The sequence below is a fragment of the Nicotiana tabacum genome, chromosome 11, assembly GCF_000715075.1.
Source record: "Nicotiana tabacum cultivar K326 chromosome 11, ASM71507v2, whole genome shotgun sequence".
Classification (NCBI taxonomy): Eukaryota; Viridiplantae; Streptophyta; class Magnoliopsida; order Solanales; family Solanaceae; genus Nicotiana; species Nicotiana tabacum.
Window position 1 is genome coordinate 31,388,006 of NC_134090.1, and position 72,089 is coordinate 31,460,094.

At 37.7% G+C, this 72,089-nt stretch overlaps 1 protein-coding gene across 1 annotated transcript; it reads left to right on the forward strand.

Annotated features, from left to right (window-relative positions):
* Window positions 1-35,741: 35,741 nt before the first annotated feature.
* On the forward strand, window positions 35,742-38,921 carry LOC107777446 (small ribosomal subunit protein uS13z/uS13y/uS13x). Its single transcript, XM_016597469.2, has 4 exons — window positions 35,742-35,870; window positions 35,991-36,151; window positions 38,284-38,472; window positions 38,578-38,921. Exons 1-4 carry the CDS (start codon window positions 35,868-35,870, stop codon window positions 38,681-38,683), a joined length of 459 nt encoding a protein of 152 aa, XP_016452955.1. The 5' UTR covers window positions 35,742-35,867; the 3' UTR covers window positions 38,684-38,921.
* The last annotated feature ends 33,168 nt before the right edge of the window (window positions 38,922-72,089 follow it).

Sequence of the window (72,089 nt, forward strand, 5' to 3'; positions counted from 1 at the left end):
AAAGAAGAATGATATCGTCTGCAAAGAAATAAGTATGATAATTGAGGGCCATTTTGTGACAATTGTATGGGTTTCCATAGTAGGTAATTGTCACACCTCCTTTTTACATACCCGCAAGGGCGCAAGGGAGTATTTTCCAATTAAAGGACAATCGGAACGGGATTGGTTTATTAATTTCAGAGTCGCCACTTGGGAAATTTGGGGTGTCCCAAGTCACCAATTTTAATCCCGAATCGAGGAAAAGAATGACTCCATATTACAGTCTGCATACCAGAAATCCGGATAAGGAATTCTGTTAACCCGGGAGAAGGTGTTAGGCATTCCCGAGTTCCGTGGTTCTATCACGGTCGCTCAACTGTTATATTCAGCTTGATTATCTGATTTTATACAATTATGAACCAATGTGCAATTTTTATCTTTTAACCGCTTTGATCATTTACTGTTATTTTTATCAAGGATTGCAACGTTGTAAAAATGTATCTCAGACCGCGTTACAATCAATGTACCCGTGATTGTCGACACACTTTGACTCCGTTGAGATTTAGATTTGGGTCACATAAATGTGCACCCGAGTTTAGGAAGATACAATTATTAAATACGTGCCTAAAATGACTAAACGTATTGTTATTTTGGGGAAGGACGTAAAATTTACTAAGCGGCCTGTCCCGGATTCTATGTATTTTAGTATATATGCATTCAGAGGGCCCCGCAGCTTATACATTTTTTTTTGTCGAGGCTCGTCTCGTTCTATTTTTAAAAGGAATTTGCGACGTCATGGACATGCATCTCGAGCCACGTCACAATCAATGTGCCCGTGATTAGAAATGCATTTCGAATCCGCCGATAATTGGATTTGGGTCACGTACACGCGCACCTAAATTTAAGAAGGTGAAATTATTAAATACGCGCTTAAAGAGGCTATCGCGTTATTATTCCGGGAGGTCGTAATATTTGCTAAACGACCCACCTTAGGGACTGAGTGCTTCAATATATATATACATTTAACGAGGGCCCCGCAACTTGTGCATTTTTTTCTTTATTTGTTGTCGAGGCTCATCTCGTCCTTATTTTAAAAGGATATCCTATAGCAACTACGTTTCTTGTCGCATTTGTCTCTACTAATTGAAAGCAGTAGATAGCCCTAGTTAATTACATGCTTGCAGGCTTATTTATAACAGGATTCAAAATGCTTTTACAGAATAATAAAAAAAACGTGATTACGCCCATGGACAACTAATCGAACATTATGGGCCCAAACCTAGCTCATGCGAGATGGGCCAGACTTGGGCCACTGTTTATCCGATACAGGCCTGCTTGGTCTGTTTCGATCTGGGCTCGACCTTCATGAGGTTGAGGCCCTGAACTGGTTCTTTGTTCTGAAAATGAGTTATCAATTTATATGAGACAATTCGACAGAAGGGAAAGAACTTAACTAATAGTGGATAGTTTTCATACTTGGCCTACATTAGAGAATATACTACACCATCAAACTAAGTCTAAGATACAACTTATTGCAATGGGAATATTTTCATCTAACAGCATACATATACGAACTAGCATTCACTAACCTACATTGATATACTAAGCATGTAGGCTACTTCTATTGCCCAAACGAAAATGTAACTATTACATACTACATGACATTTAATACAACAGTCCATGTATATATAAAAACAATCTGCAGGTCTTCTCTTTTGCATTCATGCTCAAACTTTCAAATTACAGTGGTGGTATTAATCGTGTACCTGGTAAGGAAAGGAAAGGAAGAAGGAGAGTAGTCAGTTGAGTAGTATGCAATAAGCAACAACAACAACAACCAAACAGCAACAACACAGCAGCAAACCAACAACCACAAATGTTCTCCACAGTCCACAGACAAACATCAACAGTTTCCAGAACAAAGAGAACCCACAGATGGTAGAGCCCCAAACAAACAATCCCAGAAAAGAGTAGTGAAGCAACAGAAATAACAGAGTATTCGATGCAGCAACACCAGCAGTTCAACAATCACAAGCAGCTCAATCAGGGCAAACATCAGATTTTGGCCAAGACAGCTTGACCAATATGAATTCTTCTGTAGTTTTCAGACAGTGTTTGGTTATAGTGTTTCTGGAAATTTCCTTATATTTTTCAGTTTTCTTCAGCTCACAAGACCTCTCTCAAGACTAAAATTTTTCAGCCCCTTTTAAGTTCTGAAATGGCCTATTTATAAGCCAAACAACCAGTGCAGTCAAGCTGCCTGGATTCTGCCAATTTGCAGACTGCCCATACCCTTTAAACCCATGCCTAAGCATCTTTTGATGCCAGCCATTTGTTCCTCACGCCTGGCTTATTCTTTAATCAAGAGTTATGGGCTCATTTTAGTATTCATTTTAAATCCCATACTCTTGTGTCTTGTTCCCCATTGGTATTAGTTTAATCCCAAATTAGTACGCTACTTGTTAGCTCATTTAAACTAATCATTTTTGTTCTTTTCAAACCCCAGACTACCCCTGTTAAACCCTGATTATTACTGCCCTAAACCCATCGTAGCATCAGGGCATTTTGAACTTCTGAAAGTTCAATTTCAGAATTGCCCTAGCCTGATTCTTTTAATTGTTTACAACGCAGTTACAAACTAGCATTCACAGATAATGTCCAACATTCAATTCACAATACAGGTTCGTTCAGTCATGTGAGGTTGTACGCATTAGCATATCTGAACATTCAGTCGTAGGAAGTTAATCGACGACATTTATCAAGTCGACTATACTAATTACAACAGGTAACAATCAGTCGTTCATATAAACAATACGTACATGGACCCAAAGGGCTTCAGACAACTTTTGTGCAATTATTGGGAACCTATATGAATTATTTATGCGACGACTATCCTAATCGAACATGTATATCACAAAATACGTTCAAAACATACACAGAAAACAATCGACCAAATAAAAGGTCTTTACAAGGACGGAAGAAATTAAGAAAAGTATCAGAAAATACCGAACAAACACAACAGAACATGCTAACAGACCCAATCACATTCAAATAAAACAAAAACAGAAAAGGAAAACTTACAAAAAAAATGTTCAAAGCGGCCGACCCCATTCCGAATTAGATTTGACCATTTGAGGCCAAACAAACTCTAATCAGGGTGTTCTCAACCGAGAACACCTTGGTTAAGGTCTATTAGACCTCAAACCCTCTATGAAGCAGGTCGGATTCCTCAGGCTCTTGTGTTCTAAGGTTCAGATTCTCAGATTTGAGTTTTTAGGAGTTGTGGGTAGATTCGGACCAAACCAAGCTTGGTTTGGTCACGAGGGAGGTCTGGGGACTGTCTAGTGGGAATCTGGGGTGGTTTGGTATAGATCGAGTTTCGTCTCGAATCTTCAAATCCAGATTCGAGACGATGGAAGGTGATTCGAGGTACAGGGTTAGTAGATTCGTGTTCAGGGTGGTTGGATGTTTCAGGGGTGTGAAGGGGGTGGTCACCGGCGTTCATGCCGCCGGGTTCTGGTGAAAGGGAAACTAGGGCGGCTGCTAGGGTTTGGGGGTTTCAGGGCTTGGGGAAGGAGATGAGTGAAGGGTGGGGTTCGGATAGGGGGCGTGGGGTGTGAGGGAAAGCTTATATACGGAGTAGGGGATTGGATCTGAGCCGTTAGATCAGATGATCTCAATGGCTTGGATCTGATGGTGAGGGGTGAGACGAGGTCGTTTGATATTAAAACGGGGTCGTTTGGTTTAAGTGAGGGGTTGGGCTGAACCGGTAGCTGGGTCGGGTTTGGAAACGGGTTGCTGAAGGGGGGTCCTGGGCCGTTGGATTGGCCTGGATGGACGGCTCAGATCAAACGCCTTTATACGGCGTCGTTTGGGGATGAGCCTGGGCAGGCCTGATTTGGACTGGACTTGAGTGCTTGGTTTGGGCCTGTTTTTTGTTTCATTTTTGGGCCCAAACCGATTTTCAACTCTTTTCTTTTTGTTTTCTAATTTTTTTTTTAAAAAAATAACAAAATAATAATAAAACAAATGAAATTAAAACAACAACAATGTAGCACTTCAACATAATTATCACACCAAATTAAAATGTTTAAGTAAGTTAAATCACAACCTAGAACGGACGATGCACATATATATTTTTTGCATTTTCTTTTAATGACACATATTTTTTTGTATTTTGTTTGATAATGATTAAATGCGAAATGGACAGACCCACAAATGACTAACAACACATGTCACGGAAAACTCAAAAATTGTACAGTGAAGTCATTTGTCACTATTTTTATTTTCTTTTGGAGCAATTGTTTGTGAAGCAAAAATCACGTGCTTACAGCTGCCCCTCTTTGCACGAAGACACGAAGGGTTTTCGCGCAAAGATATAGCAGGCGATTTTTGCTCGTCCGAGTACTCCGTGTGAAGCATTTTTTGAAAATGATTTGACCGAACCTTTGCTTCAAAGGTTTCCTTCATTTGTCACTACGCTTGATATGCTGGGGACATGCCCCTCTTCTTTAAACCTTTCAATGGTTCCTTTAGTGGTATGGCTTTCTTCATTAAAATTGTTATGTTGGGCATGCTGTAACGTTCCCAAACTGCTTCTTTTGAGACGCGTTCCTTTTTACTTTTGAATTGCGCGCTTGCCTTTGCAAACTTCTGCTTCTTGGTGCTGGGGATTTTATTGTTTCCTGCTTGGGGGTCTCTGTTGTAACCTTCCGCCTTCAGGTGGGGTTACTGATTCCAAAATCTAAAGCTGAAAAGTATTCCCGAATTTTACTGGTGGGCGACCTAGAACTTAAATGTATTCCCGCATTATACTGGTGGGCGACCTAGAACTTAAAAGTATTCCCGCATTTTACTGGTGGGCGACCTAGAACTTAAATGTATTCCCGCATTTTACTGGTGGGCGACCTAGAACTTAAAAGTATTCCCGCATTTTACTGGTGGGCGACCTAGAACTTAAAAGTATTCCCGCATTTTACTGGTGGGCGACCTAGAACTTAAATATATTCCCGCATTTTACTGGTGGGCGACCTAGAACTTAAAAGTATTCCCGCATTTTACTGGTGGGCGACCTAGAACTTAAAAGTATTCCCGCATTTTACTGGTGGGCGACCTAGAACTTAAAAGTATTCCCGCATTTTACTGGTGGGCGACCTAGAACTTAAATGTATTCCCGCATTTTACTGGTGGGCGACCTAGAACTTAAAAGTATTCCCGCATTTTACTGGTGGGCGACCTAGAACTTAAATGTATTCCCGCATTTTACTGGTGGGCGACCTAGAACTTAAATGTATTCCCGCATTTTACTGGTGGGCGACCTAGAACTTAAATGTATTCCCGCATTTTACTGGTGGGCGACCTAGAACTTAAAAGTATTCCCGCATTTTACTGGTGGGCGACCTAGAACTTAAAAGTATTCCCGCATTTTACTGGTGGGCGACCTAGAACTTAAAAGTATTCCCGCATTTTACTGGTGGGCGACCTAGAACTTAAAAGTATTGAAGTTGTTTCCCCGTTCTTCCGAGAAAATTTTCGACAATTGGCAGAAAATTTTCTGCCCCGATTTTTGGTGATTTCCCTGGCGTTGCGTTTTGCTGCCATTATCAATCCTTTGTTTTCCTGCAGCAGACAAAAGGATTTAGTTAGTTTTAATCGTGGTGGTAGAGGGTGCCTTTCCGGTGGATGATTTTTCCTCTCTTCCCCTTTTCTTGCTCTATGTCCCCATAATTGGTTGGTGGGCAAAATTGCCTGCTGGGGGTCTCTAGCCTGCTGGGGATTGGTTTTCAATTTATCCCCTTTTCTGCTTTCTCTTTAAGCACTTGCGGTGGGAGTCTGCTTTTACTCCCGAATCCACTCCCTTTAGGAGCTTACTTCCTCCAAAACTGCAGGGCACGATCACTGCATTGCCTGGGACCGGCCTTTAAGACTGTTTGTGTTATCCTGCATTGGACGAATTCCCCTTCGGTCTCTGGTAGTAAGCTTTGAAAAATCCTTTTCAAGACGACTTTTAGGAAGAGAAATAAAAGATAGAAAAAGGAGAAAATCTTTCTGAACCAATATTTGGTGGGAGAAGAAACTCAGAAGAACTTATCTGGAGGACATGACTGGTTCCCGTGATCATGATGTGCACCATAGATTCCCGACCCAGTCTATTTGTATCAATCGATTTGCCCGATGGTCTGACTTGCTGGGGATGATAAATGAGTGTCCATTTTGTTGCGCATGTGGTAGCTTTTGTTGATCTGTCTTGTCGCCTCATAGTGCCCTTCGAGGGGTTTTCACTAATGAGACTCTCCCTTTTCTCTCATCTCCCGGCGCCTTATGGTGCCTGTGTAGGTTTTCACCAATAAGACTCTCTCATTTCATATCCCTCATCTTACGTCGCCTCTCGGTGCATGTGAAGGTTTTCACCGATAAGACTCTCTCATTTTATTTCTTTCGAGGAATCGGGGTGTTGTAGATACGACCCTCTCTTCTGGAGATTCCTTTGACCATCAATTCATTCCCCGTCTTACGATCCTCTTCTTTGCTGGGGATCGGTGTATTATTCTCGGCCTTATTTGCCTGACTTGACATCTCTTGGACATTGATCGGGAGGTCTTTTGGACGTTGATGTTGGTTTTGGTGTGGGGTTAAAGAAAGGCTATAAAAATGAAAATAATTTGATGGGTGATGTGCTACAACTTTTGGAATCAAACCTTTGTTGGAACTTAAAACACAACCTCTGCCCCAGTTTTCTTGCTTGGGGAATTTATTTTTTTATACTTATGTTGAGCTATGTGCGTTACGCACACTGCGCCTATTATGCACACTATGTACATTATGCATCCTATATTCACTATGATGCACACTATGACCGAGCCGTGAGGCGCCTACGTATCCTCTTCGAGGAATCAGGTCAAACGTAGTTCCCACGGTTTTGTATTTCTTATGATTTTTATCTTCCTTTTTCTTTTTCCTTCTTTTCATTTTTCTTTTTCTTTTCTTTTAGTGATTCCAAAGAGGGGTATGAAAGAATAACTTAAGGCTCAAAAGGGGGAAGCAAGGGTTAAAAAGTGTTTGGATAGAAGAAAGAATTGCCTCCGTCATCTCATTATCCAATAAATGCCAAATACAAACAAATAAACCAAAAATTGCCATAATTAAAGAAATTACGCATAATATCTCTTGACTGCATCTGAATTGATAGCCATGTCGACACATCTATCCTCGACATCTGTCAAACACAAAGCACCGTTGGACAATAATCTGGTCACGATATAAGGCCCTTGCCAATTTGGGGCGAATTTGCCTTTTGCCTCGACCTGATGGGGGAGGATCTTCTTCAATACCTGCTGCCCTACTTCAAACTTCCTGGGGCGCACCTTCTTATTATATGTTCTCGCCATTCTCTTCTAGTATAGCTGACCATGGCACACTGCTGCCAATCTTTTCTCATCTATCAAGCTCAACTGTTCCAATCGAGCTTTGATCCATTCATCATCATTAATCCTGGCTTCAGCGACAATCCGGAGGGACGGAATTTCGACCTCTGCTGGTATTACGGCCTCGGTTCCGTACACTAACAAATAAGGAGTTGTACCTATAGAAGTCCGGACGGTAGTGCGGTAACCTAACAGAGCAAAGGGTAATCTCTCGTGCCATTGTCTGGACCCTTCCACCATCTTTCGCAATATCTTCTTGATGTTCTTATTGGCTGCTTCGACCGCTCCATTTGCCTTGGGACGATATGGGGTGGAATTGCGGTGTGTAATCTTGAATTGTTGGCATACCTCTCTTATCAAGCTGCTATTAAGATTCGCACCGTTATCCGTGATGATCACTTTTGGGATCCCAAATCTGCAGATGATATGGGAGTGAACAAAGTCCACCACTGCCTTTTTGGTTACCGACTTGAAGGTTTTAGCCTCAACCCATTTGGTGAAGTAATCAATGGTCACTAGAATGAATCTATGGCCGTTGGATGTTGCTGGTTCGATAGGTCCAATGACATCCATGCCCCATGCTACAAACGGCCAGGGTGCTGACATCGTATGTAATTCTGTTGGCGGAGAATGAATCAGATCTCCGTGTATCTGGCACTGATGGCATTTTCTCATGAAACTGATACAGTCGTGTTCCATGGTGAGCCAATAACACCCTGTTCGAAGGATCTTTCTTGCCAATACATACCCGCTCATGTGTGGCCCACAAACTCCAACATGTACCTCTGCCATAACCGTCGTTGCTTGACTGGCATCTATGCATCTCAACAATCCCAAATCCGGGGTTCTTTTGTACAATATTCCTCCGCTGAGGAAGAAACCATTCGACAAACGCCGAAGGGCTCTTTTTTGGTCTCCAGTGGCATGCTCTGGATATATCCCCATTCTGAGGTATTCCTTGATATCATGAAACCAGGGTTCGCCATCTGCTTCTTCTTCTATGGCATTGCAGTAAGCGTGCTGATCACGGACCTGGATGTGCAGAGGATCAACATACATTTTGTCAGGGTGGTGCAGCATTGATGCTAAGGTGGCCAAGGCATCCGCAACCTCATTGTGAACTCTCGGGATATGTTTGAACTTCACCGATCGAAATCGCTTGCTCAGATCATGCAAGCATTGTCGGTATGGTATGAGCTTTAGATCTCGTGTTTCCCATTCACCCTGAATTTGATGTACCAAGAGGTCCGAGTCTCCCAAGACCAAGACGTCTTGGACATTCATGTCAGCAGCCAAGCGCAGACCCAGAATGCAAGCCTCATACTCGGCCATATTGTTGGTGCAATAGAAGCGTAGTTGAGCCGTAACAGGATAATGCCGTCCTATTTCAGAAATGAGTACTGCTCCTATTCCAACCCCTTTCGCGTTTGCAGCTCCATCGAAGAAAAGCTTCCAACCCGGTTCCTCAGGTAATTCCAACTCATTTGTATGCATTACCTCTTCGTCAGGAAAATACGTTCTTAAAGGCTCGTATTTTTCATCAACGGGATTCTCTGCCAAATGGTCTGCTATCACCTGGTGTTTCATAGCCGTCCTCGTTACATAGACGATATCAAACTCTGTGAGCAGAATTTGCCATTTTGCCAACCTTCCCGTGGGCATAGGTTTCTGAAAGATATACTTCAATGGGTCCAAACGGGATATGAGATAAGTAGTATACGAAGACAGGTAGTGCTTCAACTTCTGAGCTACCCAAGTTAGGGCGCAACAGGTTTTCTCGAGTTGAGTGTACTTGACCTCATGTACTATGAATTTCTTGCTAAGATAGTAGATGGCCTGCTCCTTCCTTCCTGTGTCGTCATGTTGCCCCAGCACACAACCAAATGAATTTTCCAGGACCGTCAGATAAAGAATTAAGGGCTTCCCTGGCTTAGGTGGGACCAATACGGGTGGATTAGACAGATACCCTTTGATTTGGTCGAAGGCCTCCTGACACTCTGCCGTCCAACCTACCGCGGCATCCTTTCTCAGCAACCGAAATATGGGCTCACAAGTTGCTGTGAGTTGGGCGATGAACCTGCTGATGTAATTGAGTCTACCCAGCAAACTCATTACCTCTGTTTTGTTCCTTGGCGGTGGCAAATCTCGGATGGATTCAATTTTGGATGGGTCTAACTCAATCCCCCGTCGACTGACGATGAATCCTAGCAGCTTTCCTGATGGAACCCCGAATGCGCATTTGGACGGGTTGAGCTTGATATCATACCTTCGGAGTCTTTGGAAAAATCTCCTTAGGTCTGCTACATGGTCCTCCTGACGCCAAGATTTGATGATCACATCATCGACGTACACCTCGATTTCTTTCTGTATCATGTCATGAAACACAGCAGTCATTGCTCGCATGTACGTTGCCTCGGCGTTCTTTAATCCGAATGGCATTACCCGATAGCAGTAGGTTCCCCATGGCGTAATAAACGCTGTCTTTTCCGCATCTTCCTCGTCCATTAGGATCTGATGATAACCCGCATAGCAATCTACAAAGGATCCGATCTCGCGCCCAGCGCAATTATCGATCAAGATATGGATGTTGGGCAATGTAAAATTGTCCTTGGGACTTGCTTTGTTGAGGTTGCAGTAGTCGACGCACACCCTGATTTTTCCATCCTTCTTTGGGACTGGTACCACATTGGCCAACCACTCGGGATATCGAGTGACCCGAATGACCTTCGCCTGCAACTGCTTCTTCTTTGATCTTTACACTCATTTCTGTTTTAAATTTCCTTAGTTTTTGCTTGACGGGAGGGTATGCCGGGTTAGTGGGCAATTTGTGAACCACTAAATTGGTGCTTAATCCAGGCATATCATCATATGACCATGCAAAAACATCTTTGAATTCCACGAGGGTTTTGACCAATTCTTCCCTAATATTCGGCTCAATGTGGATGCTAATTTTGGTCTCTTGGACGTTATCATCGTCTCCTAGATTCACAGGCTCAATGTCATTTAGGTTAGGCTTGGGTTTCTCTTCAAATTAGCACAGTTCTCGGTTTATCTCTTCGAAGGCTTCACCTTCGTCACATTCAGATTCATCGTCACAAACGACCTCTTGCATCATTGAGTCGGATTCAGATTGATTTATTAGACTAGGTCGAAGATCCGCTGTGCATGCCATGTCATTAGAACCAGTAAAAAGAGAACTATTCAGAAAGAAAAAGAACAAAACAAAATTAAAATGGGACAAAAGAAAAGAACTTTATTAAACTTGCGGGATAAAAGGGTTCACACTTTTACAAAAACGAAAGTAAAATTTGGATTACACCATTGAATAATCCGAACAAACAAACAAAAACATAAATCAAAGCCTACTACCAAGACTCCCCTCGGACAGGAAGAGGAGTAACTGTCCAATTGTTGGTCTTGGCCTCAGGCCCCACAAACTGTATCTCTGTTCCGCTGGAACCTTCTCCAGCTTCCACCATACTGACATCAGCGAATAGCCTCTCAAAACTCTGATTCAGGTCCTCATTTATACCGACCAATGATCCTAGAATCTTCGGGACCGGTGACCCCCTGGCACTTGCTTTGACAAAAGACCGTGAGAGACGCGACACTAGTTTAGGCAGAAACCAAACCCTCTTCTTCATTTTTCGCGCTCGCTTCCTATCTGCTGCGGTTGGTTTGAACCCCAATCCGAAAGTTTCCAGATTTTTAGGAAGGGAGACAGGTTGGACAATCCCTTGAAGTTCGACTCCCAGGCCTTTTCCTGGTACAAATCCATTACCCAGCATTTCCGAGACCATCATGACTGTTGCGGCAGCTACCCTAGGGTGCGGGATGATTTCTCCTTCAGAAATTTTGTTGGCCGACCCTGTATCGAAAATCTGGTAGACCCAAGGACCTTTGTCATCAGCGGTCTCTATGAAAGGTACAATGGCTCCGCCCATGGTGCACATTGTATCCTCGCCGTGTAACACGACCTCTTGTCTTTCCCACTCGAACTTCACCATCTGATGTAGGGTGGAGGGCACTGCTTTGGCTGCATGAATCCATGGTCGTCCCAACAGCATGTTGTAAGATACTGTGGCGTCTAACACCTAGAATTCCATGGTAAACAGGACTGGACCAATGGTCAGTTCAAGCACAACATCCCCTACAGTGGCTGTTCCGTTTCCATCAAACCCTCGGACACAGATACTGTTCTTGTGGATCCTTCCGTGGTCGATCTTTAACTGGTTCAAGGTAGATAGTGGGCAAATATTGGCACTTGAGCCGTTATCCACCAATACTCGAGTTACCACCGAGTCTTCACATTTGACAGCTAGGTATAGAGCTTTATTATGCTCCGTACCTTCCATCGGCAGGTCATCATCTGAGAATGTTACCCTGTTCACCTCGAAAATTTTGTTGGTAATGGTTTCCAGGTGGTTTACAGAAATCTCATTGGGTACATGAGCTTCGTTCAATATCTTCATCAGGGTCCGACGATGCTCCTCAGAATGGATCAGTAATGACAACAGTGAGATCTGGGCCGGTGTTTTTCTCAGCTGTTCGACCACGGAGTAGTCCTGCACTTTTATCTTCCTCAGGAACTCCTCAGCCTCTTCTTCGAACACAGGTTTCTTGGTTGCAACTGGGTTGGTTCTTCTTAGCTCCACCGGAGCAAAACATCGACCTGATCGAGTCAGCCCTTGCGCTTCACAACTGACTTCTTCCACCTGTTTTCCTTTGTACATCACCACCGCCTTTTCATATTTCCAAGGCACGGCCTTGCTATCAATCATTGGCAGCTGGACTACAGGCTTTATGGTAACCAGTTCTCTATGTGCCCCCTTCAACACAACTGCAGGTGCGGGCGGAATCCCTGATATTACCAACTTGCTTGGCTCGGGTTTGCTTGTTACGGTGGATGGACTCTTTCCCAATATCACTACTGGCTTGACGCTCCCTCTCTGTGACTGTACCCTCGTTCCCCTACTGGTTGAGACTTCCTTCGGGGCGGCTTGGATCATCATCACTGTTTGTGAGGGTTTTTTCAACTCTCCTCCCTCATACACCAACTCAATCATGTGAGTCTCGTGGTGCGCTGGTAGTGGGTTTTAGTTGATGTTAGGCGCCTTCTGTGTCTGGACCTCGATCTTATTGGTGTCAATGAGATCCTGTATGGCATGCCTCAATTTCCAACACTTCTCGGTATCATGCCCGAGCATCCCTGAGCAGTATTCACAACTTATTGATCGATCCAAATTCTGAGGTGGGGGATTTGGTTCTCGATTCTGGACAGGACTAACCAAACCCAATTGCCTCAACTTGTGGAACAAAGCGGTGTAGGTTTCTCCCAACTCCGTGAAAGTTCTCTGTTTCCGCAACCTGTCATTCCTAGCATCTGGGTTTCCCCGAAAGCCTGCCCCTGAAGGGTTTCTATACGCCCTTGGTGGTGGATAGGTATTTTGTGGTGGTGCATATATGTTCTGGGGAGCCGGCGCGCGCCATTGCGGGCGAACCGGAGGTTGGGTGTATGCCTGGGCCTGGTGTACGGAACAATGTGGTTCTTGAGGTAGATAGAAATTTTGTGGTGGGTTGTATGGGTAGTTTGACCTGCGAGGTCTGGGTTGGTTGTAGTGTGGCCTGCCAGCCCTAGACCAACTGCCTGCCTCGATCGTGGCAACCTCTTCTTTCTTTCTTCTCAGCGCACCTCCCAAGCCGCTTTGAATAGCCTGGGTTGTGGCCTTGAGTGCTGAATAGTTTAAGATTTTGTCAGACCTCAAACCTTCTTCTATCATGACCCCTATCTTGACCACCTCGTTGAAAGATTTTCCAACCGTTGTCACCAAGTGACCAAAGTAGGTTGGATCCAATGTTTGCAAGAAATAATCCACCATCTCTCCCTCTCTCATGGGAGGATCGACTCTAGCTGCTTGTTCTCTCCAGCGGAACCCGAACTCGCGAAAACTTTCCCCGGGTTTCTTCCCAGTTCTTAATAAGGTGAGACGGTCAGGGACTATCTCGAGATTGTACTGGAAATGACCTGCAAAAGCCTGGGACAGATCATCCCAAGTATACCACCTACTGGAATCCTGCCTAGTATACCATTCTAGTGCAGATCCGCTCAGACTTTGGCCGAAATAAGCTATCAGCAGCTCATCCTTGCCGCCTGCCCCTCTCATCTTGCTACAGAATCCCCGTAAATGTGCCATGGGATCACCGTGTCCTTCATATAAATCAAACTTAGGCATCTTGAACCCAGCCGGGAGTTGGACGTCTGGGAAAGGGCATAGATCTTTGTAAGCTACGCTGACTTGGTTGCCCAGTCCGTGCAAGTTCCTGAAGGACTGCTCCAGGCTTTTGAACTTTCTCAATACTTCATCCTGTTCAGGGGCCTTAGCCAGCTTTTCAATCTCTGCCGGCACTTCCAAATGTGGATTGTAAGCTTGTGGCTCGGGTGCATGGAATGTAGGCTCAGGGGGATAGTATTATGTATCGTGAGCCTGAAACAATGGCTCACTGGTCGTTCTTTGCAAAGGGGCTGATGTTGGTCCCACAAAATGGGAATATTGGGTGTTGGGAGAGGTTGATGGGGTGGTGGAGCTTGGGAATCATGAGGGCTTCTTTCTTGATGATAAAGGGGATTCGGGCGGCTTGTGGAAGGGCCGGAGTGAGGGTACTCTGGCACGTGCTCCAGTGTTTCAGGGTTCTTTTGTGTTTCGGCTATGGCTAGTTGCATTGCATTCATCTCTAGCCCCATCCTTTCAATCTTTTCCATCGCTTCTTTTAACAACTGGCTCATCGGCCTCTCTTCCTCATTACTATTCTCTGAAGTAGTCATGCTTGTTGCTATCGGTCCTTTGGATCTGGTTTGATATGAGTGTGTTGCCAGAGTTCTTTAACAACTAACTTGTCTGAATCAGACAACAACAAACTTTGTTAGCGTTAGTGTTAACAGATTTGATCACAACACATAGAGGATGCAATGCTCCTAGGCAGTTAACCGTTTCTACATGCTTTGTTTCATACAACATGCGTCATCCCGGCTTGGTCATTTGTCCCTTTTTAAAGTATTTTGGAAACCCTGTATTTTATTTGTATTTTCTTTTCTTTCTTTATTAAAAGCGGTCGAATCTTATGGGGATTGCCTACGTATCACGTCCCCGCGCGAATCAGACCAGGCGTAGTTCCCCCATAAAGTAAAGATACATAGAAATTCTTTCGGAGTCACTTAATTTCATTATCAAAATTTGCTATTACACATTACTCCAGACAAAATAGCAACAATACAGACTCCACAATTTTTTAACTTGGTTTGACTAAACGAAAAGAAAACAACATATGGGAAAGCAACAAAGCCAAATAAGCAGGACTCTACCCAAGCCTAATTTTCCAACTTAGGGGCCCACGAGGCATCTTTCGGCCCTTTCGCGGCCCTAGGTGTAAGGTCTCTTTGCAGGCTCTTCAACTCGTGCATAATCCGGTGGACGCAGCCCATGATGGAAACAAGGAGGGTCTTCCGAGGTGTTCGCTTACATGCCAAGCATTTCATGTAGATGTAATGCCCGATTTCGTCAATCCTTGCTCGAATGTTATCCCTTTCACTGAACAACTGCCTGATTTGTTGGTTCTTCAATCCCAACACCTGAGCATTGTCGGCAAGTCGATCCTGGAACAACTCCATTTGTCTTTCCATGCGGGCCATTGCATCGTAGCACTGTCTTTTGTCGGCCTGCGCATCTCGTGCTTGTTTGATGATCCGATCATGTAGAGTGGAGTTCGTCTCTCTTAATATCCCGATGCTCATTTCATAATCCCTTATGACCTGTTGCAGACGCTGTCTTCGGGCTGTTGTGCCTTTTGCCTATTTGACCTTCATCCTTGCGATGCAAGCTTCTGATTGTTCTAATTCTTCTTGGCTCTGGATGACCTGATTTCTTAAACTTGCTATCAATCTTTCGTCGGAGCGACGTTTCTGTCGGTCAATGTTATTCTTACTGGCTTGGCGAAGGCGGGCCTTCAAGGTCTGGTTCTCTTGGGCTAGCTTGTTTTTTTCCGCCTGTTCCGAGGCGACTTGCACATTATTTTCAAATACAAGTCTTTCAACTTGACGCTTTAGCTTCCCGATTTCAGCTCGGTAACCTTCCTCTTTTGCGAGCCAGCCCCATTGTTCTTGTGATGACTCAACAAAATCTTGGAGGTGAGGCCGTTTGGTGGGCCGCTCCGCAATGTTCTTCTTATTATGCCAAGCAAGATAAGCTGGTGAGACTTCGCCTCTGGATACATCACCTACCCGAGTATTTACCGTCGGGTACTGGCATTCTCCCCATATGCAACGAACTGTCTTTTCAGGAAATTGGCCTTTACTGCTGACCTCGACTGCATAAGTGCTGAGATCTTCGTCCGGGTGTACTACTTGACACCTTCCTAACTGCCTCATCACCCTGTAAGGGGCATAAGGTTGAATACCTCTGAGTCCCATCAAGAGGAAGTGAGGACCAGTGGCGGGCATGTATATGATTTCTTCCACAGAAAGCCAACCCAAAGTCCAGTTTATTTGATCTGCAGTTATGGCCCGGAGATAGGATGTCCATTCTTCGAACCCTTCTGGTAATCGGAAACCTGAAACCCTCCAGTTATAACCTTCGATGCAGTCCTCGTTTGTAGACATGTAGCGCATACACTGAGGACGGCGGCACAAGTGTTCGATCATCCACATTTGCAATAACAAGTTGCATCCTTCGAAGAAATCTGCCTCGGCCTTACAAGCCGTGAGGGCTCGGTATATTTCCGACACTACCATAGGAGCAAGGATGCTTTTATCATTGGTAATCAGGACTTTAACGACCCCAGCCACCTTCAGATCGATATTTCTATCTTTTCGGGGAAACACCGCAAGGCCCAAGAATGCCACCATGAAAGCGAACCGCCTATGCTCATTCCACTTTACCAGATTTCCCCTACTGCAGACACCACTTTCTGGATTATTGAATCCTCCTATGTTCCCGTACCTCTGGTATATGAATTGCAGGGTAGAAAAACCTCTATCCAGTTCAGCGTATGGGACTCCTTTGCTTATCTTCAACAGATCCATGAATTTGTGTGAATTCACAGCTCTTGGGGCGATCAGGTATTTGTGCCTCAAACCTTCAGTGACGTCCATGTAACCTGCCACTTCTTCTAAGGTTGGGATGAGTTCAAAATTCGAGAAGCGGAACACGTTGTGGGCCGGATCCCAAAATGTAACCAAAGCCTTTATGATGTCGCACCGAGGCCTGACGTTCAACAAATTAACCAGACCTCCCAGGTGCAGTTTGATCTTGTCTTGCTCTGACTTTTCCAAATCCTCCCACCATAATCGCGCTTCCAGAGGGATTTTGCTTCTAACTGTTACTGGCAAACTTGGGCTTATGCTCATTCTGCATGTTTATTGGGGTGATTAAGCAAAGATCCAGACTCATTGGACTCAAATACCAAATTGACACACCCCTTTTTTTCCTAGAAAAACGAAGTTTGGTTGTTTCTGAAAAGTATGATGTCACCTTAAAAACTTTCGTTCTTTGGATTGTACCTATATTTTGAAAAACAAGTTGAGCCCGATGGGGGTTGCCTACGTATCTCGCACCCTGCGAGAATCAAACTGACGTAGTTCAGGCATAAGCCAAATTTTGGAGACACACTATTTTTCTCTTAGAAATAAATCAAAGACTCTTACTTTCTAAAACAAATTAATAAGACACACATTTTTCTTTTTTCTTTTTTTCAAAATTTTGGCAGAGCTTTAACCGTTTTCTGGGTATTGATTTTTCAAGAATAAATAATTAACTCCCTAACCGTTATTCTTTTTTTTTCTCTCTTTTTTTTTTCCAAACATTCCCGATATTCAGAAGCCGGTCAGCATGCAAGCCTTGAAACAAGTAAATGCATAAAGCAAACAGGATGTAGCAGGATGGTCTTTATTCTCAGGTTGCTTGTCCTAGACGGACCCAGCCCCTGTGCTGAGTCCCCTAAGTCAAATGCACATGATGCAAATAAGCGTTCCTACTAGGGATCCGGCATGAAGTTATGTTATACTAAGCTGTAAAACCTAGGTGTTTGTTCTAGACCTGGCTTACCCGAGCGGACAACTCGAGCCAAGGATGGGAGCTGTGTACCGGTAACCAAAAGGCCATCCGATTTTGCAACTCCTCCGAATCCTCGTTCTATTTTGGCATATGACACTAACAGAAAGAAGCCACGACCAGCGTGCGCTCCTCAAGAGAGAAGAGAAGGGTTTCGGCACAGTTTATATGTATAGTTCAAATAATATCAAAGGAATTAAAGCAACATTTAGTACATTAGGCGCAAACACGTAAAAATCAGATAATAAATAAAGCCAAATAATAACAATTATTTTAAGCTCGAATTCTTAACCCTGAACCAGTGGTTCTGGGTCATTTATTCCCCAGCAGAGTCGCCAGAGCTGTCACACCTCCTTTTTACATACCCGCAAGGGCGCAAGGGAGTATTTTCCAATTAAAGGACAATCGGAACGGGATTGGTTTATTAATTTCAGAGTCGCCACTTGGGAAATTTGGGGTGTCCCAAGTCACCAATTTTAATCCCGAATCGAGGAAAAGAATGACTCCATATTACAGTCTGCATACCAGAAATCCGGATAAGGAATTCTGTTAACCCGGGAGAAGGTGTTAGGCATTCCCGAGTTCCGTGGTTCTAGCACGGTCGCTCAACTGTTATATTCAGCTTGATTATCTGATTTTATACAATTATGAACCAATGTGCAATTTTTATCTTTTAACCGCTTTGATCATTTACTGTTATTTTTATCAAGGATTGCAACGTTGTGAAAATGTATCTCAGACCGCGTTACAATCAATGTACCCGTGATCGTCGACACACTTTGACTCCGTTGAGATTTAGATTTGGGTCACATAAATGTGCACCCGAGTTTAGGAAGATACAATTATTAAATACGTGCCTAAAACGACTAAACGTATTGTTATTCTGGGTAAGGACGTAAAATTTACTAAGCGGCCTGTCCCGGATTCTATGTATTTTAGTATATATGCATTCAGAAGGCCCCACAGCTTATACATTTTTTTTTGTCGAGGCTCGTCTCGTTCTATTTTTAAAAGGAATTTGCGACGTCATGGACATGCATCTCGAGCCACGTCACAATCAATGTGCCCGTGATTAGAAATGCATTTCGAATCCGCCGATAATTGGATTTGGGTCACGTAAACGCGCACCCAAATTTAAGAAGGTGAAATTATTAAATACGCGCTTAAAGAGGCTATCGCGTTATTATTCCGGGAGGTCGTGAGATTTGCTAAACGACCCACCTTAGGGACTGAGTGCTTCAATATATATATACATTTAACGAGGGCCCCGCAACTTGTGCATTTTTTTCTTTATTTGTTGTCGAGGCTCATCTCGTCCTTATTTTAAAAGGATATCCTAGCAACTACGTTTCTTGTCGCATTTGTCTCTACTAATTGAAAGCAGTAGATAGCCCTAGTTAATTACATGCTTGCAGGCTTATTTATAACAGGATTCAAAATGCTTTTACAGAATAATAAAAAAAACGTGATTACGCCCATGGACAACTAATCGAACATTATGGGCCCAAACCTAGCTCATGCGAGATGGGCCAGACTTGGGCCACTGTTTATCCGATACGGGCCTGCTTGGTCTGTTTCGATCTGGGCTCGACCTTCATGAGGTTGAGGCCCTGAACTGGTTCTTTGTTCTGAAAATGAGTTATCAATTTATATGCGACAATTCGACAGAAGGGAAAGAACTTAACTAATAGTGGATAGTTTTCATACTTGGCCTACATTAGAGAATATACTACACCATCAAACTAAGTCTAAGATACAACTTATTGCAATGGGAATATTTTCATCTAACAGCATACATATACGAACTAGCATTCACTAACCTACATTGATATACTAAGCATGTAGGCTACTTCTATTGCCCAAACGAAAATGTAACTATTATATACTACATGACATTTAATACAACAGTCCATGTATATATAAAAACAATCCGCAGGTCTTCTCTTTTGCATTCATGCTCAAACTTTCAAATTACATTGGTGGTATTAATCGTGTACCTGGTAAGGAAAGGAAAGGAAGAAGGAGAGTAGTCAGTTGAGTAGTATGAAACAAGCAACAGCAACAACAACCAAACAGCAACAACACAACAGCAAACCAACAACCACAAATGTTCTCCACAGTCCACAGACAAACAGCAACAGTTTCCAGAACAAAGAGAACCCACAGATGGTCGAGCCCCAAACAAACAATCCCAGAAAAGAGTAGTGAAGCAACAGAAATAACAGAGTATTCGATGCAGCAACACCAGCAGTTCAACAATCACAAGTAGCTCAATCAGGGCAAACAACAGAACTTGGCCAAGACAGCTTGACCAATATGAATTCTTCTGTAGTTTTCAGACAGTGTTTGGTTATAGTGTTTCTGGAAATTTCCTTATATTTTTCAGTTTTCTTCAGCTCACAAGACCTCTCTCAAGACTAAAATTTTTCAGCCCCTTTTAAGTTCTGAAATGGCCTATTTATAAGCCAAACAACCAGTGCAGTCAAGCTGCCTGGATTCTGCCAATTTGCAGACTGCCCATACCCTTTAAACCCATGCCTAAGCATCTTTTGATGCCAGCCATTTGTTCCTCACGCCTGGCTTATTCTTTAATCAAGAGTTATGGGCTCATTTTAGTATTCATTTTAAACCCCATACTCTTGTGTCTTGTTCCCCATTGGTATTAGTTTAATCCCAAATTAGTACCCTACTTGTCAGCTCATTTAAACTAATCATTTTTGTTCTTTTCAAACCCCAGACTACCCCTGTTAAACCCTGATTATTACTGCCCTAAACCCATCGTAGCATCAGGGCATTTTGAACTTCTGAAAGTTCAATTTCAGAATTGCCCTAGCCTGATTCTTTTAATTGTTTACAACGCAGTTACAAACTAGCATTCACAGATAATGTCCAACATTCAATTCACAATACAGGTTCGTTCAGTCATGTGAGGTTGTACGCATTAGCATATCTGAACATTCAGTCGTAGGAAGTTAATCGACGACATTTATCAAGTCGACTATACTAATTACAACAGGTAACAATCAGTCGTTCATATAAACAATACGTACATGGACCCAAAGGGCTTCGGACAACTTTTGTGCAATTATTGGGAACCTATATGAATTATTTATGCGACGACTATCCTAATCGAACATGTATATCACAGAATACGTTCAAAACATACACAGAAAACAATCGACCAAATAAAAGGTCTTTACAAGGACGGAAGAAATTAAGAAAAGTATCAGAAAATACCGAACAAACACAACAGAACATGCTAACAGACCCAATCACATTCAAATAAAACAAAAACAGAAAAGGAAAACTTACAAAAAAAATGTTCAAAGCGGCTGACCCCATTCCGAATTAGATTTGACCATTTGAGGACAAACAAACTCTAACCAGGGTGTTCTCAACCGAGAACACCTTGGTTAAGGTCTATTAGACCTCAAACCCTCTATGAAGCAGGTCGGATTCCTCAGGCTCTTGTGTTCTAAGGTTCAGTTCTCAGATTTGAGTTTTTAGGAGTTGTGGGTAGATTCGGACCAAACCAAGCTTGGTTTGGTCACAAGGGAGGTCTGGGGACTGTCTAGTGGGAATCTGGGGTGGTTTGGTATAGATCGAGTTTCGTCTCGAATCTTCAAATCCAGATTCGAGACGATGGAAGGTGATTCGAGGTACAGGGTTAGTAGTTTCGTGTTCAGGGTGGTTGGATGTTTCAGGGGTGTGAAGGGGGTGGTCACCGGCATTCATGCCGCCGGGTTCTGGTGAAAGGGAAACTAGGGCGGCTGCTAGGGTTTGGGGGTTTCAGGGCTTGGGGAAGGAGATGAGTGAAGGGTGGGGTTCGGATAGGGGGCGTGGGGTGTGAGGGAAAGCTTATATACGGAGTAGGGGATTGGATCTGAGCTGTTAGATCAGATGATCTCAACGGCTTGGATCTGATGGTGAGGGGTGAGACGAGGTCGTTTGATATTAAAACGGGGTTGTTTGGTTTAAGTGAGGGGTTGGGCTGAACCGGTAGCTGGGTCGGGTTTGGAAACGGGTTGCTGAAGGGGGGTCCTGGGCCGTTGGATTGGCCTGGATGGACGGCTCAGATCAAACGCCTTTATACGGCGTCGTTTGGGGATGAGCCTGGGCAGGCCTGATTTGGACTGGACTTGAGTGCTTGGTTTGGGCCTGTTTTTTGTTTCATTTTTGGGCCCAAACCGATTTTCAACTCTTTTCTTTTTGTTTTCTAATTTTTTTTAAAAAAAATAACAAAATAATAATAAAACAAATGAAATTAAAACAACAACAATGTAGCACTTCAACATAATTATCACACCAAATTAAAATGTTTAAGTAAGTTAAATCACAACCTAGAACGGACGATGCACATATATATTTTTTGCATTTTCTTTTAATGACACATATTTTTTTGTATTTTGTTTGATAATGATTAAATGCGAAATGGACAAACCCACAAATGACTAACAACACATGTCACGGAAAACTCGAAAAATTGTACAGTGAAGTCATTTGTCACTATTTTTATTTTCTTTTGGAGCAATTGTCCGTGAAGCAAAAATCACGTGCTTACAGTAATCAACTGACTAAAAGATATTGCGGGAGAGGCGTTCCAAACACATAATAAAGATATATGGCGATAGTGGATCCCCTTGTCTTATACCCCTTGACAGTTGAAAGTAGGTTGTACGCGTGCTCTTTATCTAGATAGATATGGAGGACATTGTAATACAAGACATTATTAAGGAGATGAGTGTGTTTGGTAGGTTAAAATAGTAGAGAGTATTCTTGATAAAACACCATTCTGACTTATCAAAAGTTTTTTCAGGTCTAGTTTGAGTAGCATGTGACTTGTGTTGCCTCTTTTCTTTTTTGTTTTGAAAATGGTTAAGAATTTCGTGGACAAGGATTGCATTGTCAGAGGCGCGCTTCCCTTGTTGGAAACTAGACTGTGTAGGGCCTATAATTTTATGTAGAAATGGTTTGAGACGAATCACTATTATTTTGGTGATCAATTTGTAGATGGTGTTGCAAAGGTTGATATGGAGATATTGGGTAATTGAGGTTGCATTTTTTATTTTTGGTATTAGACACAAGTAGGTTTTGTTTATCTCCGGTGGAATTTTATTTTGTTTGAAAGCTTTTTGACATAGGAGTACAACGGACTGACCTACTTCTTTCCAATATTTTTGAAAGAAATATGAATGTATACTATCTGGGCCAAGCGCCTTGATAGGTTGAAAAGAATGAAGGGCTTGACTTATTTCAGATATGGTTAAGGATGCTGATAATTTTTGTTGATCTGTAGTGGTTAATGAGGAGTTGGTAGGTGAAGCAAGGTGAAGTTAGTGCTAGAGGATTGTGTCGTGTTAAATAATTGATTGAAATACGTGTAGATTTGTTGTTTAATTTGTATAGGATCGAACGTCCAGTTTCCTACACTGTCCTTGAGAGCGTTGACACGATTATGTCTATGCCTCTGTAAAGTAGTCATGTAGAAAAATTTAGTATTGGCATCACCTTCATGTAATCAAAGGGTACGGGATTTTAACTTTCAAAAGTCTTCCTCCAGTTTTCGTAGCCCACTAAATTCATGTGATGGTTGAATCTCTAAGTTTTGTAGGAACCTACTAGGAACCTACTAGTAGGGTAGTGTATTGAAGCTTGAATCCCATTAATTCTTACAAGTAATTTATATTTCTTTTGTAAAGATGTCGCCAAAAGTATGTTTATTCCAATACGTAACATTATTTTGGAATTTATCAGTATCTTCTATTAATGTGGAGGCATTATGCCAGGATTGTTGTACTACATTTTTGAATGTAGGATGTGTTGTCCAAAACTTTTCGAATCGGAAGATTCCTTGCTTAGGGATTCCGTTTCGAATCGGAAGATTCCTTGCTTAGGGATTCCGTTGGGTTGGAGTGTTACAAGTAAAGGACAATGGTTTGAATATGTACGAGGGAGGTGTTGTACTACTGCTTCAGGAAATAGGGTTAGCCAATCATTGTTTGCTAGAAGCCGATCTAGTCCTTCTAGGATAGTGTAACCATGTCGATGTTTGTTAGTCCATATATAGCGACCACCCTCAAAAAGTCGACTAACTTACAATAATTTATACACTGGGCGAAAGCATTTGCCCTCGTATTGCTAATAAGGTTGCCCCCAAATTTTTTATTGGCTCTAATTACTTCATTAAAATCCCCCGATTAGCCAAGGACCCCTATAGGAATCCTATATACATTTTAAATTATCCCAAAGTACTTTTCGTAAATAAGTAGAGTTACTTGCATATATTGATAAAAATAACCACTTTGTAGGGGTTAGGCTATAGCTGGACCATGTAGTGTGTTTCTTGGGTGGTCATGTTGATATCATCCGCAGTAACTAGGTTAGCATGCCACATGATAACTACACCACCTGACAGACCTTGTGAAGAAACTTGAGACATGTTGAAGAAGTTGAAATCATTCTTAAGAATAGTGTGGTCGTGCATACGAGTTTCCAATAGGACAACTAAGACTGGCCTATAGTTATCTAGTAGTGAGCGAAATTGTCTCCGAAACTCCGCATTTTGTGAATCTCTACAATTCTATACTATGAGATTCATTATGGATTGTGAGTTGGTATTTTCAGTGAAGTCAGTCGTCCCTCCCAGTGGTTGGGCAGATGTCACATGAACTGGGGAGTTCATGGGATTTGTCTGTCTCAGTGTTGGGATTATGATCATGGCATATTTCCCCACTTCTTGGTTTGTAGTTGCCCTCAAGTTGAGACTACATGATATTAGCTTTGGGGGCATTTGAGAATGAACTTTTTTGCGTACTGCTCTTTGAGGCTGCAGAGATAGATTCCCTTTAGCCATATAAATTATGTCTGTGTTTCCCCCATCTCCTCCATTATTTGTGCTAGTTCTAAGCGAGTTTGGTCGCTTAGTGCGTTGGGTGATGGAGGGGGAGTGGTGGGTGGACTATGTATGGGGGGTATTGGATCTTGTATGTTGGTTGGAGACATGGGGTGTTGTGGTGGTGTGAAGGAGCTCATGTGCTGGAACCATGGAGCATAGATCATCCCCGTGTGGTGTGGCGGATAGAAAGGGAGTAGCCTCATTGTCTGGTTGAGAGTGTGGACCGGGGGAGTCGGGGGATGTGCCCATGGTGATGTTATTGAGGAAGAGGGACTGTGCTGGTCGAGCAGGAGTAGCGTTTGAGTGGAGTACCACTGCCTCTGAGCATACGCCTCCATTCCCCAGGCGCATACCCTCTGTCACTATCTCCGCTAGGTGGATTGGGTTTTGAACAAGTAGTATTACTTCCTGGTTATTGAGTTCCATCGTGAATATCAGTGCATACCCCTGGAGGCCCATCTTGAGCCATAACTGAAGTGGATAGTCAAGTGGGGGAGTTTGGGAGGTGTAGATGAGAGGGGTTATTGGATTTGGATGTGGTGGTCCGTTCATTGTGAGGCGTAGGAATTGGAAATATTGGTTGTTTATCTGAAGTCTCTCTCTGAGTGGTGTGTACCAGGGTCGTTGCATTGTTGCTGGAGTGGTTTGATATTGATATAGTAGTCTGGGGGTATACGTTCTTGATGGGTATAGCTAGGTTTTGAAGTGGGAGAGGTTGAGTTGTGTGTGGTAAAGTTGGCGTAGGGTTACAGAGTGATAATGGAATTTCACATGAAAAGGAATCATGATGTTCCATTGGAGTAGTAGAGGTATTGCGTGTGATATTGGTAGAATCATCTGTTATTGGAGGAGAAGGGGTGGCATGCAAGGAGACGGCTGAGAAAACAGAAGAGATGGATTATGTGGATATGGTGTCAGAGGTGGTTGCTGATGTGTCGTTTAGAGGGCAAGTTAAATTGTTAGTTGAGCCACATGTATGGGCTAGGGTAAAGTGTGATAAGAGAGGTTGAGTGTCCATCTGTGCATGGGCTTGAGTAGAAATAATAGATGTCGTCTATGCATGGGAAGGTAGGATTCATACTGTGTGAGTCTTTTCTGGATTCATTGTTTGTTAAGGTAGTGGTTTGGACATTTGTGATTGTATAGTTTGGGCTTGCTTGTTGGGCTTGTACACATAGAGCTATTGTTGGATCTGTTAGATTGTCAGTGTGTAAATGTGGGCTTATAGGCCCACTAATAGTTGCTTCAGTAGGAATGTCTAACCCGTCTAGATAGGAGAAAGGGTTTTTAGTTGCTAGTGAAGGTGGGCTAGCAGGTGTACGTGGTTGAATAGTGGTGTGGTCCCATGAGTGACTAATGTTAGGGTTAGTTACATTATCTGTCATTACAGGGGTGAACTTAATTTAGATTTTTTGAGACAGCCTAAATGATCTACCAAATTTATATACCTTTTATATACATTATTATTCGACTTAGCACTATAAACAATAAATTTGCGTCGAGAAAAAAAAAATCAAGACCGAATAATATCGCAACAATCGTAGTATTTTATTTTAAATATTTGAGTGTTACAATCTCTATGAATCCTCTGATTCTTCCTTCCAATAGTAAATAAATTCAAGGGCCTTTGAGCTTGATCTTGAATCTATATTTGTTTCCACGAACGATGATCTTGAATTCAACTAGCACGAACTTTGATTTTTTTGCTAAGAAGGCGTTTATATTAAAACATAACTAGTGCATTACAAGGTTTGGAACTGAACGTAGAGTTACAGTTCCTATTACATTATTAGCTAGCAGCGGTAAAGCAAAAGAAGGTGGATCATCAACAAGGATAACATCAGTAGTTTGGAAATCTTTGGTTGTCTTCCCATGCTTGGCTAGTGTCGGCCACAGTATTGCCTTCCCTAAATGTGTATTGTAGCTGAATTACCTGGAGATCCTGGAGCATCGACCTGCATTTAAAAATAATATGTGAGTGTTTAAGTGGGGTGGTATTTAGGATGTGAATGAGTACCTGAGAGTCCGTTTCCACTTGTAAGGGTCGTAAATTCTGATGATGTGCTAGTTGTAGCCCATGGTACAGGGCAAACAGTTCAGCTTGAAAAATATCTGTGTGGCTTAGTGGTTTAGTGAACAATACACCCAAGCAGAGGCATTATGAAAACTCCAGAAGCTCCCCCATGTGGTTATGTTTATCAAAAACCCCATCAATATTTAACTTGTAGAAGCTTTGGGGCAGGGGCTGCCATTTTATTGGAGTAACAGTAGTTATCTTTCGTTTTGGATTCACTGAAGTCGTGAGGTAATAATATTGAGCTGCCTGGTTGTATACAGTAAGGGGATTAACATTAGAGTTGCATTATTGAAGATATTATTATTATGATTGGTCCAAATATGCCAAAAAGTAATGGGAACTAGAATAGAAAATGGAATTGTATTAGTATTAGTGGTGGTGGGCAGACATATTTGTTTGATCCAATTGAGAATGATTTGTGGTGGCCGTGGGAGGTTTAGATATTGCCATATGTCTTATACCGTGGTATAATTGAAAAATATATGAAGAATATCTTCATGCGCTTGTCGGTAGACTGGACAGGTGGGATCATTGGTAAGATTTCGATTAGATAGAAATGTAAGGGTTGGTAATTTATGTTGTAGCATAAGCCAAAGAAAATGCTTAATTTAGTTGGTTGAATGTATTTTCTGTATCCAAGTTATGGGTTTTGGAGGATGTTGGTTAGGTGTAGTAGGAGTTATGAAGGCATAAGCAGTGGATGTGGAGAAATCTCCGGTAGATGAGGGGTGCCAAAAGTATTGGTCAGTAGGTGTGGCTATTGGGTTCAGTAAAACATGATGAATGAGTGAGAGTAGATGGTGTGGTATTGGAAAGGATAATGTTTGGAGATTCCACAAGCCATTTGGAAGAATTGAGCTCAGTGGAAGGTTGTCCTTATTGCGATTGAGAGGATCATGTATGAGATGGCGTAAAGTTTGGTGCGTAGGTAACCAATAGCCAGACCATAGTTGAATTTGGGTACCAATGGTGATATTCCAACCTAGTCCTTGTTTGAAGTAGGGGTAAGTTTTGGCCATGCTTTTCCAAATGTAGGAAGCAAAGTTTATTTGAGGGTGAGGGAAGTGAGGGTGAGTTTGATTGAGATACGATTGATATTTAAAATGTAGGGTAGTTGCCCAAGGAGTGGTAGTATTTTGGTAATAACGCCAAAGGAGGGCCATTATTAAAGAGAGATTTTTGGGATACAGTTTTTGGATTCCTAACCCCCCATAAGTTTTAGGAGTAGTAATTTTGTCTCAATTAATAAGGTGAAGCTTTTGTTTAGCCGGAGAAGAGCCCCAGAGGAAGTTTCTTTGAATTTATTCTAAATTATTTATTGTCTTAATTGGGAGAATATTTATTTGCATGACATACGTGGGGATAATATTTAGAACAGATTTGATGAGGGTGGTTCTGCCAGCAAATGAAAGGAAGTTTTGTTTCCATCCTGCTAGTTTCCGAGTCAACTGATCTATTAGATATTGATAATCAGTAGAAGTTGGTGTTGTGTTGGTGATAGGCAGGCCTGGATATATTTCAAAGTTAATGGTGGGCTGGATATTTAATAGTGTGGAAAGTGCATTTTGAGTATGTGTATGAACATTGTTAGAAAAAAATAAGTTTTGATTTTGCGAAATTAATACGTTGTCCTGAATGGAGGTGGAATTGGTTGAAGATATGTTTGATTGTGTGTACATTTTTTTCAGTTGCTTTGGCAAATAAGACTAGGTCGTCTGCAAACAGTAGATGTGAAAGGGGTGATAATTTTATGATAGTTTAACAAGTGACCATTATAAACAATCAACATCATGGTCAATCAAACGGGAGAGTGACTCCATACAAATGATAAAAACATATGGGCTTAAGGGGTCTCCCTGCCTGATGCCCCATGATGGTTGTAAGAAATTGGTAGGTTTGCCATTAACTATTATTGATATGGTAGATGTTGAGACACATAACATGATTAGTTTGATTAAATATGGTTGAAAATTTAGTTGATGTAGTGAAAAGCGAATAAAGAACCATTCTAATCGATCAAAGGTTTTTTCAAGGTCTATTTTTATTATCATATTTTCAATTTTTTCTTTTTATTTTTTGAAGGAGTGTACTGCTTCATGTACTATAATAGCATTATCATTGGCACATCTCCCTGGTACAAAACTACTTTGTGCAGGACTAATAATAGTAGGTAGTAAGGTGTAATACGATTAATAACAATTTTAGTAATTGTTTTGTAAATTGTATTACATATTCCTACAGGACGATATTGAGCAATAGTTTCAGGATGATGAACCTTGGGGATTAAGGTTAGAAAAGTTTGGTTGAGATCATCTGGGATAGTAGCTGCAGAGAAAGCATTCCCATAAATTTTGGAAGAAATAAGGATGCAGGCCATCTGGCCCAAGTGCCTTGAATGGTTGGAAGGAAGATATTGCTTTGTAGATTTCATTAGGGGTAAGAGGTTTAGTGAGATGTTGGTGTATATTATTAGGGAATACATTATAATGATAATGAGGATAAGAATATAGGGTCGATATGAGCTGGGTAGTGTATAATCGTATAATGAGGATAAGAATTGGAAGTGGTCAATAATCGTATTGTGAATGATGTTAAGATCAAACTTTCAATTTCCTACCCTATCAAGTAGTCCAAGGATACGATTGCATCTACGTCTGTGGATAGTTGTAAGGTGAAAAAATTTGGTATTTGCGTCTCCTTCATTTAGCCATTGAACCTAAACTTTAGTTTCCAAAAATCTTCTTTAGCTTTTAGAATGATATCTAATTCAACTATTAAATGATTTTCTAGGTTGTAATGGAATGAGTTTTTTCGGTTAGGATTCATTCGTTGGATGCCTCCGATTCTGGAGAGAAATATTTCCTTTTTGTAGAATATATTTTCAAAAGTGTGGAGGTTCCATTTTTTAATGTGATTATTAAAGTTGTTAAGAGAGTTGAAATACAAGTGACTAGAGTGCCAATGGGACGACACTATGTGCTGGAAATCTGGGTGGCTAAGCCATATTTTTTCGAACTTAAAATTAGAGGTAGGTTTGGAAAACAATTTTTGTAAGTTGAATATTAGTGGACAGTGATCAGAGTGAGTACGTGGCAGGTGTAACACATAAGCATCTTCGTATAAATTGAGCCAAGGTTCGTTGGCAAAAAATTTGTCCAGTCTTTCTAAGAATTAGTTTGTTTCTTTGGTATGCATTAGATAGATGGGCATTAGGAATTATTTTAGGTTTGTTGGTCCATGTGAAACGGGACCCAGTAAAACCAAGGTCTACCATATTAATAGAATTAAGACAAGTGTTAAAAGTAGCCGTAGTATTTAGTCTAATAGGGTTGCCCTCAAATTTATCGAATGTTGAACATAATTCATTAACATCCCCACTTAAGATCCAAGCTAAATTTGTAATGTAATTATTTAATTCTATAAGGTTTTGCCATAAAATTTTCCTATTAACATATTGGTTACTAGCATAAATAACTGATAAAAACCATTTGGGAGAAGATTGACTAACCTGAATAGACGCATGCATTTCTTGACTTGTAACGGCCACCAGATCTACAATGAGTTCATATGCTCGCCAGAGAATAACTATTCCTCTTGAGTGTCCATGCGCAGCAACTTGTATAAGATCAGTAAAATCAAATTGTTGGAATAGTGACATATGATCTTGCATCTTTGTCTCTGTGAGGCACAATATAGATGGGTTATTCGATTGTAGTAGAAATCATAGGTTCCGACGGAATTCCAAACCATTTGCTCCCCTACAGTTCCATAGCATGATCTTCATAATATGACTGTTGTGTTAGGTTCCCTCTTGCGGTAATGAAAGCTCCAGGTGCATGAGCAGATGTTGAGGTTGATACAAAGCTTGTGGCAACATTGTGTCTCTAAACATGTGTATCATGAGGACCACATATTTCTCCTCCAAGTAGTAAGGGTCGAAGCGGATATTCAATGATGTCCTTTCTAAACGTGGTGAAATGTAGATAAAAAAATTCTTTCTATATTTTTTGGCATGGAGATTGTTAGGGATTCATTCAGTGTTAGTGATTCCATGAACATCTCCGGAGCATCTGCCTCTTCTTCTTGTGCATGTTGATGATAAAATTCCTCCAATGGTGGTGATGGTGGTGGTGTTACTGGGAATATCACTAGTACTTGCTCCTGGCGTGGAGGCAGTAGGTGTAGTGGTTCCACCACTTAGTTGTGGTGAGGCACAAACCATGGCAAACAGTTGTGAGGTTGGTGTGTATTCCAAGAGTGGTAGTTTTGTTCGAGGTGAGCATTTTATTGATGAATGTTGAGTAGTTGTGTTTGGAATTCTAGAGTAATGATCTCCTGTTGTTGTAGTATTTGCATGACAGCTTCGTAGTTCATGGGCATGAAGATGCTTATTGAATGATGTTTGTTAATGCTTCCGTGTTGTCCAGAAGGATCACTGTCTGTTGTTGCATCAAGGAGATGTCTGGCTGAGGTGGAGTGAGAGTGATGTGTGGTTGAGGGAGGAAGCTTGGTTGAGTAGGAAGGTACTTGTAATGGTGTTGAAAGTTGTTTGGTGGGGGAGACATGAGAACTGGTGGTAGTGGTGCAATTGATGGAAGAAGAAGTGGAGGTGGTAGGGTGTATTGAGCAATATGCATGTGGTGGTGGTAGTGTTGCTGGTGCCTATGTGAGCGGCGACGAGGATATTGGTGTTGACGGGGATACATTGGTGATTGTGGGGGAATCTACATGTGAAAGTGTAGTGTGTATGGTAGAGTTAATATTGGTAGTGGATGTAAGGATATTTGAGGAGGAGGATTGAGTAAATGTATGGTTTGGGTGATCTATGACTATTGGTTGGAGAGGCGGTGAAGCCAGTGGTGGTGTAATGGCTGATATGACTGGGGTATTGCCATGATAATTGTTTGAAATGTCGACTATAGGAGTTGTAGGATTATTATGAGGTTGATGGAAGGAAAATTGTAGGTTTGAGGATTCATCAATGGAGTGACGAGGTGGCAGGTAGTGATTCGGAGTATTGGTGGTGGTAATTGCTTGTGGCAATGGAGAAGAGGTGTAATTATTGTCTATACCATCGGAAATGCATGGTAGGGAAAGAGTGGAAGAAGTAGGCGTAGGGGAAGGTGGTATAGGTTCATGATGGTTTTCACTGTTTGAGGTAATTGGAGTGTGAGTAGTGTCGTTTATGTTTAGCAAGGGAAGAAAGGTGTCACTGGAAATGGTGGCTTGCATGTTGGGATGTGGTGTAGTATTGGTAAGGGTGGCATGTGGCGGCAATGTGTTGTTGTTGGATGCATGGCTTTGCATGTGGTGTGAGTGTGTGTTGGGGGTAGTATAGGTTGTATAGGGTTTGATGATGATGATTGATTATAATTGGTAAGTGAACTAGGAAGTATAATTGGATGATCAATTTTGGGGGTCTTTTTTTTTTTGCTTTATTTTTGTGTTTTGTAAGGTTATTAATGATAGCATTACTTTTGTATTTTTGACGGCGTATTAGAGGGTGCGTGGGTTGGGTATCAGCTGGTATTGTATGTGAATGAAAAAGAATATTATTTAGAGAGTCATTTGATGGTGGGGTAGGATCATTAGGAATAATAGGCGATGTGTTCATGTAAAGGTAATGATTGGGATGAGGGATTTCGGCGGGTGGCATGACAGGTGTTGTATCAGGTATTGATATTTTAACTGAAAGGGGCGTGTCTATAGTGGTAGGCTATGTATAGAGTTCAGGGTGTTCAGTTGAAGTGGTATAGGCAAATCTATTGGATAGAGAAATGATATTTGGTGGGCTAGGTTTAGGATGGGTACTTTGGTTGGAGAAATGTATTGTTTATTAGATGGCATGTAGGTTTGATATAAAACTGTTTTCCATTTATCTTTGGTAGGAGATGGTGGTGTAGGGTTAGAAGACTTTGGTAAGGTAGTTTGATTAGCAGTGTGTGTTATGTGTGATATTGGGACAATGAGAATCAGTATGGCCTAAGCATCCAAAAGCGGTGCAAATGGAAAAAGCATATTCATAGTAAATTTACTGTAGGCGTGATCCTAATAACACATTTTTTGGTAATGGTGTATCAAGTAGTGCAAGGATGCAAAGACGTGCGTAATGACCTCTAGTGGTATGAACTGTGCATGTGTCTATTTTTAACAGGGTACCAATGCAAGTAGCAATTTTTTTGAGAATTTCCAAGTCGTAATATTCAGTGGGTAATTCTTGTAAACGAATCCATATAGTAGATAAGCTAAGATTAGCAGTAGCCAGATTAAACTTTGGATCCCATTGTCGAATAGTAAGGTATTGGGATCCAATAAATCAAGGTCCATTGTGGAAGATGTTGTTTTAGTTAATAGAGTTTGTTATTTTTAATAAATAATAGTCATAACCTAAATCAATGAGAATAAGAGGTTCATTGAGTTTCCAAAGTTGTTCTATTTTGTGTTTTAGAAGATGGTAAGGAGTTTTTTTGCCAAGTAATGTTATAATAAGAGCTTGGTTCCCCGGGCAATAGAGTCGAGATTTGTCATTCTGGGTGATGGGAATAAAATGGGGGTAGTTTGTTTTGTTTTCTGTTTCATCCTTCAATGTAAGTTTGGTAAGGAAATCCGTGTCAAAATCAGTATGCATAGGGGATGGTTGGGGAAAGAGTTTATCACGAAAACTTACTTGTTCAACTGAGGATTGGTTTGTTATTGGCTGAGAAGACTTTAGTTTGTGAGTGCTACGATCTAACTAGTCCATTTCTTCTTCTGTCATTTGCTGTCATCCTTTGCTCGCATGATATTCATTGGTAAGGGATGTGGTGAGTGATTGGAAAATGGAGTTTTCTCACTCTAGAAGTCTAGTGAGAAGGAAGAGAAAAATCAATGTATCTCGGAGAGAATTCGGGGCCCGAACTTTGATTTGAACTCGTACTCCTTGAACCTTGATTTGTTCTTCGTTTTTGAGGTTGAACTTGATTTCTTGAACTTGAACTTGATTGCTTGAAGCTTGAAACTTGTAGAGAAATTTACGGTGTTTGATTCACGAGCTCTTTCTTGCTTCTTGTTATAACTTCTGGTGTCTTCTCTGGGTTATGAAGACCCTTATTTATAGTTGTGGAAAGGAAGAGTTATGATAAGATCAAACTCTTTCCGACAATCAAATTGAAGTGTGATAAAGCCGCATTTGATTGGCTAGAACATGTCGCTTGCACACGTGGCGCGAATTTATTGGCCTCTTAATTTTCCTTGGCAGGCCTTGTCAGTTTGACACGTGGCCTGATCCTATTGGCTCTTCCGTTTGACTTGGCGCGCTACGTCATTTGACATATGAGCATCAATTTGGGCCTCTAGGAAGATGAAATCTTGGGCTTAATGAAGTGGGCTCATCACTTTAGCCCAATTAAATGGGTTAGCCCAATGGATTAAGACTTATTTATTTAATCTATATATATTGGACTTATATAATTAATTCAATTATATTATCTCATAATGTTTATTTGGCCTAAAATATATTTAATTGAGATTAAATCCAAATTTTATTATGGATTTAAACTCAATAAAATTTTAATTGCCTACGAGCACATTTAGCCTTCAATTATGACAGCTCTGCGATTTTAATACCTAAAGCTAATTGACCATAACTTTATAGTTTACAATTACAAAAAGAAATCCCAGGTTTAAAATTGTTCAAGAATAAAAAATTAAAAAATAAAACGGGAAGAGCCACAACTCCAAAGCTATGAAGTTTGCTGCCAGTTGTATTTTTCAAATTGAACTCCTACACTAGCGAAATAAGCTCTGCACTTCAATAATGTACCAATTTAGTTTGGTTAGTTGCTATTGTTTTGTGGCGATTGCCGATGGGAAAGATAAAGAAGTTTGGGGATTATATACGATTAGACACAAATTCAGTATTTAAAATTAATGGCTTCAAGTTTTAAGATTCTGAACATTGAACTCATTGTACTGTTAAAATTATGAGTTTAAATCTAATATTTATTGAGATTTTAATATATTTTTACGTTCCTAAGGAGGTTCTTTGGAGATGCTTGGAGGCTAGAGGTTTACCTGCCGCATATATTAGGATGATTAAGAACATGTACGGTGGAGCCAAACCCCGGGTGAGAACAGTGGGAGGGGACTCGGGGGCACTTTCCAATAGATGCAGGGTTGCATAAGCGATCAACGCTTAACCCATTCCTATTTGCCTTGGCGATGGATGAGTTGACATGACACTCTGAAAGGGAGGTGCCTTGATACATGCTATTTGTAGATGACATAGTACCGATTGATGAGATACAATGCAATGTTGATATTAGGCTGAAGGTAGATCCTTGAGTTTAAAGGTTTCAAGTTTAGCAGGACTAAAACATAATATTTGGGGTGCAAGTCTAGTGACGTGACTTGGGAGGCTGACATTATACCCACAAGCCATACCCAACAAAGAAAGTCTTAAGTATCTTGGTTCTATAATCCAAGGAAATTGGGAGATTGACAAGAATGTCACTCGTCGTATTTGAGCGGGTGGATGAAGTGGAGGTTCGCATCCGGCTTCTTGTGCAATAAGAATGTGCCGCCAAGACTTAAAAGGTAAATTTTTCAAAGTAGTGGAGCGATCCTGTTGTATATGGCAGAGTATTGGCCAGCCAAGACCTCTTATATTCAGAAGCTAAAAATTGCGGAGATGAGGATGCTGAGATAGATATACGGTTATACTAGGAGGGATAAAATAGAATGAAGATATTCGGGATAAGGCGGGAGTGACATGTATGGCGGACAAGATACGGGAAGCTAGGCTGAGATAGTTTAGGCACGTAAAGAGGAGAAGTATATATGCCCTTGTGAGGAGGTGTGAGAGGTTAACTATGGTGGGTTCAAGGAGGGGGCATGGTAGTCCGAAGATATACTGAGAGGTGATTAGACAAGACATGTTATGAAAAAACTTATGAGCACCAATTAGTGTTTAGCCAAACTATCATAAAGTACTTATAAGTGTATTTTTTTTTTCTCAAAAGTTTTTTCCAAAAAAGTAATTCTGAGAAAAAACTATTTTTTTTGCTTCTCCAAAATTACTTTTGCTTTTACTCAAAACCACTTTTCTTCTTCTAAAAGCTTGACCAAATACTTCAACTTTGAAAAAAATATTTTTTCTTTTGGAAAAAAAGAAGTAATTTTGACCTTAGATAAACTTGGCGAAACAGGCTTTTTTGTGTTAATTAAGAGAATCGAAGTAATTAACAGGAGAACTTCTAATTACAAAATTTACCCTTACCCTTTAAATATATATATGTATCGTATCAAAGCAAATTTCTTTTCTTCCGTATCTAGGGTTTTCTTTGGAGCTTGGCATCTCTTTCAAACTAAAGCAGCCGCAGCCGCACTGTGAAAGCAGTGAAACCCTAGCCATGGTATGATCCTCAACAACACAATTCCTATCTCTCTCTCTAGTGAACTGCACTTTTGCTATCTTTGCTTACTGATTCTGTTTATATTTTGTTGTTTTGGTGCATTAATAATAATAAAAATAGTCGTTGGTTGCAAACGAAGAGTTTCAGCACATTCTTCGTGTGCAAAACACGAACGTTGATGGAAAGCAGAAGATCATGTTCGCTATGACCTCTATCAAAGGTATCGGTCGCCGTTTTGCTAACATTGCTTGCAAGAAAGCCGATATCGACATGAACAAGAGGTTAGTTTTTTTCATTTTCCCTTTTTCTTTATCAGTTATTATTATTATTATTATTGTTATTATCTAGATTCAAATTGATATTTTCATCATTGCACATTTTTATTGTGGTTTATTGCACTATATTTTTTACTTAAATGTAGCATTTGCTGTCAAACTTTGTTGCGTTTTAATTTTTCAACTGGAAGCAGTGGTAGCACATTGAAGGAATAAATTGAAATTGCTAATTAAGAGGTAGTCAATTAAAATTGATATAGCTGAAAGTGTTTAATTCATTTATAATGTTAGCTCCAACTAGTTTAGGATTGTGGCTTAGTTGATTAATTGATAGATCTCTTTTTAAGGAATTGGAAGATGAAATAAAATGTGACATCACTGACTAAGCTGGGAGTAAATTATATTGGAGAAACTAAAGGAGAGACAAAGAAATTATAGAGGGACCAATGGTTGTTAGTACAGAGCTTTGGTGTTTGTTATTTATGCTAATATAGACTGTTATTTATTTAAAGTATCAGTTGAAATGAGAAGTAGATCAAAGAAAATACTTTGGAAATATAAACGATAGTGACTGACTGAGCTTGGTCCATGGTGGCCGGTGGGTGATTGTCTTTGTATGTCAAGCTGGATTTTGGTATGGCGACTGTTTTGAGGAGGGTCTTGTGTACCTGTGCATAGGAATAATTGGCTACTGGAACCTGCTGGCTGCTTAGCTTTTCGAAGAGAGAGCTATCCTCAAAGTAGTGATATACTCCTATTTTCTGGGGAATGGACCCACCAACTGCATTGCCGAAGTAACGCAGGTTGGGGGTTTCACTCTGCTTGCATGCACCCAAGGAGCCAAGGCTTGCCTTAAACATAATATATTAACTGTTGTGATAACGCTATGGACAAACATCTTACTGTTTGAATAGGGAAAATTTTTGCTCAAGAAGCTCATATAATCTGGATGAAGTATGACATAATGACATCTGAACGAAAAATTTAAAGTGGTTCGTTAAACTTGACTGACATCTGAATATCTGGTATACTCTGCTTTTTTTTTACTTGTTCTATTTTGCTTAATAATAGTTTCTTCAGTTTCTTGTTTCACGTAATTGGTTTTCGTGTTCATTGGTTTTTTCTTGTGTTACATATATGATCTTTTTCTTTGTTCCATCTCTCCTCAAAAAGTGCGCACTTTAATTGTGCTTTTTCGTAAAATCTCAACGTATACTTGGTTCTTGGATTTTCACCTTTGATAACACGTCCCACTGAGCAGCATCTTCCACATTGTCGTGCTGAGTAAGAGAAAAAACATTGTTATTTCTTTCTTGGACGATTTTTGTGGAGTCTTTTCTCATCTTTCTTGCTAACAAACAGTTTTATCTTTACAATGAATGGATCTGCAGATTGCCTAAATTACTATCAAATTGTTGATTAGCATGATTCAACAACAACAACTACCCAGTAAAATTTCACATAGTGGGGTCTGGGGAGGGTAATGTGTACGCAGACCTTACCCAATCGGGGCAGAGAGACGGTTTCGATAGACCCTCCGCTCAGAAAGACGAAAATAAAATAAGAAACAAGAAAAGAGAATTCATTAGTAACTCCAGTAGAAACCGTAATAGTACCAAGAAAAGAGAATTGATTAGCATGATTCAAGGGGACTTGATTTAGGAGTGTTGATTAGCATGATTTCAGGAGATTTGATTATATTTAGGTGATCTGATTTTGTTCTGATTTGATTTGATAGCTGGATTGATTGTATAGATTTATTTTATTTCCTTAATTAACATTAGGAGCTTTGTATAAATTCCCTTGCTCATGGGATGTAAACATACACATAAATACAAGAAGCCTTTTCTTCTTCTCAAAATCTACACAAATAATTTTTTCTTTTCCCTTTACTGAAATCTTCGTGTTGGTGTACCGTCATGATATTGTCTTGCTCTGTGCCATGGAAATTTCCAGGATTACATAATTAAAATCATCCCTGTTTATAGTGTTCTGAAAAGAAAGAACTCAAACCGCCAAGTGATTATGCAGAAGTAGGTGTTGTGTTAAGAGCTTAGTGTTCCATATGATCTTTTCGAGCCCTATAGTTTAGCATGTTGCAAGGTTATATAAATTTCTGTTTGCTCTATCTCCTGTAGGGCCGGAGAACTCTCTGCCGCAGAGCTTGATAGCTTGATGGTGGTTGTGGCTAATCCTCGTCAATTCAAAATCCCAGATTGGTTTTTGAACAGGCAGAAGGATTACAAGGATGGCAAGTTTTCTCAAGTTACATCTAATGCACTTGACATGAAACTCAGGGATGATCTGGAACGGCTGAAGAAGATCAGGTGTCTTATCAGGCCATGCTTTTGCTATTAACTTCTTAGCTATACAAGTAGTCGCTCTGTGAGTTGCGTTTTATGTCTTACATTTATTATGTCTCTTGCTCACAGGAATCACCGTGGTTTGCGTCACTACTGGGGCCTTCGTGTACGTGGTCAGCACACAAAGACCACTGGCCGCAGGGGGAAGACTGTTGGTGTCTCCAAGAAGAGATAAATCATTTACTTGCCGGTTCCTATATGTTTTATGCTTCTCTTTAGTATGCGGAGTCCGAACACATAGAGGAAGTTTATTAGGTATTTTGTAATGTTTGCACTGAAATGTTCTTGTTTTGCCATTGGGAGGGTTATAGTCTATAAATCCTCTGATGGCGTTGCAAGCATTTGTTTACTGTGGGATCAAAGTTTTGCCGGTTGCGTTTGAATTAATACATTGAATGAGTACTTTTTATTGAGATGCATCCCGTTTTCCTAAATAAATACCAAGAAGTAGCTCGAGACATGGAATGGCTCATTGTGATCCTTAAATCCATTCCACCCATTGATTTGTTTGATGAACTGGGCAATACAGCGACTGTTTGCACAAATGGCTTAGGCTTATTAAGCTTTTGGATTTGTTATGGAAAACTTGTTTTAGATAAGTTGGGAAATATTTTTTGGAATAATCCTGCTTTAATTTGTTTTTGACTAATATTTGTGTTAGTGTGTGCGAATCGACTTTGGGTTGCCTTTTTGTTCTGAATAATTTCTGGGCCTCTTGGTTTGATTTTTCGTAAATAAATCTATTTTCAATCTGAGATTATTTTGATTTTTGAAACATTCTATTCATGTTCCATTGTTTGAACCGATCTAGTTGGCAGAGTGGTGTTCATAGTTTAATTTGACTTTATTTTATTTTACTTGCAAAAGAATCTCTAAATATTAAACTCAAACAACTTCAAACATGATACATAGTTGTACCTGTTTGGGGAGGGTATTGTGTACGTAGACCTTACCCCTACATTTCGGATTTTGTTGGTTAAAAATAGTCTGAATGTCGCGTTGTAGCGTCGACAAGTTTCAATCATTGACATTTACATACTCCCTCCGGTTCACGGTAAGTGTCTAATTTATTTTTAGCACGCCCATTAAGAAAATATTAAATTTTATATAAAAATATCTACTATGACTAAACTACCCCTAATTAAACATTTAATGTGAGGAGTAAGAAAACTTTTTAGGGATATGTACATAAGGATTATTTTATAAAAACAAATTGAATTCTTTCTTGATTACATAACTGGACACTTATTTTGAACCAAAATGAAAAAACAAATTGGACACTTATTGTGAACCGGAGGGAGAGAGTAATATTTAGGCTTTGTGATAAACGAAAAGGAGTTTCTCAAGGTAAGTATGGCTGTTATGTAGAAGACAAACAGCATTTGGGTCATCTTTGCCCCAAATGTCATCATACGCCGTGCCGAGCTTGGATTTTTAATAAATAGAGTCAGAATATAAAAATAAAACACATGAAAAAGTCAAGAAAATTCAATATGTAAAGATATACATAAAAAAGTTTATATAATTACACAGTAAAATTTTCCGACAAATGGATATCAATTGACCGACAAATGGATATCAATTGACGCCCTTGATTATTTATTTATTTCTTGTAGTTCCATTTGGTTGAGGGGGGAGGAAAAAAAAGAGGAAGTGCCTGAAAACTTTCCTTCATTTGTTTCAACTTGAAAGAGAAAGTATTCACAAAATTTTCCACAAAAAATGTTTTTTACAACATTGTTTCCCGCACAATCCAATAATGTCAATGGTAATCGATATCTTAGGGAAACGAACCGCTTTCTATTTTGAAATTTTCATTTTACTAGACCAGTTCTTTCCTTTTCAAGCAAATAGAACTATTTAAATATTAATTAAGTCTTTGGTTTTCCATTTCGTTAAATGTTGTTTTTAAGAGTTGTACTCATCTGTTCCACTAAATTGTGGTGTAAATAGAATTCGTCCAAAGACTCCGTCATTCGACATTAGAGAGAAGCTATAATTATGGACTAGACTCCATTTGGTTATGATATTCTCTTCTTTGGATATATACTGTAAGATAGTTTGTTATTGGCAAGTTGGAAGTGAGATTCTTCCCACAACGGAAGAAAGAAGTTTCATGCTTGTCATGTGAAACACTCTCGGGACCGACCTTACTCGTACCGTGCCTGTTAGCCTCGGAACTGATCATTATGAAATAGCACATAACAAGCACGAGATTGTCTCAACAGGCACGAGACTGACTCAACAGGCACGAGATTGTCTCAACAGGCACGAGATTGACTCAACATGCACGAGATTGACTCAACAGGCACGAGATTGACTCAACAGGCACGAGATCCTAGAGTTAATTATTTTTAACAGAAAAATCAAATTTATTTGAATTTTAAATTCAAAATTCGAATAAATAGTCGTGTCTGTTTGTGAAACAAGACATCTTTTCTGAAAGGGTCTGTTGGTTGCCTATAAATACACAAGAATTCCAACGAAGTGGATATAGAAAATCACAAGTGTTATTGCAGGCTTTGTTGTATCCTGAAGAGAATCGTTTTGTATTTTTTCTAAATTAGTATACAGGCGATAACTCTTTAAGGACAGTCGATTTTCACGCCTCAACGCCAATTTTGATTATTATTTTCTAACAATCTTAAAGAGTTATACTGCTTTGGAGAAATTGATGTCTGTTGTTGAGAATCCGAAGGAGTTCATCAAACTTGATCGCTTTGATGGAACGAACTTTACCCGTTGGATAGACAAGATGATATTCTTGTTGTCCGCTCTCAATATCTACTATGTTCTTGATTCTGCCTTGCCTCCGATGCCTGAGCCCACAACAGAAGATTCTGACGTAGTCAAGGAAGAAAGGAAGAAACGAGAACATGATGAACTGTTGTGTCGCGGCCATATTCTGAATACTTTGACAGATCGACTCTATGATCTTTACTGCAATCTGAAGTCGCCAAGAGAGATTTGGACTGCTCTACAAACTGCATACCAGAATGAAAAACGAGGTATTGACAAATTCCTGGCTCTGTAGTACTTTGAATTTAAAATATTTGATACTAGGCCTATAATGGATCAGATTCATGAACTGCAAATCTTAGTATCAAAACTAAGTGATCTTGAAGTTAAAATTCCTGATGCACTTCAAATAGGTGCTATTCTTTCGAAATTGCCTTCCTCTTGGAATGACTATAGAAAGAAAATCCTACATTCTATGGATAAAATGACTGTGGAACAATTTCGTACTCACATTCAAATTGAAAGTGAGACTCGTGCTCGTGATGCTATTAGTCAGCCTTCAAGTTCCGCAGTCAATTTTGTCAGTCAGAATGATTCAGGAAGTGGGAACAAACATCTGAAAGTTTCCAAAAAGTCTTCTTTTAAAAAGAGAAAGAACTTTAGTTGTCATCATTGTGGAAAGAAAGGCCATATGATTCGGGACTGCAGATATAGAAAGGCAGGAATAAATTTCAATGCAGGCAAAACCGAAAAGTCTGGAAAGATTAAAAAAATCTGGAAATTCTGAAAAGGCAAACGTAGTGGAAAATTCTGCCCAAGGACTGGTTGCCATGGTTTCCGCAATGCAAATTGGTATGGTCACAGAGTTGAATGTGGCTACCGCTGCTACAAATATTCAAGACTGGTGGCTAGATTCGGGTGCTACTATTCATGTCTGTTATGACAAGAAGGTGTTCAAGACATATGCAGAAGTGCAGGATTCTGAACAAGTTTTGATGGGAAACCATGTTGCGTCAGATGTTGCTGGAAAAGGAAGTATTGAGATTAACTTCACATCTGGCCAGAAGTTGACATTACTGAATGTGTATCATGTTCCTGATATGAAGAAAAACTTAATGTCCGCTGCTTTGCTGTCAAAGAAAGGCTTCAAGATAGTTATTGAGTGTGATCATGTAATAGTGTCTAAGAATGGTATTTTTGTTGGAAAAGGCTATAACTGTAACGGCATGTTCAAATTGAGTATTAATGAAATAAATTATATTTGTGCTTACATCGTTGAGTCTGATTCTTGTTTATGGCATGCTAGACTAGGACATTTAAATTTTGTCTCCTTGAATTATATGCCCAAAAATGGTTATATCTCATGTAAAACTCAACATATAAAATGTGAAATTTGCATACAAGCAAAGATGACAAAGAAACCATTTCGTAAAGTTGAAAGATCCACAGAACTATTAGATTTAATACATCCAGACTTGTGTGAATTAAATGGAGAATTAACTAGAGGAGGCAAAAGATATTTTATTACTTTTATAGACGACTTCTCTAGATTTACATATGTTTACCTACTTAGAACTAAGGACGAAGCTTTTCAAAAGTTTAAAGAATACAAGTCTGTTGTGGAAAATCAAAGGAGTAGGAAAATTAAAATTATTCGAAGTGATAGAGGCGGAGAATATTTTCCTAACAAATTTAATAAGTTCTGTGAAGAGCATGGCCTAATACATCAAATGAGTGCCCCTTATACTCCTCAACAAAATGGGTTAGCGGAAAGAAAAAATAGAACTTTGGTGGATATGGTTAATGCTATGTTACTTAATGCACATTTGCCACATAATTTATGGGGTGAAGCACTACTAACTGCATGTTATATTTTAAATAGAGTACCTTCAAAAAGTATGCATATTTCGCCTTATGAGCTTTGGAATGGTAGAAAACCAAATTTAAATTATTTTAAAGTGTGGGGGTGTATATCCTATTATAGAGTACCTGACCATCAAAGAACAAAATTGGGTCCTAGAGGAATTAAAAGTGTTTTTGTAGGATATGCACAACACTCCAAAGCTTATAGACTGCTAGATCTAGAATCTAATGTCATTATAGAATCTATACATGTTGAATTTATTGAAAATAGATTTATAAATGACAATGTTGATGAAATGACTGAAATAAATGGAAAACGTATCGATGCTAATAAATTGTCGCTTTCTGAAATTATTAAAACTAAGGAAAGAAGTGATGATATGCAGATAGAACCAAGGAAAAGCCAAAGAATAAGAAAAGAAAAACATCTTGGTTCTGATTTTATTTCTTCACAATCTATAGTATTTCTTGTTGAAGGAGATAGGACAAACGTTTGTAATCAAATTCCTATTGTATTAAATGTTGAAGAAGACCCAAAGACGTTTCAAGAAGCAATGTCTTCTAGAGACGCTGCCTTTTGGAAAGAGGCCATTAATGATGAAATGGACTCAATTATATTCAACAACACTTGGGTTTTGGTTAATCTTCCTCTTGGATCAAAACCTATAGGTTGTAAGTGGGTCTTTAGGAGAAAGTACAATACAGATGGTTCTGTCCAAACCTTCAAAGCAAGATTAGTTGCAAAAGGTTTCACTCAAAAGGAAGGCATAGACTATTTTGATACATATGCTCCTGTTGCAAGAATAACATCCATTAGAGTCCTTTTATCCTTGGCCTCTATCTATGATCTTTACGTACATCAAATGGATGTTAAAACAGCCTTTTTAAATGGGAACCTTAGTGAAGAAATATATATGCAACAACCTGAAGGATTTGTTCTTCCGGGAAACGAGAAGAAAGTTTGTAAATTGATAAAGTCTCTTTATGGTCTTAAACAAGCGCCTAAACAGTGGCATGAAAGATTTGATAGTGTAATACTATCAACCGGATTCGTACATAATAATGCAGACAAGTGCATTTACTCTAAATTTACAAAAGAATATGGAGTAATAATTTGTTTATATGTCGATGACATGCTGATTTTTGGTACGAATCTACAAGGAATTACCGAGACCAAGAAGTATCTAACCTCAGTTTTTAAAATGAAGGATTTAAATGAAGTTGATACTATTTTGGGAATCAAGGTCAAAAGAGATAACAAGCAAGTGACTTTGTCACAAACACATTATATAGATAAAATCCTTACTAAATTCAGTCATTTAGGAATAAAGGGGTATAATACTCCTTATGATTCTAGTGTTAAGCTAACTGCAAATACTGGAAGAGCAGTAGCACAGTTGGAGTATGCAAGTGCGATAGGTAGTATGATGTATGCAATGCATTGCACTAGACCCGACATTGCATTTGCTGTTTGTAAACTTTTAAGGTTTACCAGTAATCCAGGTAATGATCATTGGAAAACAATAAGTAGAGTACTTGGATATTTAAAATATACAAAGTACTTAGGCATTTGCTATAATGGTTTTCCTAATGTATTAGAGGGATATTCTGATGCAAGTTGGATTACAAGTGTTAATGATAATAAATCCACATCAGGATGGATATTTACTCTAGGCGGTGTAGCCATTAGTTGGGCATCCAAGAAACAAATATGTATTTCCCATTCTACTATGGAATCTGAATTTATTGCATTAGCAGCTGCTGGAAAAGAAGCAGAATGGCTGAGGAATATGTTACTTGATATAAAGTTGTGGCCACAACCTATGCCAGCCATTTCCATATTCTGTGATAGTGAGACTACAATGTGTGTTGCTCACAATAAAATATATAATGGGAAATCGAGACATATAAGCTTGAGACATGCTTATATAAGAGAATTAATTACAAATGGAGCTATAGCTATAATATATGTGAGATCAAATAAGAATTTGGCTGATCCACTTACGAAGCCATTAGGTAGAGATGTAGTACAACAAACTTGTGGAGGGATGGGGCTGAGACCCTTAAATTAAATACAAGGAATAGGAACCCCACTTTGAGTTAGTATATACTCTAACAATATAAGTTCAATGGGTAATAACAAGTTACTTGTATTATTTAAGCACTGATCTCCTCTTTAGGAGCCCTAATTCTATTGTACTACTTAATGTTATGTGAGGAGTTAATGAGTTGTTAAATGCTTGTTATAACAGGGGCATAAAGACAAACTCCAAAGTGCATACTGTTACATGAAGAGGTTGATTAATCTTAATGGAATTATTAATGTCTGGGGTAACAGGGACATAGTAACTAATTCCACCTATATGAATATTGAAGTGGTGCCGCTTCTAGCAAGATTTAAAGGGTTGATCTTGTAAATATTCATGAATTCAGGATGAGCACATGGCCGTAAACGTGCTAAAGCGAATACTGAATTTTCTAAGCTACTAGATAACGTTGTGTGTGTGGTATTTTCGGTTTTGGCACAAGGATTTGTGGTTCAAATCTTAAGATACCATTAACTTCGTCAAAACTTTAATATACTTACACTAAAGGAAAGTTCAAATCTGTAAAAGATACTTTCAATTATTCACAAGTGTTATGAAGTGAAATAACAAACTAGTGGGGGATTGTAAGATAGTTTGTTATTGGCAAGTTGGAAGTGGGATTCTTCCGACAACGGAAGAAAGAAGTTCCGTGCCTGTCATGTGAAACACTCCCGGGACCGACCTTACTCGTACCGTGCCTGTTAGCCTCGGAACTGATCATTATGAAATAGCACATAACAGGCACGAGATTGTCTCAACAGGCACGAGACTGACTCAACAGGCACGAGATTGTCTCAACAGGCACAAGATTGTCTCAACAGGCACGAGACTGCAGGCACGAGATTGACTCAACAGGCACGAGATCCTAAAGTTAATTATTTTTAACAGAAAAATCAAATTTATTTGAATTTTAAATTCAAAATTCGAATAAATAGTCGTGTCTGTTTGTGAAACAAGACATCTTTTCTGAAATGGTCTGTTGGTTGCCTATAAATACACAAGAATTCCAACGAAGTGGATATAGAAAATCACAAGTGTTATTGCAGGCTTTTTTGTATCCTGAAGAGAATCGTTTTGTATTTTCCCTAAATTAGTATACAGGCGATAACTCTTTAAGGACAGTCGATTTTCACGCCTCAAAGCCAATTTTGATTATTATTTTCTAACATATACTTACTGAACCTTGAACATGACATAGAGGAAACAAACCTCAGTGCCATGGATAAAACTTCAGAGTTACCAACAGAAATCCTCCACCAAATACTCTCTCGTCTCTCCACAAAAACTGCAGCTCGAAGTCAAAGCCATGGCTTAAAGCATGTTCTACGAACCCCCATCTTAGTTTTGATGATTCTTACTTTCAGAACTTTCAACGTAAGTTTTTGAGAATTGTAGACAATACATTGGAAAGGTATCGCCATGAAAAACTACCTATTTCAACTTTTAAGCTTTGCATCTCTTTTTCTGATCAAACTGACTGTGATGGTCTAATGGATAAATGGTTAGACATAGTTGCAGAGAAAGGGGTTTCACAGGTTGCACTTTTGGCGAAAAGCAGATCACAATTAGTTTCAGAAAGATATACTTTGTCAGCTTATACCATTTTTGCTATGGAATCATTGCAGAAGTTGGAGCTAAATCATTGCAAATTAAGTAGTGAAACTAAAACCAATAATATTTGAAGATAGTAAAATTAAGTGTCGTAACCTAAAAAGTTTAAGCTTGCATTATGTTAGTGTTTCTGAATCAACACTTGATAGCCTACTTTCATATAATGATGATATCGTTGCACTACTGTTTTGGGTTTAGTTGCATTCGTGCTTCACATCTTCCTAACCTTTTGTCTCTTAATATATTATGCTGCCCAATTGAGGAAGTTCATATTGTTGATGCACCAAAATTGTTGTCTTTCGAATATGCATGTGAACAAAGATAAGTTGGAGCCAGCTTGTTATTCATCTGGTGTTGACATATTCTTGCGTTCGTTCAATATTGATACTTGCCAGAATCTCAGAAGGGTAGAATTTGTGAAGGCCACAATGGATGATACGATTCTCTTCCAACTTATACAAAAATTATTCTTCATTAAGGAATTGAGCTTAAGCTACTGTAAGTAGTTGAAAATAATGAAAATCTCAAGTTCAACCCTTGAGGTTTGTAGCATAAGCAATTGTGAATGCTTAGTGCAAGCCATTTTTGATGTGCCCAAGTTACTCTCCTTAGCTACTGCCATCTCTATCTTTTGAATGTGTTTCAAGTCAATGCAGGATTTCCATAGATTATCACTATTTATGGGATGCTGAGAGCTTCATTAACTTAAGGAGATCTCTAGTTGAGTGGAATGATTATAGGGTAGAGGTGACAACGTCTAATATACTTTTCAGAAGCTTCAGCTCTAAAAGCTTGAGAGCAAGTGGAATAAGTGATCATCACCCCACACCTCAAGTTGAGAATTTGACATCTATTTCTGGATATTTAACTCAATCATATTCCACTTAGTTTAATTTGATGCCATCTTCTTGACTTGTTGGCCTAAGAGTTTAACATAGTGCTGTATTCTGGGCCGGGCCCGTGCCTAAATGGGCCAAATGGGCTGGGCTTACGGGCCTGGGCTCTGGCGGTCCCGAGCCTCACGGTCCCGGGCTTCGTGGGCTCAACGGGTGGAACCAGCCCGTGACGGGCCTAAACCCATATGGTCCTTGGCTAAACGGGCCGGGCTCGTGGGCTTAGCGGGCCTAACAAGCTTTTTTATTTCCGGGCTTTTTTTTTTTTTTTTTGTTTAAGGCAATTTCTTGTAAACTATATCATGACTATATAAATAATATATATGTAGAAATCTAATTATTAAAGTGCTTGACGAAAAAGTAAAATAACAAAACAATAGTAAAACTAAATTGCCATGCATAATAAATTATTAAGAAAGTACAACATGAAGCATAAATACGTCTAATAATTTTAAAATAACACAAATTGTTGAAATATCTTAAAGACGAATTTGCGGATAAATACCATCAACACAATACGTTATATGCCTCCTTAAAATGTCTGTGGTACACCCCGAACGAAAATTTAAGACTCTTCCACAGTTCTTGCATTTTAATATTTTGCCTTCTTCATTTTCTTCAAGCACTTCATAGTAGTGCGAAACAAATAAGCGCACTCTGAAGTATATATTGTATGTTATGTATATATATTACCTTATATATTTTCTTGTAGTATATATTGTATGTTATGTATATATATTACCTTATATATTTTCTTGTAGTATATATTGTATGTTATGTATATATATTACCTTATATATTTTCTTGTAGTATATATTGTATGTTATGTATATATATTACCTTATATATTTTCTTGTAGTATATATTGTATGTTATGTATATATATTACCTTATATATTTTCTTGTAGTATATATTGTATGTTATGTATATATATTACCTTATATATTTTCTTGTAGTATATATTGTATGTTATGTATATATATTACCTTATATATTTTCTTGTAGTATATATTGTATGTTATGTATATATATTACCTTATATATTTTCTTGTAGTATATATTGTATGTTATGTATATATATTACCTTATATATTTTCTTGTAGTATATATTGTATGTTATGTATATATATTACCTTATATATTTTCTTGTAGTATATATTGTATGTTATGTATATATATTACCTTATATATTTTCTTGTAGTATATATTGTATGTTATGTATATATATTACCTTATATATTTTCTTGTAGTATATATTGTATGTTATGTATATATATTACCTTATATATTTTCTTGTAGTATATCAAAGCCAATAAGAGTAGTACCAGAACCGATTGTACCACCATCTTGGAACCAAATCAAGAAACTATATTAAAATTTCTTTATATTTTGAAAGAGTCTGGATTCTTCATGGTTAATATGCAAGAGAAATTAGTTCTTCAACATAGATATGAATCCGTTTAGCCGGACATAGTCACAACTGGGGAGAGAAACTAAGTATTTAAAATACTAAAAATAAAAGAGAATAAGTACCTTGAAGGCCGAGAAGCAAGACCCTGAAGATGAACTGAACTTCAAAACTTTTATTAGGTTTAACTGATTTACAAACTATAAACTAAATCTTTACAAAGGGGGTTGGTTGAGAGAGAGAGGAGAGAGAAAGTAGAGAGAGAGGGGGGTTCCGGCTCTTCTTCTTCAAATGAAGAAGCCTCCTTATATAACAAAAAAAAAGAATCTAGAATAGTAAATTGGGTCCCACATCTGGGTCCCTACATAGTGTTTCTACTGTAGTTAAACAGTGTTTCTACTGTGGATGAACAGTGTATCTACTGTTTAAGTGGGTCCTGGCGGCTGATAAGCTGTCAAGTCTTCTTTTTGTCCAAATTGTGCATTTGTTGGAGGAATTCTTCCACCTTGTCGATATCTCTGTCAGATAGTATCATTTCTGGCTGTATTGGTTGTGTATCTTCTACGAGGTCATCACCACTCGTTTCACTTCTCATTAAAGTGTCTGATTTTTCGCACTGATCTAGTGATTGGAGCAGATTTCTTTTTAATCCTTCTAAGTATTGATTTATCAAATCAATTTTATCTCTGTCTTGAATAGAGATTCTTCTAGCAATATGTTTAACAGTGCTTTCTTCTATTATCCTCTTTTGAGGGGCCGTTATATATAATTGGATTTGTGTTTTGATAGAATCCAATAATTCTTGTCCATATAACGTTTTTGTTTTGGGATCAGTTTTCATCAATTTGTCCCAAAAATTGTTGTAGAATACCCTATATAAACAAGGGATTTGTTCTTCCGTATAACCTAATTCCGGAGTCCATTTATGGATCCAGGGGATAGAAAATTCAATAAAGAAGTAGATTTGATCAATTTTTTCTAGGTAGCAGATATGATCTGCGTGATATAACTCTGTTAAGAATGGCGAAGCTTTTGTCCATTCTTTGTATAACTTTAGGAATGGTTCGGGTAAAATCTTGGTAGTAGGACCGTGGTATGACCACCAGTTTAAAAACCAGTTAGGGATAGGTCCTGTAAATACCTTTGCGCATACTTTGATAAACCAAGTATGCTTATGTCTCTCATTGTTATAATAAAGCACTCTATCAAATGCTTGAATATAATCCCAATAAGTGAAATTCATAGGTGATTTATTAAGGCTTATCTGCCTTTCTTTCATTGTTGAAATACCCCATTCTTCAACAGATATAATCTGTTTGATAATGACTTTTGAAAAGTTATAAACATTTTCATTCGTGTTATAACCCGAAAAGTGCTGGAATTCTGCACTACCTGTACTGATCAGGATAGTCTCATAATAGGTGCGGGTTTTATATGATTCACCCGGATAGTATAACCCATTAATCAGATATCTCTGAAATATTTTTCACGGTTCTTCTTTTCTCTGAATCTCAGAGTTTTCAAGGAGAAATATCATTTCTCTCTTCGGTAACTTTTCATATGACTTGATATCGTCATTGTCTTCTTCTTTAGCAATTGAAGCAAAAGTATCACTTTGCTTTTTGGATGCTAAATAGGCCTGCAGATGTCCATATAACGGACTATCTTCTGGAATATCTTCCAAATGTATAGAATGTCCTGAGGATTCACCTGTATGCGGTACCTTTGAGTTTATCAAACTCTTTTTTCCTCTTTGTATTACTGGGGAGTTTAATGAGGATCCGTATGGCGATCCTTGAGAATAAGTCCTACTAGGGGAAGATCTTCCCCTACCTCTGCCCCTGGTGACCCACGATGGGTCCATTCTGCAGAAATTGTAAATCATCAATTAACTGAAGAATAGCAGTAATTTCATCAGAATTAGAGTATTCTTCTTCCATATTATCAATTCTGTCAGCCATGATTTTATCAAGTATGAGTTCCTTTAAGTCTCTGTTTAAATTAATCATTCTAAGAATAGTGATCAATTCCTCGTTATCAAATAGCATGGTATAATAATTCATAAATTATTCTAAATATTCCCGGGATAGAAAATCCGAAAGGGAATTATCAATTCATTTTTTGTATTGTATTTCAAAATCGAAAGGTGCTAGCTGAGCCTGCCATCTAGCAAATATTAATTTAGAAGCATCATGCTTAAAATCTTTGTCAAACATGTATTTAACAGATTGAGCATCAGTTTTTATCAAAAACTTTTGGTTATATAAGTCGTCTTGAAATTTTAATACACACTTAACAATTGTTAACATTTCATGCGCCACAGTAGCATATTTCTTCTGGGCTTCGGTCCATTTACCAGAGTAAAATCTTATTAAGTATTCACTCTTATTATTGGGATTTACTTGTTTCAAAATCCCTCCATATCCAACATTAGACGCATCTGTCTCGATAATCTTTTGCCAAGTAGGATTGGCAAGGGTTAAACAAGGTAGAGATTTAACCCGCCCTTTAATACTTTTGACTAACTCAGTATGTTGGTTAGTTCAAGGGTGTTTATGATCTTTCTTCAGCCGATCATATAGATGGGCTAGATCTCGTGACAAACTTTTATAAAAAGGGGATATATAATTCAGACTTCCCAAAAATCTTTGTAATTGAGTCCTGTCAGTGGTAACATCAGGAAATTTTGAGGCAAAATCAATTGATCTTTGTATTGGGGTAATTTTTCCCTGGCAAATATTATGACCTAAAAAACGAACATTCGTTTGGAATAGACTCATCTTAGGCTTAGAAATTACTAAACCGTTTTGTATAACAATTTTCTTAAAAATATCAAGATGCTTAATATGCATCTCCAAAGTTTTAGAAAATACTAATATGTCGTCAATATACACGATGATAAAATCCAAATACGGGTTAAAAATATCATTCATAATTTTTTGAAATTCAGAAGGGGCATTTTTCAAACCAAATGACATAACATTCCATTCATATTGCCCAAATGGAACATTGAAAGCAGTTCTATAAGTATGCTCTTTAAATATTTGAATTTGCCAATAACCAGATTTTAAATCAAAAATTTTGAAAATATATTGGCGTCATATAACCTAGATAGCAAGTCCCTTTTATTAGAGATAGGATACCTAATCCATTTTAGATGTTTATTTAATGGTTTATAATTTATAACTAATCGAGGGATACCTCGTTCTTTTTCTGCCGCATTATTAACATAAAAGGCAGAACATGACCAAGGAGATTTTGAGGGTTTTATCAAACCCTTTTGTAACAAACTATCAATCTCGTTTTTGCAGAATTCAACTAGTTCAGCATTCATCTGGCAAGGTCGAGATTTAGTAGGAATATCATCCTCAGAGAAGTTTTCTTCGTATGGAAGAGTTACAATATGCCTTTTCCGGTTCCAAAAGGCACTAGGGTGATCGGCGCAAACATCAACGACCATTTTTTCAGCAATCAATTTAATCTTTTGCTGAACTTTAACAGATTGTAAAGTATCGAATATATTCATGCTAAGAATTTCTAATTGTAATGAATCAACATGCCTTTGTTTCATATTAATCAAGGCATTAATATCTCTAGTTACGGGATCTGTAACAAAGGAATAACTTATCTTTTTATCTTGATAAGTAGCAGAAAAACCATGTTCATCTATATTATTAAACGGATAAATAGCATTAATAAAAGGTGTTCCAAGTATGATTAGAGGGTATAACTGGTTTTTTACCAAAAAGAAGAAATGTGGAATACAGACTTTATTCTGGCAAATATGAGTATTAGGCAATTTGTACTCTATATCTAAAGCATGACCAGAAGCGGATTTCACCAAATGAGTGGTCGGCCGTGCGAATTACCGCCCGCCTACCTAGTTCCTGGTGTAAATGGTATCAGAGACTAGGAATTTTCATGGTAAATGTGTAATAGATATGAAAGATTCAACATAGATATGAAACTTTTGGAATGGATCTGGGAGAAACAAGTACTAAAAGTACTAGACTTAAAGAGGTAGATATACCTCAAAACCTTGATTTATTAAATAAATGGACAATTCCTAAAGTTTCTATAAAAACCATTTATGATTATGGTTGATTTGATAAACTTTCTTCTAAACAATTGATAAAAACGACTGAACAGTCTTTAGCATTAAATTCGTCTGAACAGACTATTCGTTAGTTAAACAAACATGATATAGATTTATATAAACATCATTACCATTATGTGCATATTGGTATGGTTCAAATTGCATTTAAACCTTTAACCCTTTAAGGATTACCAGAGACCTTTTTAGCAGCTCTTAGAGATGCTAGAAATCTGAATTTCAGACAGTCTCTAATGGGTTCGATAGAATCTACAGTGGCCTATGGTCCGGTATATTTTAATACTCAACCAAATTTGCAATTATCTCTTTCTGATGTTAATATTCTTGATGCTTTGACTTTAAATGTGAAAACGCATGGTTATAATTATGCGCCTGGTTCTGAACTTATATGTCTATCCTATAGGATTTATTTCAAATTGTTATCTACTTTGAATCCTAGATGTAAGTTATACGATACATCGGATCAGACCATATTGGTCGAAACCAATTTTGCAAAGTCCAAGGTCACCACTAGGAGACCTATCAGGTGGGAGGAAATTAATTTTCCAACTACATGGACTTTAAATTCTGTTATATCCCCAAGTCAGATTACTAACGACTTGTCAAACACTGAATTTTCGCATGTCACTCAAAATCCGGATGGTAGGATTTGTATTCAATTTGATGATAAGTCTACTATTTATAATAGACATTCATTTTCTAATCATAGACTTCTATCTGCTATTCAACATATTTCCCCTATTGAACCAGTCTACGGTCCAGCTCGCAATCGTGCAACTTCTCTACACACTATTGCTAGTAATAAGCCTGATCAAAAGGTTAAAAGGGTTGAAAGGGTTAAGATTAACCCTCAAACGAATATTGTTTAGGATAATGACAATATTTCTGATAAGGATATTCCTTCTGTATCCGAAATGGATTTCGACCCCAATAATATTTAATGATTCCAAACCAAATAGATTTTAGCCCCGGTTCTCGGGCCCGTAGTTATATTCAAAAGGAATTTTTTAGTGAAAAATGGAATCAGTTTAAAGCATGGTTTTTTGATACTTATAGTAAAGATGATTTGAATAATATATCTCAAGAATTTTATGAAGCTTGTGCCTTGCATAATCAAATTATGTATTTTGTTCCTTGGTTTATAACAACTTATTTGCCTCTTTATATAAAGGTATTGGAAAGATCTTATAAAGACGGGAGTGGTAATATTACTAAAGCGATTTATCCTCCTCAGGCTCCCTTTACTCTACCTAATAATACTGGTATTACTTTCACTGCCTTTCAAAAATTTATTGATGATAACGTGGCAGCTATTAGTATTGCAGAAATTAATAAATTGATTTCTCAAAACAATTATTTGGGTTTGTATGTAAAATTTTTAGGAGAACATATTGGTTCTCTTGATAAAAAACTTGATAATTTGACTAGTTTAATAAAGGAAATGAGTACTAAGAAAGGACCAACTGATATTGCCTCCACTTCAGGAAGTAAAACAGTTGATCAAGCTATTCCTACTCATATTCAAAGACCTCCTGAGATTCAGGATTTTAAATTTAAATCTCTTGATGACTTAGCTCAACTTTTAGATAAAAAGCTTTCTGGTTTAAATATTAGACCTATTGATTTATCAAAAAATTTTGCTGATAAAATTGAGACTGTTTCTGATTATAAAACTGAGACTTGGTCAGAATTTAATAAACTCAAAGGGATTGTTAAACAAAATCATAGGTATGCTGACAAACCAAGGATGCAGACCTATTATTATCCTCGTCCTACTCCTCAAGATGTGTTAATTGAGGAACAAGATTGGAATCAGACAAATACGTCTTATAATGGTTCCGAAATTTATGAAAGTGTATAACAAACCATAAACCTTATCGTGTAACTCATCATCGAGTTCTAAGGTTTTTAGCTTTTGAAGCTTGCAATTTGGAGAAATATGACCAAACTTTCCACATTTATAACACTTAATATCAGCGAGATCACTTTTGGATCTATTCTTTGCAAATCGAGTAGATTTCCGATGCGCTTTTTTAGTATCACGTTCTTCCTTAGGCCTATATCTAGACCTCTTTTTCTTATACGGGCTGTCCGGGTAAGGATACCTATGATATTTGATTTTCTTCTTCCTATTTTGAGTGGAAGTTTCGGGTAAACCGAACTGGGTACAGAAGTCTCCTAATTGGGACTTTTCTTTAAGCTTATCAATCTTAAGCTGTCTAGAAAGCCTTAACTCATTACACAATTTTAATCCTTCTTCTGTACAAACACCTATAAGCTTACCATAGGTATAATTATTATACAGAATCTCGCCGCAACTACCTTTTAACACATTCCTCACTCTTTCAGCAAATAAGGAAGGGAGACCATCTATAAACTTGGCTTTCCAATGCTCAAATTTATTGTCGGGTAGTTCCATAACTCTACTCATAAAAGTGTCTTTATACCATCTAAATTCACTAAGGGTCTTACATCTAAGCCCATTAAGTAAAGTTCGAATGGTCTGATGATTCGAGGTAAATCTACCATTGAAATGTTCTAAGATAGTAAGGATAAGGGTATAATCTGCATCTTTCCTACCCATTACTAGAGCCATACCTATGTTATCAACACCTTCGTCGGTTGCCGTAGCATTAATAACGAAAGCCTTTTCTTCTACAGATAAATGATTGTCCCACCAGCCACGAAGTTGGCCAGTGATCCTGCAATGATCATTTTGCAAATATTTCTATCTGTATTTTTAACACTTTTACAGATAGTCGAATACATAAGCATTCTGTGCACGAGAATGGTTAATTGTCTATCAGTTAGACCATCAAGATTCCATTCATAAATTTCGGAACCGTTATAAGACGTATTTGTCTGGTAGGCGGGCGGTAATCCGCACGACCATCCAGATCTAGCTGCTTTAGTACACTTTAAAGGTTGGCGGTAGTCCGCACGACCAATAAGGATTCGAAATATACGGAAATTCTATTATAATTTAATGACTGTATGGAAGGATCTATATCCTTTTACCCAAGCACGGGGCCTGTCTAAGCCCGATACATACTTTTACTGAGCCCATGTGTCTAGCAGTTCTAACTGTGAAAAAGGTAGCCCTTTTGACAAGCTTCAAAAGCTAAAAACCTTAGAACTCGATGATGAGTTACACGATAAGGTTTATGGTTTGTTATACACTTCGGGATCAGAATCTGACTATTACTCAGAGACTGAATCTGAAACTGAAGTTGAGTTAATTGATTTTTCTGATAATAATAAGAATATTGATACTTCTTGCACTGCTTGTAAAGGTGATATTTGTACTTGTGATAGTGACGAATTTTATAAATTACAATCACAATTTGATAATCTTAATATAAAAACTATTACATCTGACAATGTAATAGAACTTTTAAAAGAAGTTACTGATGAAAAACTTCGTGAAACAATTCAGCGGGCTTTAATGTCACAGCTGGCTAGACGTAGCCACTAAGGCAAAGCCAATAAGAGTAGTACCAGAACCGACTGTACCACCATCTTGGAACCAAATCAAGAAACTATATTAAAATTTCTTTATATTTTGAAAGAGTCTGGATTCTTCATGGTTAATATGCAAGAGAAATTAGTTCTTCAACATAGATATGAATCCGTTTAGCCGGACATAGTCACGGCTGGGGAGAGAAACTAAGTATTTAAAATACTAAAAAGAAAAGAGAATAAGTACCTTGAAGGCCGAGAAGCAAGGCCCTGAAGATGAACTGAACTTCAAAACTTTTATTAGCTTTAACTGATTTACAAACTATAAACTAAATCTTTACAAAGGGGGTTGGTTGAGAGAGAGAGGAGAGAGAAAGTAGAGAGAGAGGGGGGTTCCGTCTCTTCTTCTTTAAATGAAGAAGCCTCCTTATATAAAAAAAAAAGAATCTAGAATAGTAAATTGGGTCCCACATCTGGGTCCCTACACAGTGTTTCTACTGTAGTTAAACAGTGTTTCTACTATGGATGAACAGTGTATCTACTGTTTAAGTGGGTCGTGGCGGCTGATAAGCTGTCAAGTCTTCTTTTTGTCCAAATTGTGCATTTGTTGGAGGAATTCTTCCACCTTGTCGATATCTCTGTCAGATAGTATCATTTCTGGCTGTATTGGTTGTGTATCTTCTACGAGGTCATCACCACTCGTTTCACTTCTCATTGAAGTGTCTGATTTTTCGCACTGATCTAGTGATTGGAGCAGATTTCTTTTTAATCCTTCTAAGTATTGATTTATCAAATCAATTTTATCTCCGTCTTGAATAGAGATTCTTCTAGCAATATGTTTAACAGTGCTTTCTTCTATTATCCTCTTTTGAGGGGCCGTTACATATAAATGGATTTGTGTTTTGATAGAATCTAATAATTCTTGTCCATATAACGTTTTTGTTTTGGGATCAGTCTTCATCAATTTGTCCCAAAAATTGTTGTAGAATACCCTATATAAACAAGGGATTTGTTCTTCCGTATAACCTAATTCCGGAGTCCATTTAATGATCCAGGGGATAGAAAATTCAATAAAGAAGTAGATTTGATCAATTTTTTCTAGGTAGCAGATGTGATCTGCGTGATATAACTCTGTTAAGAACGGCGAAGCTTTTGTCCATTCTTTGTATAACTTTAGGAATGGTTCGGGTAAAGTCTTGGTAGTAGGACCGTGGTATGACCACCAGTTTAAAAACCAGTTAGGGATAGGTCCTGTAAATACCTTTGCGCATACTTTGATAAACCAAGTATGCTTATGTCTCTCATTGTTATAATAAAGCACTCTATCAAATGCTTGAATATAATCCCAATAAGTGAAATTCATAGGTGATTTATTAAGGCTTATCTGCCTTTCTTTCATTGTTGAAATACCCCATTCTTCAACAGATATAATCTGTTTGATAATGACTTTTGAAAAGTTATAAACATTTTCATTCATGTTATAACCCGAAAAGTGCTGGAATTCTGCACTACCTGTACTGATCAGGATAGTCTCATAATAGGTGCGGGTTTTATATGATTCACCCAGATAGTATAACCCATTAATCAGATATCTCTGAAATATTTTCCACGGTTCTTCTTTTCTCTGAATCTCAGAGTTTTCAAGGAGAAATATCATTTCTCTCTTTGGTAACTTTTCATATGACTTGATATCATCATTGTCTTCTTCTTTAGCAATTGAAGCAAAAGTATCACTTTGCTTTTTGGATGCTAAATAGGCCTGCAGATGTCCATATAACGGACTATCTTCTGGAATATCTTCCAAATGTATAGAATGTCCTGAGGATTCACCTGTATGCGGTACCTTTGAGTTTATCAAACTCTTTTTCCTCTTTGTATTACTGGGGAGTTTGATGAGGATCCGTATGACGATCCTTGAGAATAAGTCCTACTAGGGGAAGATCTTCCCCTACCTCTGCCCCTGGTGACCCACGAAGGGTCCATTCTGCAGAAATTGTAAATCATCAATTAACTGAAGAATAGCAGTAATTTCATCAGAATTAGAGTATTCTTCTTCCATATTATCAATTGTGTCAGCCATGATTTTATCAAGTATGAGTTCCTTTAAGTCTCTGTTTAAATTAATCACTCTAAGAATAGTGATCAATTCCTCGTTATCAAATAGCATGGTATAATAATTCATAAATTATTCTAAATATTCCCGGGATAGAAAATCCGGAAGGGAATTATCAATTCCTTTTTTGTATTGTATTTCAAAATCGAAAGGTGCTAGCTGAGCCTGCCATCTAGCAAATATTAATTTAGAAGCATCGTGCTTAAAATCTTTGTCAAACATGTATTTAACAGATTGAGCATCAGTTTTTATCAAAAACTTTTGGTTATATAAGTCGTCTTGAAATTTTAATACACACTTAACAATTGTTAACATTTCATGCGCCACAGTAGCATATTTCTTCTGGGCTTCGGTCCATTTACCAGAGTGAAATCTTATTAAGTATTCACTCTTATTATTGGGATTTACTTGTTTCAAAATCCCTCCATATCCAACATTAGACGCATCTGTCTCGATAGTCTTTTGCCAAGTAGGATTGGCAAGGGTTAAACAAGGTAGAGATTTAACCCGCCCTTTAATACTTTTGACTAACTCAGTATGTTGGTTAGTCCAAGGGTGTTTATGATCTTTCTTCAGCCGATCATATAGAGGGGCTAGATCTCGTGACAAACTTTTATAAAAAGGGGATATATAATTCAGACTTCCCAAAAATCTTTGTAATTGAGTCCTGTCAGTGATAACATCAGGAAATTTTGAGGCAAAATCAATTGATCTTTGTATTGGGGTAATTTTTCCCTAGCAAATATTATGACCTAAAAAACGAACATTCGTTTGGAATAGACTCATCTTAGGCTTAGAAATTACTAAACCGTTTTGTATAACAATTTTCTTAAAAATATCAAGATGCTTAATATGCATCTCCAAAGTTTTAGAAAATACTAATATGTCGTCAATATACACGATGATAAAATCCAAATACGGGTTAAAAATATCATTCATAATTTTTTGAAATTCAGAAGGGGCATTTTTCAAACCAAATGGCATAACATTCCATTCATATTGCCCAAATGGAACATTGAAAGCAGTTCTATAAGTATGCTCTTTAAATATTTGAATTTGCCAATAACCAGATTTTAACCAAATTTTGAAAATATATTGGCGTCATATAACCTAGATAGCAAGTCCCTTTTATTAGGGATAGGATACCTAATCCATTTTAGATGTTTATTTAATGGTTTATAATTTATAACTAATCGAGGGATACCTCGTTCTTTTTCTGCGGCATTATTAACATAAAAGGCAGAACATGACCAAGGAGATTTTGAGGGTTTTATCAAACTCTTTTGTAACAAACTATCAATCTCGTTTTTGCAGAATTCAACTAGTTCAGCATTCATCTGGCAAGGTCGAGATTTAGTAGGAATATCATCCCCAGAGAAGTTTTCTTCGTATGGAAGAGTTAGAATATGCCTTTTCCGGTTCCAAAAGGCACTAGGGTGATCGACGCAAACATCAACGGCCATTTTTTCAGCAATCAATTTAATCTTTTGCTGAACTTTAACAGATTGTAAAGTATCGAATATATTCATGCTAAGAATTTCTAATTGTAATGAATCAACATGCCTTTGTATCATATTAATCAAGGCATTAATATCTCTAGTTACGGGATCTGTAACAAAGGAATAACTTATCTTTTTATCTTGATAAGTAGCAGAAAAACCATGTTCATCTATATTATTAAACGGATAAATAGCATTAATAAAGGGTGTTCCAAGTATGATTGGAGGGTATAACTGGTTTTTTACCAAAAAGAAGAAATGTGGAATACAGACTTTATTCTAGCAAATATGAGTATTAGCCAATTTGTACTCTATATCTAAAGCATAGATCTTATAAAGACGGGAGTGGTAATATTACTAAAGAGATTTATCCTCCTCAGGCTCCCTTTATTCTACCTAATAATACTGGTATTACTTTCACTGCCTTTCAAAAATTTATTGATGATAACGTGGCAGCTATTAGTATTGCAGAAATTAATAAATTGATTTCTCAAAACAATTATTTGGGTTTGTATGTAAAAATTTTAGGAGAACATATTGGTTCTCTTGATAAAAAACTTGAAAATTTGACTAGTTTAATAAAGGAAATGAGTACTAAGAAAGGACCAACTGATATTGCCTCCACTTCAGGAAGTAAAACAGTTGATCAAGCTATTCCTACTCATATTCAAAGACCTCCTGAGATTCAGGATTTTAAATTTAAATCTCTTGATGACTTAGCTCAACTTTTAGATAAAAAGCTTTCTGGTTTAAATATTAGACCTATTGATTTATCAAAAAATTTTGCTGATAAAATTGAGACTGTTTCTGATTATAAAACTGAGACTTGGTCAGAGTTTAATAAACTCAAAGGGATTGTTAAACAAAATCATAGGTATGCTGACAAACCAAGGATGCAGACCTATTATTATCCTCGTCCTACTCCTCAAGATGTGTTAATTGAGGAACGAGATTGGAATCAGACAAATACGTCTTATAACGGTTCCGAAATTTATGAATGGAATCTTGATGGTCTAACTGATAGACAATTAACCATTCTCGTACACAGAATGTTTATGTATTCGACTATCTGTAAAAGTGTTAAAAATACAAATAGAAATATTTGCAAAATGATCATTGCAGGATTCACTGGCCAACTTCGTGGCTGGTGGGACAATCATTTATCTGTAGAAGAAAAGGCTTTCGTTATTAATGCTACGGCAACCGACGAAGGTGTTGATAACATAGGTATGGCTCTAGTAATGGGTAGGGAAGATGCAGTTTATACCCTTATCCTTACTATCTTAGAACATTTTAATGGTAGATTTACCTCGAATCATCAGACCATTCGAACTTTACTTAATGGGCTTAGATGTAAGACCCTTAGTGAATTTAGATGGTATAAAGACACTTTTATGAGTAGAGTTATGGAACTACCCGACAATAAATTTGAGCATTGGAAAGCCAAGTTTATAGATGGTCTCCCTTCCTTATTTGCTGAAAGAGTGAGGAATGTGTTAAAAGGTAGTTGCGGCGAGATTCTATATAATAATTATACCTATTGTAAGCTTATAGGTGTTTGTACAGAAGAATGATTAAAATTGTGTAATGAGTTAAGGCTTTCTAGACAGCTTAAGATTGATAAGCTTAAAGAAAAGTCCCAATTAGGAGACTTCTATACCTAGTTCGGTTTACCCGGAACTTCCACTCAAAATAGGAAGAAGAAAACCAAATATCATAGGTATCCTTACCCGGACAGCCCGTATAAGAAAAAGAGGTCTAGATATAGGCCTAAGAAAGAACGTGATACTAGAAAAGCGCATCGGAAATCTACTCGATTTGCAAAGAATAGATCCAAACGTGATCTCGCTGATACTAAGTGTTATAAATGTGAAAAGTTTGGTCATATTTCTCCAAATTGCAAGCTTCAAAAGCTAAAAACCTTAGAACTCGATGATGAGTTACACGATAAGGTTTATGGTTTGTTATACACTTCGGGATCAGAATCTGACTATTACTCGGAGACTGAATCTGAAACTGAAGTTGAGTTAATTGATTTTTCTGATAATAATAAGAATATTGATACTTCTTGCACTGCTTGTAAAGGTGATATTTGTACTTGTGATAGTGACGAATTTTATAAATTACAATCACAATTTGATAATCTTAATATAAAAACTATTACATCTGACAATGTAATAGAACTTTTAAAAGAAGTTACTGATGAAAAACTTCGTGAAAAAATTATTAATTTAGCTGCAAGATCCAGTTCTAGTAGTTCAAAATATGTTGAAAAATACAAGAACGAATTTGAAAATTTTGCACCATATTCTTTATCTGAAATTAATAGAAGACTTCAAAAGTCCAATACACCTAGTCGAGATACTTCTTTTGATGATTTAAAAGAAGAAATTGAGAATTTGAAAAAGGATATTAAGTCTCTTAAGCAAAATCAAATGATTTGCGATCACCGTATTACTCAAATTGTGAAAAATAATTCTCTACCTGAATCTTCGACTAAAGGAATTTCTGATTTTTCTAATGATAAAGGAAAAGAAATTTCTGATGAAAAATCTGATTTATTTTTAGGTATGATGCAAATTATTACTGCACACAAATGGTATATTAAATGTACTATTTTAATCGATAATAATTTTTCTATAACTGATATAGCTATGATTGATAGTGGTGCAGATGTAAGCTGCATTCAGGAAGGATTAATTCCTACTAAGTATTTTCAAAAGACCACTCATTTGGTGAAATCCGCTTCTGGTCATGCTTTAGATATAGAGTACAAATTGCCTAATACTCATATTTGCCAGAATAAAGTCTGTATTCCACATTTCTTCTTTTTGGTAAAAAACCAGTTATACCCTCCAATCATACTTGGAACACCTTTTATTAATGCTATTTATCCGTTCAATAATATAGATGAACATGGTTTTTCTGCTACTTATCAAGATAAAAAGATAAGTTATTCCTTTGTTACAGATCCCGTAACTAGAGATATTAATGCCTTGATTAATATGAAACAAAGGCATGTTGATTCATTACAATTAGAAATTCTTAGCATGAATATATTCGATACTTTACAATCTGTTAAAGTTCAGCAAAAGATTAAATTGATTGCTGAAAAAATGGCCGTTGATGTTTGCGCCGATCACCCTAGTGCCTTTTGGAACCGGAAAAGGCATATTGTAACTCTTCCATACGAAGAAAACTTCTCTGAGGATGATATTCCTACTAAATCTCGACCTTGCCAGATGAATGCTGAACTAGTTGAATTCTGCAAAAACGAGATTGATAGTTTGTTACAAAAGGGTTTGATAAAACCCTCAAAATCTCCTTGGTCATGTTCTGCCTTTTATGTTAATAATGCGGCAGAAAAAGAACGAGGTATCCCTCGATTAGTTATAAATTATAAACCATTAAATAAACATCTAAAATGGATTAGGTATCCTATCCCTAATAAAAGGGACTTGCTATCTAGATAATATGACGCCAATATATTTTCAAAATTTGATTTAAAATCTGGTTATTGGCAAATTTAACATCAACGGCCATTTTTTCAGCAATCAATTTAATCTTTTGCTGAACTTTAACAGATTGTAAAGTATCGAATATATTCATGCTAAGAATTTCTAATTGTAATGAATCAATATGCCTTTGTTTCATATTAATCAAGGCATTAATATCTCTAGTTACGGGATCTGTAACAAAGGAATAACTTATCTTTTTATCTTGATAAGTAGCAGAAAAACCATGTTCATCTATATTATTAAACGGATAAATAGCATTAATAAAAGGTGTTCCAAGTATGATTGGAGGGTATAACTGGTTTTTTACCAAAAAGAAGAAATATGGAATACAGACTTTATTCTGGCAAATATGAGTATTAGGCAATTTGTACTAGATCAACCATACCAATATGCACATAATGGTAATGATGTTTATATAAATCTATATCATGTTTGTTTAACAAACGAATAGTCTGTTCAGACGAATTTAATGCTAAAGATTGTTCAGTCGTTTTTATCAATTGTTTAGAAGAAAGTTTATCAAACCAACCATAATCATAAATGGTTTTTATAGAAACTTTAGGAATTGTCCATTTATTTAATAAATCAAGGTTTTGAGGTATATCTACCTCTTCAAGTCTAGTACTTTTAGTACTTGTTTCTCCCAGATCCATTCCAAAAGTTTCATATCTATGTTGAATCTTTCATATCTATTACACATTTACCATGAAAATTCCTAGGCTCTGACACCATTTACACCAGGAACTAGGTAGGCGGGTGGTAATCCGCACGGCCATCCAGATCTAGCTGCTTTAGTACACTTTAAAGGTTGGCGGTAGTCCGCACGACCAATAAGGATTCGAAATATACGGAAATTCTATTATAATTTAATGACTGTATGGAAGGATCTATATCCTTTTACCCAAGCACGGGGCCTGTCTAAGCCCGATACATACTCTTACTGAGCCCATGTGTCTAGCAGTTCTAACTGTGAAAGAGGTAGCCCTTTTGACAACTTCAGCGGGCTTTAATGTCACAGCTGGCTCGACGTAGCCACTAAGGCAAAGCCAATAAGAGTAGTACCAGAACCGACTGTACCACCATCTTGGAACCAAATCAAGAAACTATATTAAAATTTCTTTATATTTTGAAAGAGTCTGGATTCTTCATGGTTAATATGCAAGAGAAATTAGTTCTTCAACATAGATATGAATCCGTTTAGCCGGACATAGTCACGGCTGGGGAGAGAAACTAAGTATTTAAAATACTAAAAAGAAAAGAGAATAAGTACCTTGAAGGCCGAGAAGCAAGGCCCTGAAGATAAACTGAACTTAAAACTTTTATTAGCTTTAACTGATTTACAAACTATAAACTAAATCTTTACAAAGGGGGTTGGTTGAGAGAGAGAGGAGAGAGAAAGTAGAGATAGAGGGGGGTTCCGGCTCTTCTTCTTCAAATGAAGAAGCCTCCTTATATAACAAAAAAAAGAATCTAGAATAGTAAATTGGGTCCCACATCTGGGTCCCTACATAGTGTTTCTACTGTAGTTAAACAGTGTTTCTACTGTGGATGAACAGTGTATCTACTGTTTAAGTGGGTCCTGGCGGCTGATAAGCTGTCAAGTCTTCTTTTTGTCCAAATTGTGCATTTGTTGGAGGAATTCTTCCACCTTGTCGATATCTCTGTTAGATAGTATCATTTCTGGCTGTATTGGTTGTGTATCTTCTACGAGGTCATCACCACTCGTTTCACTTCTCATTGAAGTGTCTGATTTTTCGCACTGATCTAGTGATTGGAGCAGATTTCTTTTTAATCCTTCTAAGTATTGATTTATCAAATCAATTTTATCTCCGTCTTGAATAGAGATTCTTCTAGCAATATGTTTAACAATGCTTTCTTCTATTATCCTCTTTTGAGGGGCCGTTACATATAAATGGATTTGTGTTTTGATAGAATCTAATAATTCTTGTCCATATAATGTTTTTGTTTTGGGATCAGTTTTCATCAATTTGTCCCAAAAATTGTTGTAGAATACCCTATATAAACAAGGGATTTGTTCTTCCGTATAACCTAATTCCGGAGTCCATTTATGGATCCAGGGGATAGAAAATTCAATAAAGAAGTAGATTTGATCAATTTTTTCTAGGTAGCAGATATGATCTGCGTGATATAACTCTGTTAAGAACGGCGAAGCTTTTGTCCATTCTTTGTATAACTTTAGGAATGGTTCGGGTAAAATCTTGGTAGTAGGACCGTGGTATGACCACCAGTTTAAAAACCAGTTAGGGATAGGTCCTGTAAATACCTTTGCGCATACTTTGATAAACCAAGTGTGCTTATGTCTCTCATTGTTATAATAAAGCACTCTATCAAATGCTTGAATATAATCCCAATAAGTGAAATTCATAGGTGATTTATTAAGGCTTATCTGCCTTTCTTTCATTGTTGAAATACCCCATTCTTCAACAGATATAATCTGTTTGATAATGACTTTTGAAAAGTTATAAACATTTTCATTCGTGTTATAACCCGAAAAGTGCTGGAATTCTGCACTACCTGTACTGATCAGGATAGTCTCATAATAGGTGCGGGTTTTATATGATTCACCCGGATAGTATAACCAATTAATCAGATATCTCTGAAATATTTTCCACGGTTCTTCTTTTCTCTGAATCTCAGAGTTTTCAAGGAGAAATATCATTTCTCTCTTTGGTAACTTTTCATATGACTTGATATCGTCATTGTCTTCTTCTTTAGCAATTGAAGCAAAAGTATCACTTTGCTTTTTGGATGCTAAATAGGCCTGCAGATGTCCATATAACGGACTATCTTCTGGAATATCTTCCAAATGTATAGAATGTCCTGAAGATTCACCTGTATGCGGTACCTTTGAGTTTATCAAACTTTTTTTTCCTCTTTGTATACTTGGGAGTTTGATAAGGATCCGTATGACGATCCTTGAGAATAAGTCCTACTAGGGGAAGATCTTCCCCTACCTCTGCCCCTGGTGACCCACGAAGGGTCCATTCTGCAGAAATTGTAAATCATCAATTAACTGAAGAATAGCAGTAATTTCATCAGAATTAGAGTATTCTTCTTCCATATTATCAATTGTGTCAGCCATGATTTTATCAAGTATGAGTTCCTTTAAGTCTCTGTTTAAATTAATCACTCTAAAAATAGTGATCAATTCCTCGTTATAAAATAGCATGGTATAATAATTCATAAATTATTCTAAATATTCCCGGGATAGAAAATCCGGAAGGGAATTATCAATTCCTTTTTTGTATTGTATTTCAAAATCGAAAGGTGCTAGCTGAGCCTGCCATCTAGCAAATATTAATTTAGAAGCATCGTGCTTAAAATCTTTGTCAAACATGTATTTAACAGATTGAGCATCAGTTTTTATCAAAAACTTTTGGTTATATAAGTCGTCTTGAAATTTTAATACACACTTAACAATTGTTAACTTTTCATGCGCCATAGTAGCATATTTCTTCTGGGCTTCGGTCCATTTACCAGAGTGAAATCTTATTAAGTATTCACTCTTATTATTGGGATTTACTTGTTTCAAAATCCCTCCATATCCAACATTAGACGCATCTGTCTCGATAATCTTTTGCCAAGTAGGATTGGCAAGGGTTAAACAAGGTAGAGATTTAACCCGCCCTTTAATACTTTTGACTAACTCAGTATGTTGGTTAGTCCAAGAGTGTTTATGATCTTTCTTCAGCCGATCATATAGAGGGGCTAGATCTCGTGACAAACTTTTATAAAAAGGGGATATATAATTCAGACTTCCCAAAAATCTTTGTAATTGAGTCCTGTCAGTGATAACATCAGGAAATTTTGAGGCAAAATCAATTGATCTTTGTATTGGGGTAATTTTTCCCTGGCAAATATTATGACCTAAAAAACGAACATTCGTTTGGAATAGACTCATCTTAGGCTTAGAAATTACTAAACCGTTTTGTATAACAATTTTCTTAAAAATATCAAGATGCTTAATATGCATCTCCAAAGTTTTAGAAAATACTAATATGTCGTCAATATACACGATGATAAAATCCAAATACGGGTTAAAAATATCATTCATAATTTTTTGAAATTCAGAAGGGGCATTTTTCAAACCAAATGGCATAACATTCCATTCATATTCCCCAAATGGAACATTGAAAGCAGTTCTATAAGTATGCTCTTTAAATATTTGAATTTGCCAATAACCAGATTTTAAATCAAATTTTGAAAATATATTGGCGTCATATAACCTAGATAGCAAGTCCCTTTTATTAGGGATAGGATACCTAATCCATTTTAGATGTTTATTTAATGGTTTATAATTTATAACTAATCGAGGGATACCTCGTTCTTTTTCTGCCGCATTATTAACATAAAAGGCAGAACATGACCAAGGAGATTTTGAGGGTTTTATCAAACCCTTTTGTAACAAACTATCAATCTCGTTTTTGCAGAATTCAACTAGTTCAGCATTCATCTGGCAAGGTCGAGATTTAGTAGGAATATCATCCTCAGAAAAGTTTTCTTCGTATGGAAGAGTTACAATATGCCTTTCCGGTTCCAAAAGGCACTAGGGTGATCGGCGCAAACATCAACGGCCATTTTTTCAGCAATCAATTTAATCTTTTGCTGAACTTTAACAGATTGTAAAGTATCGAATATATTCATGCTAAGAATTTCTAATTGTAATGAATCAACATGCATTTGGTTCATATTAATCAAGGCATTAATATCTCTAGTTACGGGATCTGTAACAAAGGAATAACTTATCTTTTTATCTTGATAAGTAGCAGAAAAACCATGTTCATCTATATTATTAAACAGATAAATAGCATTAATAAAAGGTGTTCCAAGTATGATTGGAGGGTATAACTGGTTTTTTACCAAAAAGAAGAAATGTGGAATACAGACTTTATTCTGGCAAATATGAGTATTAGGCAATTTGTACTCTATATCTAAAGCATGACCAGAAGCGGATTTCACCAAATGAGTGGTCTTTTGAAAATACTTAGTAGGAATTAATCCTTCCTGAATGCAGTTTACATCTGCACCACTATCAATCATAGCTATATCAGTTATAGAAAAATTATTATCGATTAAAATAGTACATTTAATATACCATTTGTGTGCAGTAATAATTTGCATCATACCTAAAAATAAATCAGATTTTTCATCAGAAATTTCTTTTCCTTTATCATTAGAAAAATCAGAAATTCTTTTAGTCGAAGATTCAGGTAGAGAATTATTTTTCTCAATTTGAGTAATACGGTGAACGCAAATCATTTGATTTTGCTTAACAGACTTAATATCCTTTTTCAAATTCTCAATTTCTTCTTTTAAATCATCAAAAGAAGTATCTCGACTAGGTGTATTGGACTTTTGAACTCTTCTATTAATTTCAGATAAAGAATATGATGCAAAATTTTCAAATTCGTTCTTGTATTTTTCAACAGATTTTGAACTACTAGAACTGGAACTTGCAGCTAAATTAATAATTTTTTCACGAAGTTTTTCATCAGTAACTTCTTTTAAAAGTTCTATTACATTGTCAGATGTAATAGTTTTTATATTAAGATTATCAAATTGTGATTGTAATTTATAAAATTCGTCACTATGACAAGTACAAATATCACCTTTACAAGCAGTGCAAGAAGTATCAATATTCTTATTATTATCAGAAAAATCAATTAACTCAACTTCAGTTTCAGATTCAGTCTCTGAGTAATAGTCAGATTCTGATCCCGAAGTGTATAACAAACCATAAACCTTATCGTGTAACTCATCATCGAGTTCTAAGGTTTTTAGCTTTTGAAGCTTGCAATTTGGAGAAATATGACCAAACTTTCCACATTTATAACACTTAATATCAGCGAGATCACGTTTGGATCTATTCTTTGCAAATCGAGTAGATTTCCGATGCGCTTTTCTAGTATCACGTTCTTCATTAGGCCTATATCTAGACCTCTTTTTCTTATACGGGCTGTCCGGGTAAGGATACCTATGATATTTGGTTTTCTTCTTCCTATTTTGAGTGGAAGTTCCGGGTAAACCGAACTGGGTACAGAAGTCTCCTAATTGGGACTTTTCTTTAAGCTTATCAATCTTAAGCTGTCTAGAAAGCCTTAACTCATTACACAATTTTAATCCTTCTTCTGTACAAACACCTATAAGCTTACCATAGGTATAATTATTATACAGAATCTCGCCGCAACTACCTTTTAACACATTCCTCACTCTTTCAACAAATAAGGAAGGGAGACCATCTATAAACTTGGCTTTCCAATGCTCAAATTTATTGTCGGGTAGTTCCATAACTCTACTCATAAAAGTGTCTTTATACCATCTAAATTCACTAAGGGTCTTACATCTAAGCCCATTAAGTAAAGTTCGAATGGTCTGATGATTCGAGGTAAATCTACCATTGAAATGTTCTAAGATAGTAAGGATAAGGGTATAAACTGCATCTTCCCCACCCATTACTAGAGCCATACCTATGTTATCAACACCTTCGTCGGTTGCCGTAGCATTAATAACGAAAGCCTTTTCTTCTACAGATAAATGATTGTCCCACCAGCCACGAAGTTGGCCAGTGAATCCTGCAATGATCATTTTGCAAATATTTCTATATGTATTTTTAACACTTTTACAGATAGTCGAATACATAAGCATTCTGTGTACGAGAATGGTTAATTGTCTATCAGTTAGACTATCAAGATTCCATTCATAAATTTCGGAACCGTTATAAGACGTATTTGTCTGATTCCAATCTCGTTCCTCAATTAACACATCTTGAGGAGTAGGACGAGGATAATAATAGGTCTGCATCCTTGGTTTGTCAGCATACCTATGATTTTGTTTAACAATCCCTTTGAGTTTATTAAACTCTGACCAAGTCTCAGTTTTATAATCAGAAACAGTCTCAATTTTATCAGCAAATTTTTTTGATAAATCAATAGGTCTAATATTTAAACCAGAAAGCTTTTTATCTAAAAGTTGAGCTAAGTCATCAAGAGATTTAAATTTAAAATCCTGAATCTCAGGAGGTCTTTGAATATGAGTAGGAATAACTTGATCAACTGTTTTTCTTCCTGAAGTGGAGACAATATTAGTTGGTCCTTTCTTAGTACTCATTTCCTTTATTAAACTAGTCAATATCAAGTTTTTTATCAAGAGAACCAATATGTTCTCCTAAAATTTTTACATAAAAACCCAAATAATTGTTTTGAGAAATCAATTTATTAATTTCTGCAATACTAATAGCTGCCACGTTATCATCAATAAATTTTTGAAAGGCAGTGAAAGTAATACCAGTATTATTAGGTAGAATAAAGGGAGCCTGAGGAGGATAAATCGCTTTAGTAATATTACCACTCCCGTCTTTATAAGATCTTTCCAATACCTTTATATAAAGAGGCAAATAAGTTGTTATAAACCAAGGAACAAAATACATAATTTGATTATGCAAGGCACAAGCTTCATAAAATTCTTGAGATATATTATTCAAATCATCTTAACTATAAGTATCAAAAAACCATGCTTTAAACTGATTCCATTTTTCACTAAAAAATTCCTTTTGAATATAACTACGGGCCCGAGAACCGGGGCTAAAATCTATTTGGTGAGGAATCATTAAATATTATTGGGGTCGAAATCCATCTCGGATACAGAAGGAATATCCTTATCAGAAATATTGTCATTATCTTGAACAATATTCGTTTAAGGGTTAATCTTAACCCTTTCAACCCTTTTAACCTTTTGATCAGGCTTATCACTAGCAATAGTGTGTAGAGAAGCTGCACGATTGCGAGCAGGACCGTAGACTGGTTCAATAGGGGAAATATGTTGAATAGCAGATAGAAGTCTATGATTAGAAAATGAATGTCTATTATAAATAGTAGACTTATCATCAAATTGAATACAAATCCTACCATCCGGATTTTGAGTGACATGCGAAAATTCAGTGTTTGACAAGTCGTTAGTAATTTGACTTGGGGAGATAACAGAATTTAAAGTCCATGTAGTTGGAAAATTAATTTCCTCCCACCTGATAGGTCTCCTAGTGGTGACCTTGGACTTTGCAAAATTGGTTTTGACCAATATGGTCTGATCCGATGTATCGTATAACTTACATCTAGGATTCAAAGTAGATAACAATTTGAAATAAATCCTATAGGATAGACATATAAGTTCAGAACCAGGCGCATAATTATAACCATGCGTTTTCACATTTAAAGTCAAAGCATCAAGAATATTAACATCAGAAAGAGATAATTGCAGAT

Excerpts from the sequence above, each read along its gene's own strand:
- LOC107777446 (XM_016597469.2), top strand. Across the intron at positions 36,152-38,283 it reads GATATCGACATGAACAAGAG|GGCCGGAGAACTCTCTGCCG; the intron begins GTTAGTTTTTTT and ends TATCTCCTGTAG. Across the intron at positions 38,473-38,577 it reads GAACGGCTGAAGAAGATCAG|GAATCACCGTGGTTTGCGTC; the intron begins GTGTCTTATCAG and ends TCTTGCTCACAG.